The 71454-nt window shown below is 44.5% G+C and overlaps 1 long non-coding RNA gene across 1 annotated transcript; it reads left to right on the forward strand.

Annotated features, from left to right (window-relative positions):
- Positions 1 to 38764: 38764 nt before the first annotated feature.
- Positions 38765 to 49017, forward strand: LOC138918572 (uncharacterized). The gene is made up of 3 exons (XR_011428095.1): positions 38765 to 39568; positions 44075 to 44134; positions 44837 to 49017. It is a non-coding gene; the product is annotated as an uncharacterized lncRNA (long non-coding RNA).
- Positions 49018 to 71454: the final 22437 nt, after the last annotated feature.

Genomic DNA, 71454 nt, shown 5'->3' on the forward strand with positions numbered 1-71454 from the left:
AATCATTTAGGAGCAAGAGAAAGGTGTTGTCTGAAATAGCCAGAACATTGACACATATTTCCTTCTCCTCTTTGCCAGTAAAGATCTGGCGAGACTGGGCCCCAACAGTCAGTTTTTCATCCTGGATTAAAATAGAACAAATTGACACAAATAGATGACTGTCTGGGAATGGAGGAAGACGTCGTCTTCTGTGAAGCTGGTGGAAGCGGAGTTCAATAATTGAAACAGCAGAGCTGCGACCCGGCCGTCTCTGCTGTTTTCTCAGTAAGTGCAGCCGTATGCATGCACGCTCCACTTTTTAAAGTAAGATTCTGAAGTGCACCCTCATCCTTTCTTATGAATGTGTGGATTTCTATCACTGTCTTTTCCAGTGTGGTCCTTGTAAAATGGTACACATGTGCTTTCGTAGTAAATATTTGCAGTCGGGTTTTCTTCCACTGACCGTGTGCTCAGGGTCACTGAAGGTGCTTCCTTCACATGAGACAGGCAAGAACTCCACCGGGAGGTGATTTTGTTTGTTTGTTTTAATTTTCTCACTTGAGTTGTTTCTCCTTAAAAGCAAACAATCCTTGCTATAAATAATTCCTTCTATAAAAGGATATTGAAAATGGTATCACTGACTACAGCTTAAAGTACTAAGAACAGAGACGCACCATATGGATTCAGACAAAAATATAAAGAGGTGTCTGGCTGTAAATTGATTTTGTAATGTGGCTCTTGGGCCTTTTAGATCAGAAAGACGCTGAGGCACCAGGTTATCACATACCACAGGTTGGTCACATGGATTCAATTAGTCTGATGTGTTCTTTGTCTACACTGAGTGCTAAGTGGGCAACAAAGCTATTCTTGGGAGACACGGTGAAGCTTGGAGGCCATCATGTTGGCGGGGGGGTGGGCGCGGGGATTACTGCCATGTGCAGAAGAAGTTCTTGTTTATTATGATATTGGAAACTCAGTGGGGACTGCCTCCTGGGGAGGAAAGATACACGTAAGAGGGGAGGGAGGGGGAGGCGGGGAAGCAGCGGGTCTGCCAGGCTGCCACAAGGGGAGGGAGAACAGATTCCAAGACCAGCAGTGCCACCTCTGCCGTGGGAACACAACACAAGCCTCCTTTACAAAGAGCCAAGGTGAGAAAAGGGGGAGGAAATGACCAGAGGCTGCACGGGAACGAGTGAGCGTTTTGCATTACTGCAAAAGGAGAGGACAAAAACTGCTGTTTTGCAAGGAAACAATGCCATGCTAAAGTTACTGATTAATTATTCTGAAAACATGAATGAAATGTTGGAGTTCGCTGCACTGCACGTTTAAGCACAAAACATGTCATGTTTGTAAACAAAGAAATCCACTGCCCTCAGGATCCTGCTTCCTGTACGAGTGTATTTAGGATCCAGCCCCAGCACGAAGCGAGGAAGCAGCTGGAAGAGCTGGTCGGCAGCAGAGCGCATACCTACCTTGGGCTTCTGGGGCTGTGACGCTACTCAAGAAAAATAATCCAAGACATAGGGTGTATTTAAAGGTCGACTCAAATTTGTTCCCTGGGTATTGCCCCATGCCAAGAGCTGATGCAGCGCCCGACAAGGCATTTTTGCAGCTTTTTCTCCAAGGAGCGCAGTCCTGTGCTCCGGAAAGTCGTGTCACCCAGCTTACTGGAATCTTTGAGGAACCATCAAAACATAAGTCCGTGGGCTTTCCCCTGGCCCTGCTGACACGGCTGACATTTCAAATCACAGGACTATAAAATCCTACAAGTCATTCTGCAGTGGTGTCCGCCAGCTGAGGATATGTGCGTCCCCCTTCGTGTCGTTCTTTATTTGATCAGAGATGAAAGCAGCCAGTTTTGAAATGAAAGTGCATTAAAATGTCTGATTCCTGGGACGTATGAAAGACAGTAGAGCCCAGCAAAGATCAAGGGGAAAGATATAACCAGTTAGAGGGGAAAACACTTTGTTTTGGAGGGAAAATCAAGAATGAAGTGGGTCTGGTGACACCCATACTGCTCTACTGTGCCATCTCCAGAGCAGTGAAATGTTCTGTAACCCCAGGACATCAGTGCTGAAGGACCTCAGAGATCATCCGGGCCGAGCCCATAGTTACACACTGGGGATATAGCATCCAAAAAGCGAAGGAAAGTGGCTGCAGACTTAAAAAATGAATGCATGGGGAAAAACTTAGAAAATAACAGTTTCTACTTGACTTGCTCTGAAATGTGTGTTTTCCCCTTATTATTTCTTCAGTGTGTGAGACCTCCTTTTTCGAACCCTTTGATTGAAATCATTTTGGATGCTCGGAAGATTAATTGCTGATGTCTGAAATAACCGTGAACTTATTACTACACCACTAATCCGCACAGTGTTCTGGGCTTAAAGTTTATATTTGCTTCTCAAGAAAGTAATTAAAAGGAATGGCTTCCTGTGGTGCCTGATTTTTAAATCAATATGTTTTAAAACTCCTAAATGAATAGTTTTGATGCCTGGATCTGCTTGTGCAATTTAGAGACTCAAAATGCAATCTTTTTTTTTTTTTTTCCAGATTGCAAAATGATAAATTTCCAAGACAATCATTTATGGTTTTAGTTATGTCCAGTGGAAAGAACAAAAAGAAAGCCTCCCTAGTCACACAATGCCCTGCGACAGGGTTTCTTGACCCGGAACGATTGACATGGCGGGTCGGATAAATCATTGTCCTGGGGGCTGTCCCGTGCACAGTAGGATGTTGAGCAGCACCCCTGGACTCAGCCTACTACATCCAGCAACTCCCTTCCCTCCAGGGTGACAACCAAAAACCTCTGCAGACAAGACCAAGTGTCCCTTGGGAGGGAGAGGTGAAATCGCCCCTGGCTGAGAACCACTGCCCTTCAGGAAGGACTATCTAGAAACTGGTGCATTTAAAGCAAGAATCGGAGAGGCAGTTCTTAAGAAAACAGCTTTAGTCACTGGGATATTATCTCAGTGGCGGGTTGGAGTGTAAAATTGTAGGCGTGGTCGGTCTATGAGAGAACAGCGTTATGGAGATTTGGTCTTGGAGGGAACTGACATTAACGATACTGCCAATGATAACAGGCAGCTAATACTCTATTGGAAGAGTGTCACACAATCCTACCAACAGCCCTGGAGGGCTAGCATTTTTATCCCTGCTTTTCACATGAGGAACCGCAGTTTGAAAGAAGGTACATGCATAACTCCCCACGCATCCGGGACGTCGGGGATGTGGACCCCAGACTGGAGTCTAATGAACCCTCGGGTCTTCTGTCTTCACCAACTGGTCGTCCTCTCTAGGTCTCATTGGCGGCCATTCCAACTCATTAGAAGTCATTTTAGTAAAAGGTAACCGACATGACAACTCTGGGTTATGTTATCTTGTTGGTTCATTGTTGTTATTTTGACCAGCAATAGCCATCTATTCATCCTTTTGTTTTACTACTCACTCTAAGTCTCTAGGGGCTTTGAATGTTTTAGCAATCATATTATGGATACAAGCAGTGTGAAGTGTCTTCAGGCTAACCAAGAGGGTGGCTCCCCTTCCAATAACTTCTGTCTAGAGCTTCCCCAAACCATGCGTGCCAACCACTTCGGCCATGTGTACTGCTGTTTTCAAAGGTCAGTTAGAAATAGCCTTTCTTTTTTCCTTTATTCAAAATGAAAAATAAATCTCATGGTGAAAAAGTTAGACTTAGATCCTTGAATTACCAAGGCATCCGCAGAAAAGACTCTTTAAATAAAATTTCCACAAACAGGAAGCATCCAACCCCAGATAACCTAATGGCCATGAGGAAATCAGAGCATCTGGCAGTTCAGATCCATAACTAGCTTTCAGAGGGGCCTCATGACTGATGAATAAACATTAACATTATAAATGAATATCAATAAATATTATGTGTGGGTGATTAATCATATGACAACAACAATCATTGCAGGGGCACGTTTCTGGGTCAGACAAATGTTTGAAGCTGAAAATCATAAAATGTGCTTTGCCTATTAGAAACTATAATTCCAACATCTACATAGAGTCTTTCTCTTCTATATTTTTTCATTAATATTCCAGAAATTATGGAGGGGGAATAGAGTAAGGTACAAAAAGTGAAAATACAAAATTTTGACCCCATAATAGAAATAATCAATGAGTGTGATTGACATTTTCTGTGCTTGACACTGAGACTACGGAAGGGAACAAGTCAAATACGGTCCTTGTCCTCATGAAACTTATAATTTAGTGAGCAAGACAGTCAATAAACTGATAAGTAAGCAAGTTTTTGAAAACAAACTGTGGTAGCTATGTTTGAAAACAAACTATGGAGGAGACGAAGAGTGCCCATAGTAAGGCTACCGAGTGGGGTACTCTTCATGGTGCAGCCAGGAACAGCCTGCCCAGAGTGCAAGTCAAGCCGAGAACTGAAGGAGCGCTGAGAGCCAGCATGGGAAGGGCTCAGCGGAAAGCGTTTACGAGGAAGAACAGCACATTCAAGATTTCTGAGGCAGGAAAGAGTGCGGAGGAGCTGGAAGAAGGCGTGGGTGAACACAGGGAGCGAGGAGCAGGGTTCCGGAGGAAGGTGGGGAAGCGCCAGGTCACAGAAGGAGCTTGAGGTTTCTTCCAAGTGTCCCGGGAAGCCATTGGAGAGTCCCAGACAGGGAAGGGAGAGAACCCAGCTAGCTTTGAGGATCTAACTGGTGGCCGTGGGGCAGAAAGGGTGGGGGGTTGGGGGACGATCAGGATGGTGGCATTAGGGAGCTCTCGCAGGGGCATAGATGAGACAGGAGTGGGGCTTGGGCGAGCGGTGGGAGAGAGTAAGAAGTGGATGGAGATAACGCATCACTGAGGGGCAGACTTGGAAGGGTTTGCTAATCAGATGGGCCACAGGGACGAGGAAAAGGAAGCAGAGGAAACAAAGATGAGCCCTGGAATTCTATTCTGAACAGCCAGGTGGATGGCGATCTCATTCACAGAAATGAGAAACCCTGAGCGAGAGAATAAATACGGGATGAGCATGAGAGCTCAAAGTGAAGAAGTTCACTAGGAAGTTGACACAGAGGCCAGATCTCAGGAGACACACAAGGGCTGAAATATGCACTGGGGAGTGTAGGACTTGAAACCAGGGGAATGACCAAGACTGCCTCTGAGATGGCCCAGGAACCCTGAAGAGCACTAACATTAGAAAGCATAGAGAGAAAGTGGAGCCGAATACGGACAAGAGAAAGAGACGGGTGTGAATCAGGAGGAAACCCCAGGAGTGCAGCCTCACACAAGTCAGGCCTCACAAAGAATATGTTCTCTCCATGCGACAAATATTTTTTGCACACCTACTGTGAGTCGGCACTTTCTAGTTGCTAGTGACACAATGGTCAACAAGACAGGCGGGTCCCTTGCCTCTCAGAGATGCCGGCAGTTGTGGGGAGAGTGCATGCTCCGAGAACGTGTGATTATTTGTATTGAACGGTCCTGAAAGGTGAGGAAAAGGAGGATGCAAGTGTCTTATTTCGATTTGGTGACGTGGAGGTTCTCAGTGATGCTGACAGGAGCAGGCCCAGAGTTGAGTGCCTTTATCAGTGTCGGATAGCGAGGTAATGCAGGCTGGGAAGGATGGGGACAGGCGGGCAGGTCTAAGGAGGAGAAGTGGAGTCACAGATGTAGAAGACCCTAGACTATGTGGAGATGCTGATGGCAATGACCCCATGGAGCAGGAGAAATGAATGCAGGGCAGAGGACCACACCACAGCAGCATTTCTTTGAGAGGGTGAGGGTGGGAGGAGTCCAGAGCATACACAAAGAGACGGGATTCTGATTGGGGGGAAACAGAAAGAAAGAGAGGATGGCTCAGTGCAGGCAGAGTTATCACTGTGGGGCTGGGGGACGAGTGTGTTCTCACCTGGTGGCTTCTGATGTCTGGATAAAGTATGAGATCGGGTCACCAGCCAGAGCAGGAAACAAGACAGAGGGTGTGAGAGGATCCTCACAGTGGAGACATCAAATAGGCACCAGGGAGAGTGGGAAAAACTTTTTAAAGAAATAGAGCAGGCCAGCGTTGATGCCCACTGGAAGGTTTGTGATTGTGAGTTCAGAGCAGGACCAGGTGCCTGGTTGTGCCTTTTTCTCCAATCATGTTAATCACTTGAGTAGGGTAGATAACGGCAGGAGTCACCCAAAGTTGGAGTGTGCTGGGTGAGTGAGGCCCGGGAAGAGAGGCAGGAGAGTCCTGGAAGACAATGACATTAGTACATCTATTATAAAAATGGTCCCTGGAAGGTAAAGGGACAGAAAGGAATGTGGAGAAAGAACGTGGTGCTAGACGAGAAGTCAAGACTCTACGGGCCTCCATCAGATTCTAAAAGAAGGAATTTCACCTGTCTCTGAAGGGCTTGACTGGACTTTACATGCATGACTTCTGTGAGAACATGATATTCTGTGGCCATCAGGGGGTCCCCAAACCATGATGATCTCAGATGTCTAGTTGACTTGTTTCTGCTTGATGTCCCGCTCTCATTTCTCCTCATCTTGGAATCATCCCTCCCTGGACAGGTAGGCAGGTTGATGGCTCCCTGCTAAGCATGAATGCTGACACCTCCTGCAGGTAACTGCCAAGCAAGCACACTATCTAAATCACCTGGGATTAGGACCTGTTAGGCACCGTCTAAAGAAATGGACCATTCAGCTGCAATAAGACATCTGTCCCCTTGAAGAAAATACACATTGGGATACTTAGAATGTGGTCTGTGACTGAGGGAAAAGGAGAGTGCTCTAGCTGAGAGAAACGGATGCAGTTCAATTTGTTTGGGGAGATGAAGCCAGGAGAGCAGGTCTCTGGCTGCCTGGTGGAAAGCATCACAAATAGTGCCAGTAGCAAGAGGGCGTGGCGGAAAGGATGGAGTCAACCACCTTCTCCCATTTTGCAGTCTTGATTAGCTCTACCTCCAACCCAAAACACTGTTTTACAAAGCTGCTCTAAAAATGCAACCCAAATGGAAATACTGTGTTTCAACACAGAAGGAAGTAAGGTCTAAGACTGACAATGTTTCTGGAAAGTCAGCATTGCTTTTCTAAATGATCTTTTTTATCCTCCTGTATGTTCATTCGCATGTAATTAAACAGACACACACACACACACACACACACAAGGATACGATAGCAACTCAAGGAATAGTAATGTCACTGACAAGGAAAGTAATAAACAAGAGGAAATTAAAACAACCCAATAAGGCCCAGAAAAAAAAATCTAACAGATTTAATCAGCAGAAATAGGAAATTCTTCCAGCCATTGTTACAAAGAAGTCCGGTGCCAAAAACCATGGCAGAAATGGGACAATTAAAATGGATGTAGGAAGGGGTGACAGACACACAAGGTGAAGCAGGGATGTATGCGTACAGAACAAGCAGCTCCAGCAGAATTCAAATGAGAGAGCCAAACCTAAAACAAGAGATGTGCCCGAAGCGAGGAGCAGCAGCAAAGATGGGGTAACTGAGTCTGTTCTCTGCTGTCCTGCCAGGAGCTCCTGGGACACACAGCCCTCTTATTTTACTTAGTCACGTATTCCTCTCTTCTGCCATCGTGCAGATCTGCTACAGAGTCAGGATTCTGAAGATGTGACAAGTCACGGGCGCTGATTATTCACCCCGTAGACGTGCACACCCATCTCGCCTTCCTGAGCAGACAGAACGGATGGTTCATGTAAGGCAGAAAGGGATTAGACAGTTTCACTTCCTGATTAGAATACTTCTCATGCTCAGTGATAGATGAGTCCTTGACAAATTGCTCATGGCAGCGAGCATTTAGCAATATCATGAATATCTGTGTCTAGTGAGTAACCCTATCCTCGAGATATTTATTGGAGCATGCTATAATAGCTTCATAATCGATTACCTAGTCTGCGCTGGGAAAAGAAGGAGTCTGGGGGCTCACTTCTCCATCAAATACACCCACCAAACGGTGGCCACGTAAATGGAGTACCTACTATGTGCCGATCTTTACACATCATTTTTCATCCATTTATGAACAAATATTGATACAACGCCTACTCCGTGCTGAGCCTGGAGGGAGCAGGCACAGGGCCCACAGGATCCCTGTCCTCAGCGACCTTGAGGTCTAGGCTGCTGACGAAGTCCTGCCCTTTCAACTCTGCGTCACCACCTCCTGTGTTCCTGTAAGGCGTCTTTGTCCAGTGGAGCCTTCCGCCACGATGGAAAGGCACTCTACTTCTGCACCATCCAACGTGCAGCCACTGGTTGCATGTGGCTATCGAGCACTTGAAATGTGGCTAGTGTAGCTGAGAAACTAGATTTTTCACTTTACTTCATTTTAAATTTAATTCAAACAGCCACATGTGGCTTGTAGCTACCCTACTGGACGGTGCAGAAGGGAGACTACTGACCCAGGGTGTTCTACCCAAGTGACCATTTAAAGACAGGATACTTAGAAGATGGGGAGTCAGCTGTGGGACGCCAGCAGGAGGAGGGGCCTGGCGGGCAGCTGCCTCCCAGCGCAGTCGCCGCAGCCCCTGCCACTTCTCCTTACAAAACTGGGTGCATAATTCCCCTGAAATCAGGTCCTCATTTAACTTTTTAAAATGTCTCAGGTCTGTCGATCCCCAAGCACCATCTCCATTTTATTTTTAAAGCGCATGTTCACTTTTTCACAAGCAGTCCGTGTTAACTACAGAAAAATTAGAGTATATAGAAAAGGAAAAGGCAAGATACCCATAATCCCACTGCTTTGTCCATGTCTCGGTGAACACAGTGCAGACGTCTTCCGGCGGCGTTTCCCACAGTGCGTGTGCCTGCTTACACACTCACCTTACCGTCTCCTTGTTCTTAACTCCCTAAAAATCAGATTACTCTCAACATACTTTTCTGGGTCCTGCTTTCCTCACTTATCAACTCATCAGGATAACTCTAGAAACATAGAATTCTTTCAAATACTTTTCCTACTTTTAAAAATTTATCCAGTAACATACGCTTATTTTAAATTCCGGCATAATGTTCTCTTTTCTTCGCGTGCCCTAATTTACTGACTCAGTCCCCTGGTTGGGGGAAGTTGGGTTGCTTCTAATATTTTGCCGTCACAAGTAGTGATGTAATAACTTCTGTGTACATCGGCCAAACCCGGCACTCTTAAATTCATGTAGTATATACTACCTCTTACGTCTGCATGCAGTCTGTCTTGTCAAGACTAAAGAGGAGCATCTCCCTTGGTCTAGAGACAATACCTTTATTAATGTGGCTCAAGTCGCATTGACTGTTTTGGTAACCACATCACATTATTAACTAAATACTTACGAACATCTAAGTTCCATTTCACATAAGCTTTAGTCGAGCCATGATTTCCCGTAGTCAAAATGTCATTCAGATTTTTGTTAGCAAACGCACTGATCACGATTGCATTCTATCCAATTATAGAATTGTCGCACATTTCAACACATCGAGATGTTTGGGGATCCTGGTTCAAATCCCCCCAAAGCTTTGTGCTATTCACAAATTAAATAAGCCTGCTTTACGTAAAGTCAGTGTGCCTTAGAACCCATGAAACACGAAGCATGTTTGTCGCGGCCATTGAATATTTCCATCCGAGTCACAGATTTCTCTTTCCGTCTGAGGGCCAACCGGGGAGCCTAGGGAAAAAAACCGAAACTCTCCTCTCCATAAGTGTTTTTGTAACTTTGAGAACCCATGCTCCTTTTTGTTAAACGTTACAATTTTGTGCCCCCAGCCTTCTTTTCCCTCACTGAAGTAAAAAAAATCAGCATTATTTTTGAATAAAAGCATATTCTCCTTCAAAGGAGAACACTCAGTGTGTATGCGATGCGTGGTAAATTGCGCCATACTTGCATAAAGCACACTCCATAAAACAAAGATTTTACTGCGCTTTGCTTTCTATTTTTGCGTTATGAAAACAGTATGTACATGTTTTGGTTTCCAAATATAAATACCGCATGCACCGCCTCCTCCCCGAGATGCCAATGTTGCAGCCTAAATGGGGAGTTTCCACACTTCCCGCCTCCGTGCCCCTCCCCAAGCATCCCGTGGGCCCACGGGCGAGCACCTTGGGCCAGAAAAGCCCTTTTTGCAGCCTGGATACCATGGAGCCCTGCGCTGTGCCCTCCGCAGTAATGCTCCGGGGCTGTCAGCCTCCCCTCAAGACACCCAGAGCAGCACAGGGCTCTGAGGGTGCTGAGCAGGCAGCGATGGGGCCCGTTGTGTGCTCGGCCTGGACACTCTCTTCGGTAAGTTCGAGATCTTCCTACCACTACACTCTCTCTTTTTCTTCCAGAAGCCTCTCATACATGCCCACCTCAGGAGAAAACACCAGGCATCCGGGTCGGAGTATAATTGCAGACAGTAGAGTGCAGGCCGGCCACCTCGCGTGCAGGGGTTGGCACGCCGGCCAAGCCTGCAGGATTCCTCAGGGGGTGCCCAGCCCCATCCAGGGTGCTGTGGCCACCTCCGGCCCAACCTGGGGGGCACTTTCCCCCTTTGCTGTGCTCCTGGTTTCCGAGTAAGCAGAATTCTCTCTCTCTGCTCCTCGAGTCCACCATTTTGGCTTCACCTGCCCACTTCAACGCCCTTCAGTTGCCTTTCGGGAGACCCCCAGGGCCTGTCCCGAGGTTTTCCTGGAGAGTCTCTCTCTTCTGGTGTGAGAACCTGATTCGGAGGCTTTGTTGAGCCTCCAAGGGATCTTTTCACTTCAGTCCAACTCTTCCTCTCCTCTTCCTCCAAAGCTTCGAGCCAACATTGGTCTCCATCACACCCCCAACAAGACAGCTCACGTCCACCAGCAGTGACCTGTGAGTGCTCATCCAACACCTACATTCTGTCCAGGGGTGTATGTCAGTCGTCGCTTCCCCACAGCCGAGGGGACATGCCTGGTCCCCCACACGTCACTGGGTCACAAGCTGGTCTGTAGCTACCAATGCATGAGGCGTGCCTGTGAATCCTGACAGCCTAGAAGCGTTTTTAAGGGGAAGAAACTTAAGGGTGGCAGCTACACACCGCCCTTCCTGGCGGAGACTCTTGATGTCAGAGGACCCCTCAGCACGCTCGGGGTGAGCATCCCAGCTCCCGTGACAGCACACGGCTTTCCCTGGTGCCTCCCACTCCCTGTCTTGGTCATTAGCATTTTGTCTTGTTGACTGCTATGGGCTGAGTTGTGTCCCTTTAAATTCATGTATTGAAGTCCAAACCCCCATTTCCTCAGAATGCAACCATATTTGGAGACAGGGTCTTTCCAGACGTCATCGAGTTAAAAAGAGGTCATCAGGCCCTAATCCAACATGACTGTGTCCTTATAAGAAGAGGACATTTGCACATGGCTTGATGCACAGAGGGAAGACAAGATGAGGGCACAGGGAGAAGATGCCATCTACAAGCCAAGGAGAGGGGCCTGCCGCAGCTCCGCCCTTCACAGCCTCAGAAGAGAACCACCCTGCGTGGCTGTTTCTCTTCACCGTGCACACATGCGCACCTGGGTGTGCTGTGCTCCTGTGTCTAACGCATATGTCAAAGCCTGCCTCCTCCATCAACTCAGGGGGTGTCATCCACAGGCCATTCTCCTGAAAACATGATAAACAGGTGGACTTCACAATGGAAAGGTTAGCTGGCATTTATGATTAAAATGAGAGTGTCATGGGGCTGGCCCAGTGGCACAGATGTTAAGTGCGCACATGTCGCTTCTCGGCGGCCGGGGGTTCACTGGTTCAGATCCCGGGTGCGGACATGGCACCGCTTGGCAAAAGCCATGCTGTGGTAGGTGTCCCACGTATAAAGTAGAGGAAGATGGGCATAGATGTTAGCTGAGGGCCAGTCTTCCTCAGCAAAAAGAGGAGGATTGGCGGTAAATAGCTCAGAGCTAATCTTCCTCAAAAAAAAAAAGGAAAGAAATGAGTGTCACATGCAGAAGGCTAATAAGTATAAGTGGATAGCCCACATATGATGTTTGACTGAGTTACTTTAACACAAGAGCATATTTCTTTTTTAAAAAACTTTTTTTTTTTTTTTGGTGAGAAAGATTGGCCCTGAGCTAACAGCTATTGCCAATCTCCCTCTTTTTGCTTGAGGAGGATTGTCCCTGAACTAACATCTGTGCCCATCTTCCTCTATTTTGTATGTAGGACACCTCCACAGTATGGTTAGATGAGTGGTGTGTAGGTCCACGCCCAGGATCTGAACCTGCGAACCCTGGGCCGCCAAAGCAAAATGTGTGAACTTAACCACTACGCCACCAGGCCGGCCCTAGAATCCATATTTTTATAGGTGGTTAATGACTGAAAACTATGGTTATAATTCAAAATCACACAGCAGAGCTGAGCAATTGCAATGGAGACCGTATGGCTCACAAAGCCACAAACAGGTACATCCGGCTGTTTACCAGAAGTTCGCCGACCCCTGTTCTAGAAGGAGCAGTGGTTCTCAATCCTGGTCAAGCAGCAGAAGCCCTGGGGGCTCCCAGCTCTCAGAGCTGCTGAACCCCACCCTCTAGGGGAACCGGTGAACTCCAGAAGCTCCTAGGGCGATCCCTTGCTGACCCCCCTGTGTGCGGGAACCTCCGGATTAGGGCAGAGTCCCTCAGCCATCCCGGCTCCACTCTGACTGGCCATGTCACCTTGGGCAGGTCCTCACCCCTCTCCACACGGCAGTCTCCTCTTCAGTAAAAGAGCTGATCGAAACAAGCCATCCCTGGGCCCTTCAGTGCCAGCACCTGCGAGCCCGCGTTCTGGAGGATTTGTCGCGTCAGGCTGCCTCATGGCCCGGTGCCTGGGACCAGTCAATGATCGCTGAGTGTTAGCCACGACGATGGAGAGCTGGGGACTGCCAGAGGCTGAACTGTGTCCCCCAGATTCAAACCTTGAAGTCCTGACCCCAGCCCCTCAGAATGTGACCGTAGGTGGAGAGAGGGCCTTTAAAGAGGAGACTCAGCTTAACTGAGGCTGTTAGGGGGCCCTGATCCAATCCGAGTGCTGTCCCTCTAAGAAGCGGAGATTACACACAGACATGCACAGAGGAGAGACGTGTGGGGACACAGGGAGGGGATAGCCATCTGCAGGCAAGGAGACAGGCCTCGGAAGGAGCCCTGCCTGCCCACACCTTGAGCTGGAACTTCCAGACTCCAGAACAGAGAGAAAACAAATTTCTGTTGTGGAAGCCCCTCAGACTACCATATTTTCACCTGGCTGGTGTGATTCAACTGTATCAGTACTTTTATGCAGAGTTTTACACCCTAATGATCCCTAGGCTCACAGGAGCAATAGTAACAGGTGGACACAAGCCTTGTTGTCCCCTCAGGACCTTTGATTGTGACTTGAACAACTGAACTTCTTGGTCGAAGGGTCCTAGTGGGTGCCATCAGGCAGATGCAACTTCCTTCGCACCATTTTGCCCAGAACGTATCCTTATGGTGGAGGGGCTCCATCCCACACTCCCAGCCCCTCCTCTCAGTCTCAGTGGGAACCCATTCAACGCGGATTCTCACAAAAGCCGGAGAAGTGGCTTGCTGGGTCTTAAATGACATGTCGGCTAAGACCCTTCGTTCTCTGGCTGCTGGAAGCCTTGCCTCCGAAGACGGAGCTGTGGCACATGTTAGGCTCAGAGGGGACGCGTTTGGAGATGACGGGGCTTCTGCAGGGTGGAGAGGGCGGACCGTGAGCTTCCTCCAGCAGTTTCATTCTGTGCCAGGAAACACGGATCGACTCAGCCCCACAGGGTCTCACCCGCCAAGCCGCTGTCATAGGAGCACACAGAGGGAGTCCCAGGTTCCCACACAGTGTCTTATTCGTATATGGTAATGCCTCATATTTTTTCAAAAATGGTGGATTTTAAAAATCCAAACATTTATTTTCTCAGGAAAAGCCAATGCCCAGGAAGAAAATCAGAATTTTAGGTAGAGGTGGGTCCTTGGCAGCTGACCCCAATGTGGAGTGGAGCAGAGGCATCGGTCACTAGATGGACGTGGGCCACCCAGGAGAGTGAGACTCGAATGGGGCAGTGGAGGGTGGACAACAAGGACTTCCTGTGTTGGCACCTCCAGCAGCTGTGACAACAAGTGGCCATGGGCAGGTGGCCAGGCAGCCCTTGACAGCGCCCCACATCGGGGAGACTAGAAGTTGATGAGTCACTTTCGGAAAGTGCTGGCTACAGGGTCTTCTTTAGGGTGAAGCCCCACCGAGCAGCACTTCTCAAGGCTTTGCCCCTAACGGCCCAGACAGTACCGGGAGGGGGCTGCCTGGAGGCTGTGACCAATGAGGGGCCCAGACAGTACCCAGTACCAGGAGGGAGCTGCCCAGAGGCTGTGACGGATGAGAGGCGGAGGGCCTAGGGGGAAGTGAGGAGGCCCCGGCGGCTGCGAGCACACTGTTTTATTCTGCTTGTCCAAATTAGGTTTCCATATAAAATTTTATTTGAAAAACAAGTTCCATGGTTAAAAAAAAAAAGTTAAAGAACCACCAAGATTCATTTTTTGAAACAGGAAACCAGACGTCCAATACACAAGAAGTGACTTAGCCAAAGTCACAGCGACCCTCGCCAAGGTCGAGTTGGACTCGTCTTCAGTCTGCATCCGGCACAAGAAGGAAAGGACAGCAGGGTCTGGGGCCACAGTCCGAGCCTGGAGGCCCGGCAGCAGCGAGGGGGCCGGCTCAGGACTGGGGTGCGGAAAGAGGGGCGAGGCTGCAGCAGAGCGATGGTGCCTCCAGCCTGGTGCCCTGCTCCCGTCCTGGCGCCAAGGGTCCTACCTGTGTTTCATCCTCCTGTCCCTTCCGACCCCACGGGCAAGGCGGCAGGAGGCACAGGCCCCAATAACAAAGACACACGGGAGTTTTCTAGACACAGACCGGGCCGGCGTTGGGACAGAAGTGTGCCTCGGCCCCGTCTACTTAATTTCCCCTGAGCCCCCTCACCGTTCACTCACCAGGCAGCCGCTTTCCTCCTGGGCTGTCCGGGGTCCCCGCTCTGCTGCCCCATCCTGACCTTTCGCTCGTCTGTCCGGCCAAGGCTGGGTGCTTGAAGTCATCTCTCTCCTCGACTTCACTCCACTTTATGATTTCTACCTCTTTAGTCCCTTCTTTTTATTGGCAAAGTGAGCGAAAGACCTCTGATAGCTAATTTCAATGAAAGTGATAAAGACAGCTCAGACTTTGCATGTACGTGCATGCGCATGCGCGCGCGCACACACACACACACACACACACACACACAAACACACGGCCCCAACTGCACCAGGACTGACCTGCTGTCCTGAGATCTCCGTCACCACCTGTTGCAGAGAAGGCGACGAGATGAGGTGCAGACAGGTGAAAACCATAACCCCCGCGGTACTGCATTGTGGATGTCTCCAGAAGCATCAAGGTTACAGAAACAAGGAGGCAAATGAACAAACCAAATCTCTCTCCATGACGTCAGGGTTGGGACCACGGTTCCCACAGAACACAAAGGCAATCTTCCTCGATTCTCAGGTGTTTTCACGGTATCTCCTTCCGAGTGATGAGTGGTATTTTTAGCAAAGTGCAATGCACTTGTTTCTCTTTCCCCAGGGTGTAGAGGGACGAGTTTCATCTCATTAAATATTGGGAAATGAATCAAGATGATAATTTGGGGGTTGTGATAAAAATGCCCGCCTCCAAGAACTTGCAAGGTGCAAAGGGAGCAGGATTTGCTAAATCTAGTAGGATACTCTGAGGTTATAAAAATCTGGATGTTCACAAAGGTGACGCTTGTTGTAGAGAAGCTGAGACCCCTGAGCTGCCAGTGAGAAGACGGCCTGTGCAGCTCCCAGGACTCGAGGTCTTTACAACTCAACAGTCAGGGCCTCTGTGAGCGCAAGTGTCTGGACGGGTTCTCACCAGGCAGTGCCTCCCTTCTGGGATGGTGGCGTCCCAGGTGCATTCCCATCTAAGCTCCATTCAGCCGTGCAAATTGGCAAAAACCTGTGGGCTTGAGGCTGAGCAGAAATTAGACCCAAGTCATCAAAGGCACGAGAGTCTTAAGCATAGCCATTGGTAGGATTGAAGGTGCAGTGCCTCCAACATTTCTAAATCAAGAAGATGTTTGACTTCGTTAGTCCCTTTAAAATGACAGATTGTATAAATTTTAAATTCAACCCTCAGAAAGTATGCAAGAGTGCTAGTTGGCCTGGGCAGCTGAACAAAGACCCTGCACCGGCGGGGCTTAAAGAGCCGAAGCTCTTGTCCCCCAGTGTGGAGGCAGGAAGGCCGAGCTACTGGGACCGGCATCCTGGCTCCTCCTGAGCTGTGAGGAAGGACCTGCTCCAGGCTTCGCCTGGTTTCTGCTCTTTCACTGGTGCCCCTGGACGTTCCTTGGCTTGCAGAAGCATCACCCGGATCTGCATCCATCTTCACATGATGCTCTCCCTGTGTGAGTGTCTGTGTCCAAATATCCCCTTTTTACAAGGACGCCAGTCTTTTGGGTTAGGGGCCCACCCTACTCCAGTATGACCTCATCTTAACTGCTTACATCCACAATGACCCTATTTCCAAATAAGGTCACATCCTGAGATACTGGGGTTAGGACTACAACATACGAAGTTTGGGAGGACACACCCAACTCCTAACAGTAAGTAATCTTATAAAATAAATTAGCATAATTTTTTCCTCACCTGGCATAAACCCCTTTGCGCTAAGCAACTATTTACAAGCTAGAAATCTGTATCTTCAAGTCTCATTGTCAATAAAACAGGAAACAGGATCTCTTTTCTTTTGAGCATGCAACAAATTCTGAGGTTAGCGACCATTCTTGCAGAAACAATTCTGGGAACGACATTTAGAGAATTATAAGAAGAAAAGATTTCTTGTTAAAAGGGAGCAGACATCAGGAACATGTCTTCCTAGTCAGGCCTCTGACAGCCAGCCAGGCGAAATGCCTGAGTTGCCCATTAACCCTGAAGCCCAGAAGGCCGGGCGCCCTGGGTTTCTCCTCAGCGCCTTCGAGGGCTTTGCCCGAAATGTCGCCAGGCACGTGGGCCCCAGGCCGCAGCTCTGCAGGAGCTCACTCCTGGCTTCCATGACAGACTTCTGTGCAGTTTTAGAAAGGGCCCATCTGAATCTTTAAGGTTCTTTTTGACTTTTTAATTATATTATCTAAACAAGTTTTGCTAAACCCAGTAAGTGCAAAGCGTCGGAAGCTGTTATTCAAAATCTTGAAAATGCACACGTAACATTCCCGCTACAGGATAAATGGTAAGGAGTCGAGCGAGGAAGCAGTTAATTGAAAGCAGAGACTAATTAGAGCACATTTTATGATACAAAACTGTATAAAATTGTTGTCCTTTTCAGATAAACATATGCAATATAATGCATGTTAATAAGACTATTTTGTACAGAATTTCAAGATAAATATTTGCTAAATTCTTTCATTTCAAGGACACATTAACTGAGTCATTGGCAATTTCTCTGTGACAGGGAACTCGATCCACGTTCTCTCCCTTCTCGATGGGGCATGTTCCTTATTAATGCAAACAAAGATGACAATAGATATTTGAATTTTTTTAATTTTTATGCAAAAAAGTCGCTTATATTATATTATAGATGCCATAGCTTCTTTTTCTCTATGCCAGTCCTTTTTATATTTGGTTTCCTTTCTTTTCACTTTGTTTTTTAATTTTTAAAATTGTTTTATGTACTTTCCTTTGCAAGGGAGGAGAATTGGAAGTCTGAGTTTGTGTGGTGCAAAACAAGAATACCCAAACCTAAATAATCTGAAAAGTTTAAGATAAATGTGTGAAGGACACCCAGTTTCCACTGGAAGATGTGGAGAGTCGGAACAAGTGTTGCTCTCACCTTACAGGATGAGAAAAAGCTTGTAAACTGGAAACTCTTGACTTCTCTTGAGCCCATCAGAGCACAGGACGAACCACGGACCTGCTGTCCAGGGCGATACTGGCACCTGCTCGGAGAAACAGGACCTGAGCATTTGCTGACCTGGGACAGAGACTCTCCTGGGCACCACAGGAGCCTTTGCTACAGACGGAATCATGTCCCCCAAACCCTGTGTTGAAGCCGTACCCCCAATGTGATGGTATTTGGAGGTGGGGCCTTTGGGGGGGTGATAGGTTTGATGAGGCCATGAGGGTAGAACCCTCATGATGGCATTAGTGCCCCTGTAAGAAAAGACCCTGCAGAGAGCTTGTTCTCTGTCTCCACCACGAGGGCCCACAGTGACAAGGCTGCCACCTGCAAGCAGGGAAGAGAGCCCTCACCAGAACCTGACCATGCCAGCACCTGGATCTCAGACCCCCAGCCTCTGGAGCCGTGAGAGATAAATTCTGCTGTTCAAGCCCCTAGTCTGTGGCATTTTGTTATGGCCGCCTGAGCAGACAGAAACAGCTGCTAAGAACATCAGAGAAGATGAAACAAACTCCAAAAAGCCAAGTAGGGCTAGTGTGAGCCAGAAGCCCCAGCAGGATTCACATGCAGGATGCTGCCGTGCCTCCACGAGGCACTCACAGGAAAGGTTGGGGAGCCCTCAGGATGCCACCCTCAGTGCCAGCTAAGGAGGATGATCCTCCTGTGGCCAAAGATGGAACCATTAGAGGAAACCATAAGAATAAAATGAGTATCCGTGAGTCCATCTTAATATAAGTAAATGATTAAATGCATAAATAAGTGGGGGAAGGGACACCCCTTCCTTACAAAACAATTCCAATGAGTAAGTGTGAAAGGAATATGGAAAATGAAGCTGGTCATTGAAACATGACTGAGGAAGGCTAAAATTAGTGGACACAACTTTAAGGAGAAGCAGTGTATTATATACAGCCTCAAAATATCTCTCCAACATATTTACTAATGACCACGTGGTCTAACATACGTGCACAAGCTCTTTAAAATTCCTCCCTCCAGGACCTGGAGCTTAACCCTCCTCCACTAGAGTGTGGGCTGGACTGAGTGAGTCATTTCTAATAAACAGAGTGTGAAATGGGACAAACAGTATGTTTATCTCGCAGAAACCTGTGGACACCACTACGTGACTAGAAGGTGACCATGGTTGACGCCACGAGTCCTAAGCCAGGCTGCCGTCAAGCTCCCTCATACGGCGCAATGAGGGCGTGTCATCCTCAGCCACTCTGTCCTAACTGCGAACCTCAGTCTAACAGAAAGCTCCAGACAAACCCAAATTGAGGGACGTTCTCCAAAATACCTGCCCAAATGCTCTTCAAAAAGTGTCACAGTCATGAAAGACACAGAAGCCCCAGGAAAGGGTCACGGGCTGGAGAAGACAAATGAGACACCACAGTTCGATGCAGGTGGGGTCTTGGACAGGATCCTGGAAAACGGCAAAATCTGAACAAAGTCTGTAGTTTAGTTAGTAGTGTTTTACTCGTGTGAATTTCTCAGTTTTGATACCAGTCTATGGTTAGGTAAGATATTAAATTAGGGAAAGCTGGGAGAAGGGCATATGGGCAATCTCTGTGCTATCTTTGCAACTCTTTTGTGTAAATCTGAAATTATTTCACAATAAAAAGTTTCTTCGGGGCTGGCCCAGTGGCGTAGTGGTTAACTTTGCATGCCCAGGGTTTGCAGGTTCCAATCCCGGGTGTGGACCTACACACTGCTCATCAAGCTATGCTGTGCGCCATCCTACATACAAAATGGAGGAAGATTGATACAGATGTTAGCTCAGGGACAATCTTCCTCAAGCAAAAAGAAGATTGGCAACAGGTCTTAGCTCATGGCCAATCTTCCTCACCAAAAAAAAAAAAGTGTTTTAAAAAAGAAATACACTCTTGTGTTAAAATAACTCAGTCAAACATCATATTTGGGTTATCCACTTATACTTATTAGCCTTCTGTGTGTGACGTTCTCATTTTAATCATAAATGCCAGCTACTGTTGCAACATGAAGTCTGCCTGTTTATCATGTTTTCAGGAGAATGACCCATGGATGACACTCCCTGGGATGACGGAGGAGGCGGGCTTTGACGTACCCATTAGACACAGGGGCACAGCAGGCCCACAAGGCTTTTAGAGATTAATGCTTAAATTTATTTTAAAATCAGAATAAAAATGAACTTTTAGGTTGAAGAAAATATTTTAATATGTAACATTAAATACATACTAAATATTATGTATATAATATTAGTGTATTTGTATTGATAGCTATGCAGTCATAAAACATAATTTTTAATCTTTTTTATGAGGCAGGGGCCCATGAAGGTCAAAGTGTGGCAGGCCCCCTGAAGTCAGAATGCCACCCCGAGGCTGGTGTTCATGTCCGTTAGGATGGAAATCTAGACACTATCTTTGTGGTGCTGCCGATGGGCGCATGCTCATACACGGCCACTCAAATAGAACATGCCTTCCAACCTACATCCCTTGGAGGCCCCAGGCTACACGTGGGTGTCTTGGAGGCCCTTGGGAGGAAGTTAGGGAAGCCAAAACCAGGAGCCACCTGGCCTGGGCACTCACACCCCCTCCGCCAGCACAGCACCATTTACCTTGCTTATTTGATGCAGTCCTGATACATCATTTGAAAAAAAGGATTCCACTGCTAAATTTTCTTTTTATCTCTGAAATAAGAACTAAAGAAGTGGCTCAAACTTAAAAAAAAAAAAAAAAAGCCAGGTATTGAGATTCAATGCTAAGAATTCTAAATACGAGAGAAAATTGTGTTCACCTGAAAACTTTTAAAATATGCTTGGCCTAATAATTCAATATCAAAATGATTTGGTATGTAAAATGCCTAAAAACCTGTGTGTGTTAATGGCAAGAAAGCAACCCAAGTGTCTAAGCATGATTTGACTAAAGACACAAAAAATAGTAGCTAGAATGACACGTGATTTAAAAATTAGGTATTTCAGAGCGTTGACCCAGTCGCCCTGAGTGTTTGGAAGCACACATGGTGCTCTTTGTGTGGTGTATTTATTCTGGTTATCAGCAGGTAAAAAGGTGTGGTCTGTAATTGTGAGGAAATTATGCCCAGTCTCTATTCCAAACGATAGCAAGCGTTTACTGGACATTTTGATGAACGGGCTGGCTGGGATAGTGGTGCCTTGTGTTCTAATGTCGTCAAGGAAAGCTACCTTGAGCTCTGGAGGGGACCTTGGTCCCCTCCAGAGCTTGTTTCGTGGTGCCACACAGCAGTGGCTGAGGCAGATTTCTGAGGCTGAGGGACCCCAGAACCACCTACCCATCTCGGACATTCTGCATTCCAGTGGAAGAGCTGGCTATCCTAATCCAAGATTTGATGTCTTAGCCTGAGATAGCATGATGAGGTCTCAAGGCCCTGAAGACATGGACAAGTCTCCTGGTGGTGAGATGGCGGTGACCATCCATGAGGAATTTGGAATCAATGAGGAGCTTTTCTTAATTTGCATCCAAATTCCCCAACTAATAGATTGTTCAAGATTAAATTCCTTTACCACCATTGTCTGTGGGTCCAAAGTATTGTAGAGTTACTTATGGATTCAAACTTCCTAACGGATGCCCTTTTTATAGCCACTATTCACAGATCTGCATTGTTTTGGCCTACCTCGCTGAATTTCAGACCCACAAACCTTGGCATGAAGCTGACGTGAGCCAACACTGGGCTCCGTCAGGCGATGGTACTGTTTTTCTCTTTTAGCACAGTCTACAGAATTGCAAGAGCTTCAATATTAACATTGTTAAAGCACTTCATGCCTTGCTAAAAGGTAGCGAAAATTCTCAATGAATCGAAACCCACACTTAACACTTACATACCGTTGAGAATAGGACACGCTTGGCAAATCGCTAATTTTTGACAATGTAACTAAAAGGTAGAACAATCCACAGGAAGAAAGAATGAGTATGTGCTTTGTCCAATAGAAAAAAGTCACAGGATGCTAACTGTAAAATCCTGATTAGCCATATGCGCAAAATCATCCTTAATCAAAGATGATCAGGTTGGAGCTGAATCCGACATCAGATTATACCTGAAAATCATTTGATTCTACTCTGCCTTCCAGTAAAGTCACCCCTAAATTATCTCCATCGGATGAGGCTTTATCATGCCTTAAAGTATTTCCAGGATTGGTGGTATCACCACTTCCTGTGCTGGGACCACAGCTCCGGAAATCGACTGTCCAGCTCCTGGGGTTCGGTTGTCATTGTGCCTCACAGGCTGGTGGAAAGCGTTGATGCTTCCCTCCCAGGCATTCTCAGGCGGTCAGATGTGTTCAGCAGAATCCAAGATTTATACATAATATTGTTCTCTGCAAAAAAAAAAATCCAAAATTATTCTGTTACAAGTAATCACTACAAATTTAGTCAGCTCTTAACTCCTGGTGGTCACTGTGCTTCTCATCCAAGACTTCGCTTACCTATCACAAGAACTTCCTCAGGACGTATTATCATTACCCTAGTTTCATAAATGAAAGAAACTACAACTTAGAAAGTTTATGTAAGTTAAGCAAAATCACAGAGCTATTCACTTAACTTTTTCTGAGCCTCAGTTTCCCCTTCTGATAAGAATTCTTATAAGACTAAATACTTCAGAGGATTGTATAATGATTAAATAAAATCATGTGTTATAGCCCTTTCCACAGTAACTGACACATTTTAAGCATTCAATTAAAAGCATTCAATTAACCAGAATGTTTTATTAACTAGACTATTCCATGGTCCCAAATAGGACACACAGAAAGAGCTCAAATAAATGTATGTAAAGAACATGGAGAAATGTGTTTTAAGGTTATTGAAGTCTTTAATTACACTTGGAGGGAGAATGAAAGCTTGCTCTCACAATGCTTTTTGACAGCAAAAAACACAGTGCTTTTTTATTCCTCCCAACCCACGGGGCACTGTGTAAGGGAATGACGTCCGGGAGCAAATGCTAAGTGAAGTAAGAAATCATTCTGCAGGCCCAGATGGAGAATTGTGGGAAGAGGCCAAGAGCTTGTCAAAACTTCAACATGGTTTTTAAAAAAAATCACAAAAATCATTTAACCACAGAATTTTTTTGAAAAATTCTGAAAATCTCCTTAAATAAGGGCTCTGTCTACAACAGACCTGATTTAAAATATATTTTATGCATTCAATTGTCTAAAATCAACTTCATTCTGCACAGACTACCATATTTTTTCATAGCAAATTATCATAGATAACATTCTTATAAGACCCCACCCATAATATGTTATTTAAGAAATATTGATACTTTCCCAGAGTTTTACCGTTCGTGTCACTCAGTTCATGCGGCAAACATTCTAATTCAGGGGAAGCAAGCAAGAGCCTAGACTCTATTTATTCTTTCCACGTATTTCTTCTCAAGTATTTATAACCATCAGAAAGAAACAAACTTTATATTTGCACGTTAACAACCAAGTAGGACAAATAAGTAGAAATATTTGTCACAATTGTCCAAATATCCTACATAGGCTCCAAAAAAGAAGTGAAAGGCCCTGGAATACACTCAAATGACAAATTAACCTGAAACTCAGCTCAGAAAGGAGGGAAACCGTTCTAGCTTCCTCGACACTCTGGTTAAATTGAGACTAATTGAATCTCAGGATAAAAAGGCCTTGGTTTCCTGTGATGGGGTGGCATACGTGGCCCTTCTACCAGAGATGATTGTGGCAAATGGTTTACATTATCTGCCCGCCAGTGTTCTTAGCCGCTCCAGGAAAATCCAAAGATGTAACATCGTGAATATATTTTCAGCAAACACTTAAATTCACATTTAGGGGAGTAGTCTGGATCAAAATAATAGAGTATTTATCCATCCAGAAAGCATTCAAATGCCTTCAATGTCAAGCATTCTACTAGTATTCAGGCAAAATGAAGGTGAAGATGGCAGTGGGTGTCATCCAGGAACTTTGGATCTAGTTATGAAAAGTATACAAGTAACTGAATTATATGCCCCAAATATAATAAAGACAAACAGAAAGACAGAAGGGTGGTGAGAGTTCAGAATGAGAAAGTCATTTGGGGCAAGTGAGTGTCTTCATACTGCATATGGGCTATCAGATCCTCTGGTCTACAACGCTTACCTTCATAGTTCACAGTCTGGTTTTTTTTCTTTTAATGTTTTTTCTTCTCTTATTTCTTTTTCTTAAGTGTCTTTTGTGGTTGCTACTGTCATTTCTGTGAATTATGTGACTGATCTTACTCTATAGATGTTAATTATGAAAGTAAATTTCTGATTGACAATCAACTGAATATTTTTATTTAGAAAGAAAATTTTATTTAAAAAAGAAATTAAACCTGATGTTCTAGCATTTAGGAGAGTGATTTGGCAACATATGTTAAACATTACAAGAAAGTAAACTACAAACTCAGCAATTTTCCATTATCTAAGAATTTTACTTAAAGATGTGAACAGAGACTAATGTCCACAGAGTTTTAAATATGTTTAGTCAAGGGCATTTTTTTTTTTCTTGCTGAGGAAGATTCACCCTGAGCTAACATCTCTTGCCAGTCTTCCTCTATTTTGTGTGTGGGTTTCCGCCATAGTATGGCTGCCAATGAGTAGTGTAGGTCCACACCCAGGAACTGAACCTGGGCTACTGAAACAGAGCACACTGAACTTAACCACTAGGAGAGAGGGCTGGCCCCAATTCAAGTGCTTCTTATAGTAGAAAAATCTGGAGTAAGCCCAAATGTCCAGCAGTGGTGGCATAATTAAATTATTGATACCTATACCATAGACTGCTCCACAGTCATTAAAAATTATATGTAGAGCCAGCCCTGATGGCTTAGTGGTTAAAGTTTGACACACTTTGATTCAGAGGCCCGGGTTTGGTTCCCAGGCGCTGAACCACACCACTTGTCTGTCAGTAGCCATGCTGTGGTGGTGGCTCATGTAGAGGAACCAGAAAGACCTACAACTAGAATGTACAGCTGTGTACTGGGGCTTTGAGGAGGAAAAAAAGAGAAAGACTGGCAAGAGATGTTAGCTCAAAGTGAATCCTTCCCAACAAAGAAAAACAAAATAAATCAAATAAAAAATAAATAGTATTTTAAAAAATTACTTTGTAGAAAATGTGTAAAGACATGAATAAGTTTTGAAGTTATATATCATTCAGTGCAAAAGCAAATAACAAAGTTGATTACAATGTATATGAATACCTTCAAAAGATGAATAGAGAGAGGAAAAGAAAGAAAAATGGCAGCACTGTGTAGCTCCAGGTGTTGGAATCAAATCCAGGAGTGGGGCATTTCTGCTTATCTGTATTTTTTTAATTTTTAGACTATGAATATGTATTGCTTAAAGAAAAAAAAAGCTATTTAACTTAAAATAAAGCAATTTCTGAGCTTCCAGGGAAAAAACAAACAGCAACAAAAACACAGAAATGTCCATTGCACAAACTCCAGGTTAGCCCCATTACTCTGCCCTTGTGAAATTCCTGCCTCCATTTTCTCTGAAATATTATAGCACCTTCATGCTTGTGTCGCTACTGCCTGGTCCTGTGGAGGTCACAAGCTTCTGAGAATTGTCCCATCAGATCCTGAGACAAAGCTGCTTCCTCCCACAGACATCCTCCCCAACCTCCATGTTAATCTTGAAGGACTGCACGTTGAATTAGAAGTACTCCTCAGGAGACCATTCCAGGACACTGTGGGTCTTTCCCACCTGCAGAGCAGGGTAGCTGAGCGCTTTAGGAGATGCTCTCATTTCAGAGCAAGTAGCCCTTTCCCTGGTCCTCTCCCTCCCTCAGCCTGTCACCATTGACTTAACGGCTCCCGAGGTGAAAGCTGTACTAGAGGGTCCTGACTCACCAGTCACGGTGGTGGTTCCCCTGCCTTCCCACTCGCTGAGTGAACAGAGCTGGAGGCTCAAACCATGAACGGCTGGGACTCCAAACCCCTGAAGATGGGAAAACCGTAAACATTAATGATTCGCTTGCTTTGACAACTGTTTCTTCCTCTTTTCAGCCGTTGGCAGTCCATCAGCTTCAGTACCAGCGCCTAGCTTGTAACATTGCTGAGAATGCCACAGGATAAAGAACCAACCAAAAAGATGGCGAATGTCTTGCTCGAATAGATCGAGGGTGGTGAGGTGATTCAGTGAATTTCCTATTTACTCTGAAAGAGACCTATGCCAGCATACCCTTTCCAGGTGCTTCTCTGTTGACTGAAACATGCAGATGTCTCTTCCAGTCTTCCACGGTGCAGGCATGGCCCCCAAAAGATTTGTGTCCCCCTGCAACAAGGATGCTCCGCCAATGTCCATGGGAAGCATTTGGAATCATCGCCTTTCTTGTAAGGCAAAAATAAATGGATAACGAGCAATCTAAGTGCACCAGGACAGCCAGGAATGGAACAGAAAAGAAAAAACAATGGGAAGTGGCTATATGAGAAAAGGTAAGAAAAGTAAGCAGAGAGAATGAAGAGATTGATTTCTTCAGACTTCTCTTATTACTCTTTGGAGACCTAGCTGGTTTTGAAGAGGGAGAGAAAGATAGAGTTTATGGTTCCCTTACCTGCCAGATGCTTATGTCATTCTCCAACCTAACCCTGCACCACTGTTTCCTAGATGGGGAAACTGAGGCACCAGAAGCCAAACAGCCATCAACGATAGAGCTGGACAAACCCAGGGTGGCCTGCCGGACTTTTCAGAAGCCCGTATTCTTCCCACCAAAGCACACTGAGCTGCCTGACATGGGCTAGCTGGTTGATGATCAAATGAGTTCTCATTTCTGTGTGTCCATGGGAAAAGAATGCAAAGAAACCAGTCGTTTGGGGCCGAGGAAGTGATTTTGAGATTCTTCAGCTGGTTCTAACATGTGCTGTTCCTCTTCACTGTTGGCATCTACACTGTTGAAAGCACACACCCTTCTTTATACTCAACAAGCTGGGTAACGTTGTCCTAATTTGCCTCTTTTCTAATGAACTGTCAGCACATTTAAAATAAAAATTTCAAGTCCTTCTTCAAAGAGCAACTGGTGACCTAAAGAAGTGTGTTCCTCACTCATTCGACCAATACTGATGGAGATTTAGTCTGTGTGAGCAATACTGGCCAAGCTGCTTGTAGGGTCTCCGAGGGAATTGAGGTATGGAACTTAGTAGCGATTTGACTATTTCAGCATTTAAGATGATTAAAACAAATATTGCTACTGTTTTGTTTTCCAAAATGCCTGGAGAATTTCACAGTCAGAATGGAACACATTCTGCATATTCCAATATAATTCCCTTAATAGACGGTATTATGGGTAAAATTCAGTTCCACCTTGAAGGGCATCAACTCAGTGATTCTATGAGTCCAAATGCCACTTCCTGGTCCCTCTGGTTTCTGCTATGCAGCTTTTCTGTGGAGGTAGAAGTCTCAGATTTTCCTTGCCTTTCAACATTTTATTTCAGAAATGACTAGAGGCTGACACTTACGTTGTTCAGCCCATCTGTGAAGCACAGAGCCATAGGTGACATCACAGCAGATTTTTATTGTATTCCTTGGTGATTAGAGATATTTGAAGATGCAGAGTGTTCACTCATGGATGGTCGTAGATATTTTAGCTGGTATCACCTAAAGAGCTAAAGAGTCACCTTAAAGAAATGGTGCCTGGGGACTGGCTCAAGGCCCAAAGCCATGTGAGATGAGAGCACTTGGCCATCTAGTACAATCCCCAATTCGTTAAGCAATACCTTATCCACAATGGAAGAAAAAGGAAAGCCCCTTTTTATGAGGAAATTGTGGGTAAAGGGCAGTAAGGGACTCTTCCACTCAGAAGCTTGAAAGGGACCCATCACACAAGTTCTTTTGACCTTCCTTCTGAGTGCCAGTTCTTCTTCGGCTTCCGCATAGCTTATCCTCCTGGATCTGATCAGGGCATTATAGCCGTGAGGTTGGTTGGTCGGAGTCTCTCTGTCTACATATAGAAGATATCAGTCAGAATTTTCTCCCTGAAAAATATGTTCATCATATCACTCTGTTGGTCAAGAAGTCCTCCTGGGTCCCACCACCTTTGAAAAGTATATACTCCTTAGTTCAATTTCCAAGATCCTCCATAATCTAGTGTCACTAATCTATCACCCTCTTATTCCAATCAGCTATCAAATTTATTTCAGTCAAGAGGGCTTCTTCAGTGGGCTTCATTGGAAATCCCACGTAGAAGGATGGGATGCTATTGACAAAGCTCTCCAAGGGGGGGCCTCGAGGTAGAAGCAGAGTTCTGTAATATAATCGGCAATGTTCTAGTTCAGTTGGCACTGCCCGTGAAATTTAAATCTCCTAACAATGACTGAAGTTGCTTCTGTGAAATTTATCAGAAGACCCAGGCTTAGTGAATTATGTACAGGAAGAAATCATGTTACAGCAAATACTTGGAAGTACACTGTCAGGAGTCTCGAACATCATGGCTTAAGATCTCCAATTTTGCCTGGTTCGATCACAGTATATGTGCTACAACAAAGCACTCTGCCGTCTTGTTTGACATTCAAACAGCCCCTGAGAAGCTGGCAGAATGGACGCAGCAGTCCTTGTTTGGCAACGTGGAGACTGAGTCTCTGAGTTTCCCAGTTTACCAACCAGTAGGAAATAGAACTCAGGTACCCTATTTCAAACACAGCACAGATTTGGGAAGGAGGCAGGTGCAAACCAAGCTCTTTTAAGATATGTCACCAACCCCCTCCCCCCATTGCCATTTTAAGTACAAGGAAAGACTCCACAAGAGACTAAAAGAGCTTGAATTGACTGCTTTTGTAACATATTTCCCACATAATCTCATCCCCATCCTCAGATGAATATCTGTTATTTTTGCTGTTGTCCATCCATTCAAGTTTCTTCTGATAATATTTTAGGTTTTCTCTAGATAACAACCCCCTTTTCTTAATCTCGATCCATAGAAATTCCAGGAGAGTTGACCTCAACCCCAGGTCCTTGGGTGGGGTAACTTGGAACTCATTCCTGCCCAGTGAGCTCACTGCATTCTGCTGGTCATGGTGCCAGGACCCACACAGAGTAAAGGAGGCTGTTACTGGGACTGTTAAGAGAAGGGGCACTCTCTTTTCTCTGTGGGGTCTGAGTGTTGGTGGAGCCGGTGGTAGTCATTTGCCACCATATGAAGTCTGAAAATGAAGCTGAAACTGACACTGGGGAGAACAGAGCCAAGAGATGTCGAGAAGTTGCATCTTAAAGATGTAATTTGGACCCTGAATCCAGCCACGTATGAAGTTAGCTTTATTCACAAACTTTTTCACTATATAAGATGATAATTTCCCTGATTTTCTTTAATACAGATCATTTTGTGTTTTCAGTCTCTTGGAAATTTTGACACAGATATTTTAGAAGGAAGTAAAGTGATCACTAAAGACAGTCATGCTCATCAGCCAAAGATACCCCCGGACTGCACCCACCATAGCCACCACTTCAGCCAATCCCAGACCCCCAGCCACCTGAAATCGGTCCTGCCGGGAAGTCCCCATACAAAACTCCACATGAGGCTCCAGCCCTGGAATATACGACTTTGTTAAACCGTGACTCACATAATCCAGTTTCATGCTTAGTTCTGAAAGAATATATGATCATCCAAAGACTGAACTGCCAAAAATGTTCATTTGAAAAGAAGCAAAAACCAGAAAGTAGAATATTAATAATAAAATGGAAGAAAAATGATGGTAACTAAAAATCCCTAAAGTCATCTCCCCATAGACAATATTCCAACATCAATCCAACTCATTGGAAAAAGCTAGTGACAGTTATTTTATTGTGCCGCTATTTGTAATTCTAGCTCTTGAGTTAGTGTTTATTGACTGCAGGTTCTGCCTGGGTTTCAGGTACATAACAAGGAAAGCAGTTGAGATATCTTCAATGTGTGTGGATTACGTATGAGGTAATCCTGATTAAGGCTGAAGGCTTTAATTAAATGAACAATTAGCTTTGAGCGTGGATGTTCATACAATAAGAAAATGAGTTAATTCATTTGGATAATTATTTGCTGCTGTGAACATTAGCCTGCCCTGGGCTTTACAGGGCCCCAGAGGCGTGGTGCGCTGCAGTTAAAGAGCCGGAAACGGCCGGGTCAGGACAGAGTTCCAGCTGGGGGAGGGGCTCATGCTCCATCGTTCCTGATTAGACAAGGCTCAACCTGTAGTGAGCACCCTCTCTGCCATCCCGCCTCCACCCACGCTGACACCTACATCCAGCCTGCAGGCTGACCTGCTCCTCCGCTCCGCGCTTCCACTAGCTCACCCCTCCCACCTGCTGTCTTATCGCATTAGATGCTGATGTGATGCCTAAGGAGGTAAGGAGAGAGAGGGAGAACACGGGATTTCTTCACCACAGATACACTAACGGTGAGAGGTGAGGCGGCACTTGAGTCTGTCTCCAAGAGGTATTACTTACAGTGTGATAATGTTGACTAGTTTTAAATTTGGCCAGTTATTAAAGCAAAGTAATTAATATGACTTTCTTTTTTTCCAATATTTATAGATTAGAGATTGCTGAGCCATCATTTTAAAACAAATCTATGTTGTTCTACTCTATAACTTAGAAGAGAGAGTTTAAAAAAAATAAGCACACGAGTGAAAATTGCAAAAGTAATTTGGACTAGCCCATCCCTTCCCATGCACAAGTACACACGCTCACACCATCGTCTTCACCATTTCCTTACAAGCAGTGCTGTCAGCTCAGCAGAGGCAGGTGAGCTACCATGGGATTCAGGGTCGATGGCCTCATAGTAGGGTCTCAAAACTACTGAGTAAGTGAAGGAGAGGAATAAAGGAGAAGAATTGATGGAGGGATGGGTTAGAGCCATAACGTATGAACTGGAAGATCTCAGTACCCCATGTTTCAGTGATATACTGTTGGTAAATCATCAATATTTAGTATTACTCAAATAATCTGAACAGAAATATTCAAGAGAGGGTATGAGAAAATCTTCCTGAAGAAATGCAAATTAAAACAAAAGACTGACGTCATTTTCTTAAAACAATAAGCATTTTAAAATACTAATTGTTTACCAATTATCAATCAATATATGGCATTGCCTTCTATCAATGGTCAGCACGCAAATTTACCTAAAACTTGTCAAATGTAAGTATAATTTGATCAGTTAATCTTACTTCTTGGAATCCATCCTACTAAATAACTGTTAAATATGGAAAATATTTAAGGCACAAAATGTTCATTACTGATTCACAATATCTATTTAATCTTTTTAAATGAGGATTAAGAAGAATGTATACTGATGTAGAAACACGCACATGATCTACTGCGATGTTAGGGGAGTTTGTAAGCAGGACTTAGCATGAGCAGAATTATGTAGAAGAAACAAAGAAAACTCATACAAAAAGGAGTCTTCACCAAGGTATTTCTGATTATGTTTGCCTGTAGGTAGCAAGACCGTAGTTAATATTTTCCCCTTTTCTCTTTTCTAATTTTCAAATTTCTATACAATGTATGTATTACTTTTGTATGGAAAATTTTTTTTAAATTTAGAGTTTTTGACTGTTCTTGTGTGGATAATTGCAAAGGCTGCACAAAGGCTCTTCCTCTCTTCAATCTTCTCCCTTGCTTGGCCATCTTCCAAGTTGCAAATGGTATTAACTGTTTACAACTCGGATAACAAATTAGGTAATTTCCCCTAACTAATTAAGAAACTATTGATGTCTCCCCACGGCTTCTCCCATAATCTCTAGTCTCCTTAGGTTAATATGGAAGGTCCTTCTCCACCAGGCACTGACCTACCGTTACAGATGAGTTCCCCTATAGCTCATTAGGAAGCTAATGCCTACTGCCCCAACCATCCCAGTCAACATATATCCACCATTTGCCTCACTTCCCTTATTCATCTCATCCGCCATTCATCCTCCTATCCCCGTGAAGTATTGTGATTATTGTTCTTTCAGCTTCCGCTGACAGGAACCAATCCTCGAAACTGTTGAGGGACAACCCTCTCCTGAGTGGCAGACCACAGACAGAATTTAGGGCCATCTGATTCCAGACCAGTTCATTCTACTGTCCCCATCACAGTTCCAAAAATATGCTGCACAATTTTACCTCTGTTTTTGGCATCTATTGTTCCCTTTTCCAGGAATGCCCTTCAAGTTTCTTCACTACTCAGCAAACTTCTACCTATTCTTCAAGGTCTGACTCCAGCTGACCTCAATACCTCTGTGTCATCCTTTCAGATCACCCCAGACAGAATGAACTGCTCCCTCCTTCATGTCCACAGCACTTGGATTTTAAATCCATTTTATCACTCACTTTGGACAATTTTTAAGGAAAGTTCTTTATCTTTCTCTTCTATTAGTTTGAGAGGTAGAGATGATTTCTTTTACTTTTTTTCAGCACCCATGAGAGTCTTAGGACATAGATGACGTTCAATAAATAATTGTTGAGTTAATTAATTAAATAGAAGTGGATCCAGCTGCTCACTCTGCTGTTCTCTTATGCCATCATCGTCTTCAAGTATGCAACCTGCCCACCCGGGTGAGAATGAAACAAGCATTCACAGGAAAGCAATTTTTCTCGGTGGTTATTAATATTATTGACAATTCTCTTAGCCTATATATTTCAGGGTAATGAAATGCTTCCCTTCTTTTAGAGGTCAAAATCCTACTCTGGGACAATCAGTACTGAATATCATGCGTGTAAAGGAGCTTTTCTGTATCACAGGATGAGACACATTATTTTTGTCTGCAGGGATAGAGTTCCATCCTCTGTTAGTGGCTTCCCAGGAGAAGGCCTAGAAAGGACATTGTCTAGTCTCGTTTACACTGAGGGCACCCTACAGAGAGAAGACACTCCTCTGGTCCAGCGGAGTGAGCTTATCGAAGAATGAAAACAAACTCGAGATGCTGAAGGAGACAGGCATGGCGGTAAACAAGATTGCTGGGAGAATGCCCATCCTGCAAGAGGGGCCAGCAAGCTGGCTGACTCAAGGGAGGACGTTCATGGAAAGAATGCATGGCTTCGTGTTTCCCAGCCTCAGCTCTGGCACCAACAAAAGGACCGTGCAACGTAGGCTGTCCTGAAGAGGCCGTTACACACACACTGTGGTCGCAGGTCATTGAATGCTCAAAACTGTGCAGGCATTCGGGAATCCACAAACAAGGGAACAACTTGATGGGAACCAGAGAAAAGCTCTTTCCGGATCTGGAAAAATCTTGTTGGAAATTCTCTACAATACATTACTTGTTTATTTCTTCGTCTACGAAGCAGAATAAAAATGGAGTAACGGCTTTTTAACAAACGAGGTCATTCCCCAGAGACTGGTGGCCAATAGTTCCATTTCCTGCAAAGACCGTAATCTGAGGAACTGGCGCTGGAGGTGTTCGGCTAGATGGAGATGTCCTTGTCACGACCCATATTTCACAACACTGGAAGCTGTTACTGAAGGACCACGTAGAACCTAAGAAGAAAGAGGGATTTTTCCTGAGTCTCTAATTTTTAAGTAAAACTTGCTAGAGGCCTTAGGACAGGAAATGAATTCAAATTCTCTCTTTCATACACTTCAGAGTCGAATGTTAGGGTGTAATTACTCTATAAATGTAGTGCATAGTACTATATTCGTAACACAGTTATTTTCTTTCTCAAACCCACCCAGTGAACTGGGACTAATTTTGCATACTTCCCTGACATGTCACTCAAGCTTGTTAGTCTCTGCTTTCCTTATTCACATCCTGGGATCTCTGCCATTCAGTTCAGGCATTTTGAAGAAACAGCCTACCTTTTTCAGAAAGGAAATTTTATTAACTGACTTCTGAGCTGGTCAAACATACCACTTTCAGGCAATTTGGAAAACTTCAAATCTGTATGATGGCGGGTGCACACAGAAGCCATGGGAGCACCTTCATCCTTCAAGCACCTTTCTTCAAACAGTGCACTTTGAGAGAGAGTGGCTTTGGTTATAAATACAAAATGGTTTTACAAAAAGTGCACGTCTATTTGAATGATTTGAATAGGAAAATAAAAACTTTACAATGTATGGTTACTTCAAAATTCTTATTTCAAAATCACAGCAAACTCAGATTCCTTTACACTCTAGGACCCCGGGAGAACATCTTAGAATGCTTGTCCAAGTGGCACTCATGGTGGCTAAACGTCAGATCCCCCTAAGGTTACTACGGGACAGAGGACCTTGCCATCCTTTGCCAAAGTGTATTTTTCTATTGTTTCCTAAAACATCGGCAGTAAATATGATAATTTATGAATGGTAATCTATGATATATTTAATGTGGGTTTTGGCCTCTAGTCTCACAAAAAGAGAGGTACATGTCAATCAAATTTTCCCACTTGAAAAAAAAATCAGAGCAATAGTTGCCTCTGGGATTGAGAGAGGCTGGGATTAACTTAGAAGAATCACGAAGGAACTTTCTAGGGTATAGTGGTAAGGATCTATGCCTTGATAAAGGTGAGGTAACATCGGTGTATTCATGTACCCAAACTCAGCACGTGTACACTTAAAACTTGTGCATTTTTATAAGTTTACATCAGAAGAAAATTCAGTTAAGAAATCTTGACCTCTAGTTAATGATTTGTATGTTGAAGTATTTATGGGGAAGTGTATTAAAATGTAAGTTGAATTAATGGGTGAAGATGTAGAGACAGCTGACAGAGCAAGTCTAATGTTAACGTAGAATCTGGTGGTATCTGCACAGGTGTTGACTAAACCTCTTCCGACTTTGCTGTATGTTTAAAAATTTTTGTAATAAAATGTTGGAAAAATTGTCCCACTTCATCACCTCGAGTTTGTGCTTCAATATGAGCTTCTTCTCAACATAAAAGCCTCTGTCCCTCATACCCGAAACAAAATGTATTTATTGCCTAAGACACAATACCAAGTGAGTTTACAGAGCGTAGGGATATGTTCGTCTCCAAGAATCTTACGGCTGAGTGGAGACAAGATTTAAATCTGTGCTTCTCTCTTTAAAAACAAACAGCAAAGTTTGGGTTTGCAATCTTCTGCTGGAGTCGAAAGTTTCCAGCAGCCTCTGTCCTGAATGCTGAAACACCCTCGAGGGGAAAAACATGCAAGGCTTACTTAACCACTTAGAGAAAAGTCCACTGGGTGGAATAACTAGCCCCAGGGTTTATCAAACAAATGTCATCCCTACTCCGCTTGACTCACTCCAGGATATTTGTCCAAGGCATCACCCTGAGTAATGCAATTGGCTGTATCACACACGTCAGTGGGTTTTCTACCCTGCATCGTTTTTGTGCACGAGCCTACCGAGAGACTCTTCCTGGCCAATCACCTATTAGCAACTACCCCGTGGCCCCCACCCCATACACCTTCCTTCCGCCCATCTTCTCTCATCAACGACCCTGTCACCGGGAAGATGGGTTCAACGAGTAATTCCAATACAGATCTTGTGCTGATGGCTTCCTTCTCTGACTTGTTAACTAATTCGTCAAATGGCTTCTTGTTAATTAAAGATGAAAGAGCTCCATCTAGCTGTTTGGGAAACAGTGAGTGTCTCCCCAGAGGACAGCAGGAAGGGAAAATGTTTGTTCCTCTGCTCCTCCTTTTTCAGATGATACCGGTGGAAAACAATCAACTTCAACCCCTTTCTTAAAAAAGCAAGAAATGCAGACATCTGCGATGTGCAAAAAGTAAATACTAACTCACGGTGTTTTAGAGAGAAACTTGATAAATGTCCCGAACTTCTTCAATGCAGCCCAAATTTCAACCGTATTTATTATCTTTCTCTCCTTCACATATATTTTTAAAAGAGTATTTGGTATACTCACCCAAATCTGTGAGGAAAAACAGACGCAAAGTTTGCAAATATTTGAGTTCCATTATACTAATTCCTGGTGACTATGTAAGAAGAGAATCAACACCGTTTTGCAAAAGGATGTCAAAAGAGCTTTGGCTGGTTGGGTGTTGTCACTTTCCCTATCTGGTTAGGCTGCTCTCTCCACTGTCAATCGGTGAGTGTCCCTGTCGGCTAGTGCCGGAAGGCCATGAATGAGCAGCTGGGTATGTTTGTCAAAGGATGCAACGACACACAGCACAGGGGGCGTGGAATAGGATGCCTTCCCATCGCAGAGACTGGCTTCACTGAAGCTCTGATATGAAATCGATGGTCAGGGACTGGGTGCAGAGCTGTGCTTTCTCAAAGATGTCTCCCACGGGTGCAGAGGGTGCACGAGGGCAGGAACACCAGCCGAAGTGTCCCGGCTACTGTGCGGCAGAAGGGGAGAGGAAAACAGGGTAAATTGACCTGGAACGTCCCAGTGAGTTTGGAAAAAAGTTGAGTTGAGTCATTTGACATGAGGCTGTTGGACTGAGTTGTAAGTATCTGGGCCATTCTGTGTCTGGAAACGGTGTGAAGCGGGGACACATGCACATTGGCACACAGTGTAAATGTTGTCCCTGAAAAAGGAAAGTAGCTGGAGGAGCTGAGTGGAAATGCCTGTTCAGAAAGGGCTATTTTAGAAGAGGATTTGCAGAAGAGATGCCCAGGAGTTCTAAGAACTCAACAGATCCCTCACGGCTGCCTCTAGACACTCATTTCCAAAGAGCTCTCCAGCCTGGCACCGAGTTGGCTGTTCCCGGGAGACAAAGGTCAGGGTCACATCAGGTCCTCTAGCCTACGGGTAACACGCAGCCACTCGGCTTCATTTCAATCAACTGTGCGTCCCCCACACGATCCCTGCGCTGCAGAGGCTGCGGGCAGCGGGGGAAGGAGCCCGTGGTCCCGGGGGAGTTACGTAACAGCAGTGCAAATCAAGGAGAGGTAACGAGGGGCACCAACGCTGAACGGAGCAGGAGTTCAGAACAGCAAAGCCAGTGCAGGGGGCAGTGGGACTATGCAAAATACAACTGATTTCTTTTAATCAAAAAATCAGATGGAATTTTACTCCGCTTAAAATAATGATCCCAACTAAATGCTCTGCCGTCTTCCTCTGAAGTGTCTGCCTTACAACCAAGTCAGATGCATCTTTCAGTGCCTACAACCCCTGCCGCAGCACAGGGAAGAGGTTAGGTGTGAGAGTCATCTTGAACTTGGTTCCCCTGTAGACACGTTACATCGCTGCGGTGGGATAGCCTAGCAGAGGTGTAATTATGAGGCCTGTGAAGAAGCTGGAGTATATGAACCGACCGACTGTCCAAGTTCACTGTCGGTGACTGAATGAAGATCACAACCCTGATGCATTGGTTCAAGCGTCTTCTGAACCTGGGAACTAGTGTGGACAGGCCCCCTCAGAGCTCTCCCATCTTAGGGGCGAGGGAGCGGAGGGATTCATGCACCAGCTCCTGACACGGCTCATTTGTTTAAGGATGACCCAGGGGTACTTCTGGCCTGTTCTGGGCGGAGCAAGCTCCAGCTCTGGCGGACAGAAAAAGCCCGAGGGAAAGAGATGCCTGGTAGCAGTTGGAAGTTCCACCATCACGTCCTGAACTAATAAGAGCCAAAGCAATCGAGCAGATGTAACTCCTGACTCCAATCTATACTCCATTTGACTTGGTTAGTTGTTATGGCTCACAACAAAACCCATCTCCTTTCTTTGTCCCTATGGACTGAGAAAAAGGATTTATTCCTCCAACCCACAGTCCAACTCCTTTCCCCTCATGCTTAGCTCTGACGTCCAGGATCTCGGAAATATCTGTCTCCCCTAAAGAGAGGGTGTTGACTAACCCACAGCATCCACTTAAGTGACCCAATTAGTTAAGGAAAGGATAATCATACAGGGAAAATCAAAATGACTTTGATTTCAGTGTTGTTATAAAATATTCTATTTCCAAATTCCCCAAATATGAGTTGGCCTCTGTGTGTACCATGAGCTACTACAAGAAAAATACACATCGATGCCCTTTCACAGAACTTTCCATGGAAACTAAATCAGATAAACCCTCAGGGATCTCAGCCCTGGGCTCTGTTGTTGTTGTTGGATATGGGAGAAGAGAGTGGAGAATGTCCTCTTAGCTGCCATCGGTGCAGGGGACCTGAGGGCTTTCAGATCTGTCAAGTCCTGCTGTAAGATATGTCAAGATCTACACACAATCATGTTCCCCAAGCCTTAGTAGAAAAGAAGAGGTGGCTACTGGGGAAGAGAAGCAGTATAAATTCTCCAGCAAAAGTGGAGAAGATGGTCCAGAATGATAAAAGAATGAGGGTTTTGTTTTGGTCTTAGAGGCAAACAGCAAGGAAGCATCTGAAGTGAAGACTTGAGATTCTAGGAGAATTACGGAGAGGGTGGGACATGCCTGTGAGCCGGAGGCAGGACTTGGAGACCAGGGACAGAGAAAGGGCAGGTGGGCAGGTGCCACTTCAGAGACAACGGCATACAGTGTTGACCACGGGCTGTGACCGCCTGACAGAGGGTTTCTGTGCTGGAGACACTGGACGGGAGACACAGACCCCACCCAAGGTGACCACCTTGAGGAAAAGGATGCCAGACTTCAGAGAAAAACAACCGGACCGCCCAGAGTCACAGGTCTCATTTAGCGAAGTTTAAACCTATTTCAGTTCTCCTTTCTCTCAAGCATGACAGGAAACTTTTGATTTCAGAGCTTAAGTTGCACTTGCAGCAAGCTCTGACTCCCACATCCACATTCTTTCAAAATAGCTCCAAGTCCCACATGGGGAGAACTAAGTGCTCAGAAACGATAACGAGCAGGTCCAGGCTCTTCAGTTCCCTACATGCTCAGATGTCTCAGCCTCTGTACAATTTTACTACCTATTTGACACAAAAAATAATGTTTTTCTATGTATATCATTCCTATAAAAGTAAAACAGAGCAGTTTCCCAAACAATTACAATTTGTACTGCATGTACAAATTGGAGTATTAAAGCATCATATTTTTGTTCCTTCCAGCATCCATAAAATCTCAGAAGCATATCCTAACCACCAAAGTGTTCTCGTCCATCATAACAATTCATTCTGTTATTAACAGGCTGATGCTCTCTGTAAATGTGCAGTAAAATGCAGAAAGCCAGCCCCCGCCACAGCACAGTCTTCTGAGTCGCCTCAATCAGAGAATCAAGAACGACAAACTGTCCTTTCTTTATATATCTGCCATGGGGAAGTGGGCTCCAGGGGGATAATCAAAAACTCCGCTCATTTCCCATCGAGGACAAAGTTTCCCAATTAGAACTTGGTGTTTGTTTGAACACTAAAGGCAGCACTTGTGTGTGTGTGTGTGTGATTCGACGGTTGATAAGAGTCACAGAAGAATGCACCTCATGTCTGCAGAATATTTTATAAAGATAAGTCTGCCATTTTCATGAGCACGCCACCTGTTCATTTGAAAAGCCCCGTGATCATCCCAAAGTGGATACTTTCTTATTTGCCATGACAGCTTAAGACTAGACGAGTGATTTTGGCCTGAAATAACTCCTATCGAGAGAGGGCACAGAGGTCCCAGGTGAAGAATGAAAGTGTGTGTGAAGTCCAGCCCATTTCAAAGGCCTAGTACGATGGTTGATTTTACATGTCAACTTCACTAGGCTGTGGTACCCAGATATTTGGCCAAAGACATCTGGATGTCGCTGTGAAAGTATTTTTTACATGAGATTAATACATAAATCAACAGACTTTGAGTAAAGCAGATTATCTTCCATAATGGGAGTGGTCCTCATCCAGTCAGTTGAAAGCCTTAAAAATACACTGTACTCCCCCAAAAAAGAGAAAATTCTGCCAGCAGATGGCCTTCAGATTTGAACTGCAACACCAGCTCTTCGCTGGGTCTCCAGCCTGCCAGCCACCCTGCAGCTTTGGGGCTCGCCAGCCCCCATAATCAGGTGAGCCAATTCCTTAAAATAAACTTTCCTTTCTATCTCTCTCTACTTACATTTAAATATAAAAATCTATGACTTCTCACTATCGCCAGGGCCAAAAGAGTGTCTTTCACAAATGACAACTATGATTCTCAGCCTTGAGAGTGGACGAAATGTTGAAGGTTCCCACCAGGAGGGGGTTTGAGGTTGATGCAACTCTGGCTCGTATCCTGTAAGAATGTGACCGGTTCATTCTGTATGCCAGCTTATTTTAGGCGTTTCTCCATCACAGTATTCTCGTGTACTGTGTATTTTAGCACCTCAGCCACATCTGATGAAGGCAGCCCATCCACTGAGTCAAGGCAGGGCCCAGCTCATTGTGGTGGCTTAAAAAGATTAGGAGGGCCAGGGAAACAAGTCTAGGTGCTCAGAGAAGCATGGTCCCGAGGGTGGTCCTGCAGACAGTGGGTTCCCACAGCTGCCACCACAGAAGTCTACGTGGGGTTTTCTAAAAGGAAGGCAAATCACAGACCTTAGGAAGCATCGTAATTGCTAACGTTGACTGAATGCTGCCTATGGGTGGGGCGCCATCCCAAGGGATGTACAGATCACGCCTCGTTGAACCTTCCCGACAGCCTCTGAGGCACATATTATTAGGATCACCATTTTCACATGAGTAAAGAGAGGCACAGAGCAGTGAAGTAACTTCGCCAGGTCACAAGCGATTAAATGATGAAAGTAGCAATCCAGAGACCCACTGTCAACCACCAGACCAAGAGGAGGTGATTTTGGAGACCCAAGTGGGTAACTGAAAACAGGATCGCATTTCAGAGAGAGGGGTTCAGCGCCAGTGAACGCACAGGCAGAGTCTGTGCTAAAGGAAGATGGGACCCCAGTCCTAGGAGTGGGTACAGGGTACAGAGTAACAGGAGAAGGCTCTGTACCAGAGAGCCAGCCATCAGAACTGGGGACCAGAGGAGGCTGGACCTCAGGCTAGATTTAGGTCCCTGGTCCCCTACTATTAGCTATGAGATTCAGAGCAACTTTTAAAACTCCCCTAAGCTTCATCTGAACATTAAGGATAATTATAGCCACTTCACATGGCTACTGTGAGGATTAAGTGTGAAAATAGGATGGTTCCAGGGAAAGTGGGTGCTCAGGATTGTGCCAGGAACAAAATATAATCCTGGAGATGATGAATGTGGCATGTAGTCATGGCCAGACACACGGCGGACGTCTCTTGGCTGGGACTCGGAACCACACGGAGAGTTCTTAGGGCATCTGGGGTCCAGTTGGCCTGGGACTCAGAGTGGAGCTGGGACCAGGGTGAGGAGACTGAGGTATCCAGGTCGGGCATGTTCAGGGTCAGCACCGGAGTCTGAGCACCTTCTGAAATCTTGCTCCCTCCACATCACTCCCCTTGCCCCAGTCCAGGTCCTGGATGGAGTGAGGCTATGTCTACTGGGGAGGGGAGCGGGATGCCTCTAGAGAGGAACACTCTGCAGAGAAAACAAACCAGGGAGATGGGACCCTGGCCTGGTCCAAGGATTCTAACATGTTCGCTATGATTTTACTGATAGATATATTCAAAACTATCCACTCACACCTCAAAGTTGAATTTTTCGCTTACTCATTTGGCTGGTTATCTGTCCTACCCTAATAAATCAGCCAACTATCCAGATTTATGCTACAATGTTAATAGGCTGACTTGACATATGAGTTGATCTATTGATATAAGGAAGCGTGGTATCTTAAAGAGAACAGCCTTTGAGATTTGGACTTGGTATTATATCTTGGCCCATTGAGTAACTTGGTGATACAAATAAATCCTACACACTATGTACTCACATGAAAATATCTTGAAATCCACTGATGACTACAAAATAGACTGTCGAATAGTTTGCACAGTACATATTTGCAGCTACCATCAATTAAATATCACTAGGAAATGTTGTGCTTAAGCACAAGCACTCCATATACGTTCTAAATTTTCCCCACTCAACTTCCACAGCACTAAGAGACACTCTAAAATGCAAAGAAGTTTTTACTACCAGGAAAATTTTACCAAGCTTTAGTTAAAAAGGGGTTGAAATGTCTGAGTTGGGTTGTATAATGGAACAACTAATAGATCCTAAAATGAGAATAGCATTGCCAATCCTAGCCATAATGGTTTCTATTGTAATCATCCTGGACATGCTCCATAACACGTAATGACTCAACAGCTCCATGCTGCCAGCACCTGAAGGAGACTTTCTCTCTGCCAGAAAGACTGCATATTAAGTATTATGTCTGGTCTAGCCAAGGGGATGACATGCCTCTCCTCATTTTTGAGCAAATCAATTTCTTCACGTCTCTGACTGTGTCACACACAGTCCAGAGGAACGCGGTCTGAAGCCCTTTCCAAAGCATTGTGGCACCTTGTCCACCGTGCCCTCAGCTTCCTGCCTCTGGTGTCTGCCTCCTTCCATCCGTTACCCAACCCCATCCTGGTGGGACAGAATAGAGACCCCATTCGTCCTCCAGCACCCACTCCTCTCAACTCACTGAAGATTCCCACCCACCTAGTCTCACTTAGATTCAGTGGGTTCATGGGATACGTAGTTTGGATGAAACTCAAATCAAAATAAAATATCTCAACTGTATTCACTCCACAAAGGGGCTTAATGCCTGTAGGCTCCAAGTACTCTTAAATGTCTTCTTATTGAGGCAAGGAGTTTGCTTTTAAGTCATGAATAGCTATTGTACCTGTTGAATTTTAAAGTTTTAACATACACGGACCAAATGATCATTATTAATTACGTAAAATCTCTGATTACACACCAACTACATCTAGCATAGCAAGATCAAATCATAAAACAGTTTACTTAAGATCTCCACAAAAGTTGAATTCACAAAACGAAAACTATTTGATAATTGCAGACTTATTGGAGTGCCCATTGTCTAGTTTCCCAAGGTTCAGGCAAGAGTTGGGGAAAAGAGATGAGAAGCGGTGCAGCGGGCATATGGCCCCATGATTAGATCAATGGTCGTTGTGTCTTTCAAAGAACTGTTCATTTTCTTTGCACTTCTTCTAAAATTTCCCTTGAATTTAATAGTGTTGAGGAATATACAGTGTATCAGCAAATTTAGAAATTAGCAAATAAGTCTAGAGAATAGATGACAAGGAAATTTTTGGAGAAAACATGCCCATGGGTATTTGGTCCATCTATTTTGACCTGTATTTGACCAAATAAGTATCTACTAAGTATTTAATAGGTATCTACTGGTACCGGCTACTCCAGGTGTTTTGCAGAACTCTACAAAGCAGGCGTTATGTCTGTTGAACAGACAAATTAACTAAGGTCCGGGTAAGTAAGTAGTTTGCTCAGTTACAGTCAGTAAGAGGCAGGGCAGGGCCTGCCACGTTTTGCTTTTAAAATACCTGAACGTGTGGATAAGTAAAAACCAGTCTGCAGTTTCACAGGACTGCATTCCACAGGATTATTATCTTTATGGATATCGCCATTACGGCTTGCCTATAGTCCTCAGAGAAGAGTAAATTAATGATCGCAACCTAAATATTTAAGTGATCAAAATATTTGATTTGGTCGTGAGTTTTGACCACCTACAAAAAATGGAGCAGGCCAAAGTTTAATACTGTTTCAGCTACTATTCTGGTGTTTTCGTTTCTTCTAGCAGCAAGATGGGAACGAATAATAGATAGAGAGTGGGCCTCACATCATCCACAGAATGAGTTATTCAACTTTCAGTTTGACAAAATTACTATCCTAGCGCTCTACTACCACAGAAGCAGTGTCCTTAGGAAGTTCTTGAGGCATTCTCTAGTCTCTTCGTTATGAGTTGACTATTATCTCCATATTCAAAGTTCGGAGAGGTCATGCACAGTGTGGTTCTCAATACCTTCTCATTTTATTCAGCAAGCGATGTTAGAATCCAGTGGCACAGGAATGTGGGTCCTTCCAAATAAGATGAATATAGCCTTATCACTAGGAATTCTTTCAGTGACATATTCTAAATGTGTAGTAAAATTCAACAGTTCAAAACATGACGTCACCTTTTATCACGTTAATTTAAATTATCCTATTATATTAATGATTAATTAAGAAAGCATCCTAATTAGATGTGGTGGAGGAATTGAGAATTGAATTATTCTAGCTAATCTTTAAACACCTTTTCAGACACACAAAAAATAGTTTAATTTCTTTTTAGTTTTATTTCTCGTGAGCAAGTATGGTAAATTACAATACCCTCATTTTCCACCTCATAACTAACAAGGAATGCCACTTCATAGAATAAAAAGGAATAATGAAGGCAGAGTGAGAAGTCCCAGAACATTCTACTCAACAGCTAATATGCCAGCTACTATTAAGGAAAGAGTAAACGCATAATGGGAGCGCAGGACTCAAGAGTCCTTTTTCCTTTCAGAAGGAGTGGGTGGAAAGTTCCAATGAAGAAATTACCAGGGTTACATTATACTGTAACATTTTGTTCTTCTAAGCAGTCTGTTTTAAAAGCATATTCTTATTCTAGGGCTCATTGCTCCTGGAATTTCAGACTGATTTGCGGCTTCTCTTTATGCCCAAAATACAGGTAATATTTTGAATTTTTAAAATGCATTCCATTCCTACATTCTGAGAGGAGGCATTGTATTGGCATCTTTCACACGCTCAGTTAAAGATCCATAATAAAAAATCCCATTATCAATCGGGTTTGTCTGTATTCAACTTTATAAACAACTGATAGAAATCTTTGTTAGTAAAAATCTGGTGCTGAGTTTAGTCACTTATAATCTCTGATAAAAGAAGAAGTAGGTAGTCCCAGCCCTCAAATAAGGAAACAAAGCTCTAGAAATCCCAAGAAGGGGTGTACGCCATCTAATATAACACGTCCATCAACAGCGTCTAATTGGGAATTTCTCCGCGGCCTCATGAGAGTTCGTATTTCAGCCTCTTCTTAAGTGCCATAGATCAAAACGCCACTTGCCACTTATTTCCATTGTTAAGTTATTGTGTTTTTTCTCCACTTGATTATTTATATGTCAACCCAGTCCCCAAGTGGCCTCTGAGGACTTCTGGAATTGGAATGTTGCTCAGAGTGATGGGGCTTGAGAGGAAGTGGAGCTAACGCTACTTCTTACTGTAGACGCCTTCGCCATCACTCACTTTCCACTACTACCACCGGCTCAAGTTCTACCACAAGGCTGAAATCTGTCCTAAAGGTCAAGAGAACATGCTTTTGGTTTCAATTAGAGGTCTTTACTCTTTTAACATTTTGATAACTTCGTTTGGACAGGTCATTATCCATGGACTTATCACCTTAACAGAGAAAGGAAAGAATGAATATATTTAGAAATGCAGAATAAGTAAAATTCAGAGGGATCTTAAACACGGTAACACTTTTCCAGTCCGTGCAAAGACAAAGCTGTGAAAACCAGCTTTTGAATTACCGGATGGAGAGCTGATAGGCTCTTCCTCGATTTTAAAATGTTGAAGCTACATCATCATAAGAACTTGGGACATTTTGAAGATTAATTTGGCAGTCCTGGTGGAGCCTGCCTGGTGATCGTCACTCGTCCTCACCAGGTAGCTGACAATGGGAAGCCATCTGAGAAGCGAATTCGATGATGCTCACAGAGAATTTAGTTCTGTTCATCTCCATGTGCTGAGAGGGGCTTCCACCCACTTCAGTTGTTGGAATTAAAGGCACAGTAAGTATGAGCTGCCCACAGAAGGACCAGCACTGGCCTGGCAGAGGACATGCCAATCAGAAGAGGGCTAGGTTCACTAAAGGACTTGGAAAAGTTGTCCTGATACGGTTTCCGGTATGTCCAGAGCTATGTAATCTCTTGCCTTTGAAAACCACTTGTTTATTTCCATTTTTTTTCCTAACCCTTTTACTCTTGTCCCTTAAGAATGTTGAAACTGCCCTGATTTATTGCATTCATCCATCAACACACTCATTCAGCCACCGCTCTGTAGCCCACAGATGCCAAGTCACGAGGATGGGGCTCCAGTGATACTCCTAAGGTGGAGAACACTTGTTTACAAGGCATCGTTAAAAAATATCGCTGCATTCAGATGCCAAGTCCTCACGGAAGCATTTTCAGGAGCCTTAGAGTAGGTTGTCTATTAGTGAAAAGAGGTGTGCTTCACTCCCACAACAAATTGAGGGCATGTGCTTTAAAATCGCTCAAGAACATTTCCAACAAGAGCAACAACCAAATTGATGAACGAGGCAGCAAGTGGACCATAAGAAGGCATTGTGAAACCAATTCATTGGGAATCCACAAAGGACAATCCGAAAAGGAGAGTCTGGTCCAATCTTTTAAGTAAAAGGAAACAGGTACTTCCTTCCTCTCTACTCACAGTGGACATTATTTTACACACTTGCTGCTGATCTGCTTTCCAAAGGGTCCCAGGTTTACGTTATTGCGCTGTTCCTCTTTACCAGGACCCTTGCTGAAATCAATGGAAATGGAATTGATCTCAAATGGTTTATTCTCTTCAAAAGCTTGCATTCATCTGAAATGCTTTGAACCAGAAAACTATTGTAAGGACAGACTGACCCAATTTTATTCCTCATGTTCAGAAATGAGCCATTTGAAGAAACAGGGTTTTTTCTGGGTAGTAAAATATCAATACACTGAGGGAGGTAATGAAACAAAATGTGGCTAAAAATCTTTCACCATTAAGGCTATAATTTGGGGGGGTCATCTTTGCGAGGTATCTTGTAATGTTTATTTGATTTAAAAATGAAACATAGATATTTTCACGAAACTTGATAACGGGAATAAAACTGATTAAATATGTTACAATGCCAGCTTAAAAAAACTATATAGGACATAAGTCATGTGGAGGGAGACTACTTCCTGTGACAAAGGTGGTTTTAGTGAGTCTTCTTTGAACAGTGAAGACTGGAAACTCAGGACCGTGATGAGGCCATGACATTCCCCTAACATTGACAATAAAAGGTAGTGAATACCCAGAAAGCCGTGAAGAAGAATCAAAATGTATCAAAGTGTCATGGGAGCATTGCGTTTTAATGTATGCAACAAGGTCAGTCAGATGGTGAAGGAGATGACTCCTCAAGGACTAACAGCCAATGGGGTAAAACACTGTTATCTCTGGAAACGGGCTGGGATTGACATTCTCCACAAAACCGCAAGCTAAACATCATCCCTTGCTCTCTTAGCAAGTGGTTCCACCAAGAGACAACATTTTTCTCAGGCATATCCGAGAAACACATTCAGAAATTCTGACGGCCACTGTGGATGAAATAACCTCCCACTCTACCAGCAACACTCACTCTGTAGCTGGTCTGCCCTGAGCCTCTGATTTATGGTGGGCCATGAGAAGCAAGGAAAAGCAGGGAAAAGAGAACGATTAACCCACAATATGAGTCACCAAATGATGATGGTGCAAGAAACTTTAAAAATCCTTCCTGTGGTTGAAGTGATGGGGCAAGTCAAGAACACGCCATCCAAGTGTGTTCTTGCCCTCTTCTTCCTGAGTTCTTACTCACAACCTGACTCCTTTGGCACAGCCCTCTTCATTCTTAATGCAGATAATCAATTCCGATATCTGGAGCCCATGAGAGCCCCTCCCTCTATTTCATATTTTTGGTGCAAAATGAACACATCTCAGTAGAATCCGTGACAAATATGACCCCATAATAATGGCTCAGGGGACACATTTTTAAGGGATTAAACACAGCTTTATTTACAACATAAAGCATTCCATTTGTGTAAAGCGGAGAATTTTAAAGGGGAAGACACCCAATCTCATAACAACTTTCCTCCCCCTGGTCAGAACTTGTTGTCCTTTTTCCCCAGGTGTCTTCTTGAGGTTTTTTTCTCTCCCATAAATAACTTTCTGTAGGGTTTGGCACTGAGTAAGGGTACTTGTTCTCTCCTTTTAAAAAGGATTAAAATAAAACCTAATCCTCATTTTCATCACTGTATTCAAGTAATAGGATTGTTTCTTTTCTACTTTGATGTTTAGGAGAGCTGAGCTGAAGATGACAATCACATACGCATGAATAGTGCCTGAAGGAGTGTTGCATTTCTCGACTCCTGGTGGAGCAGTAACCAGTGCTGTGTGGTGCCCTCAAAGGGCACCATCATTTGGCCCATTCAAGGCCTGCACTTAGGAATGTCACTACTCTGGAGATTATGTGAATAACAAGTTGAATCTGTGTTGTTTTCCATCAGGACTACACTCCAACGGAGAATCTGCAAATTTTGGAAAGAGTACGCTATTTTCATTCACTCAGTGCCATAATCTCACAGAGGATTAAAGAGGATAAAAATAAACCTAGGTGGCCCCACCTAGGATCTCTTTTATGTTCACAACAAACTTATGAGTTAAATCTAGAAGGCTTGAGAAAAGTTAAAGGGCAGCTCCTATTCCCACCCAAAGATCATCCACTGTCTGCAGGATAAGCCTTGAAAACTCAAAGTTAACAGTCCTGAGTGTTGAAAGATCTCACTGGTTGGGATGAGCCCACATCTATGAAACAGTGGCTGGGGAGGGAGCAGCTGTAATGCATGATCATGCAGCTGACTGAGATGGGGGCCTGCTGCATGATCTTGGCAAATTTGATCCAACAAAATGAAATAATATTTTTTGGATTCCCAGATGAATGAATGACTGAGGGTTTGAATTAATTTAGTAAGATAATACATGTAAAAGTGCTGTGTGAGCTATTTTAATAACTAGCTTGTAAATTACACTTATTGTTATGATAGCTGTTTTGTAGAATATTTCAATGCACTTTTATTCTGGAAACTACCGAGGTTGCACTGGACTGGGATCTTCCCTAAGCCGGCCTGTGATGAGAACATCGACCATCTTCTACTCCAGCATCTATTCTTTTCTCCACGCCAATATTCTGGGGCCCCCTTTTATTATGTCCTCTGAATCTCATCTTCTTTTGTTGCCAAAAGAGCCATAAAAATGATCTCAGAATCGGCATGTCAGTCTCTTTCTCCCCTCAGACCCTCCGCCTTTGCTCTTCTCTCTGCCTGGAGTGCCCCCCACCCGATCTTTCCATGCCTGGCCACATCTTGTAAACTTCTCAGCCTAAACGCCACTTTCTTACTGAGACGGTCTCTGCCCAATCCTGCCTACAGTCGCCACCGCCACCGCACAGTCCTGCTCTCCTGTCGCCTGCCCCAATGCCTTCCTCCTCTTCCTCACACTCATTGGAACTTAAAATCATCTTATTGTGCTTCTGCTTCTCTCTGCTATATGTTAGCTCCACAAAGGGTGAGGTGGAGGGGCTTTATCTGGTTTGCAGCCCCAAATCCTAGAACGGTACTTGGCACACAGGAAGTGCCCAATGAGTATTTATTGGACGAATAAATATATCTTGAACTCCAAAGCTGGTGTTCTGTCCCCCACCTCCCCTACAATAAGATGTTTCTGCCTCTATTGCATGCCTCTCTCCGCTAATAAAAGGCTATCTGGATACAAGGCTTGTCTCATTTTGAGCCTCCACCAATCCTCTTGTCTTCCCATATATCATATGGTCACTTTCTCATTTCTTTCCCAGGAGTATGATGGAAAAGAAATAGGGAGATGTATGCTGTAACTGAAAAATGAAATGAATATGAAAAATAGCCCAATAGGGTTTACAGGCATTTTACTAGAAAAGCTTCACCCTTTTACTTTGCTTCCTAACCTACAAAACAGATGAACGTTTCACATCGAAAAAGTAAGGCAAAGAACTTGGGTTCCCTGGTGTAAGTTTTCAACCTGCTGTTCAGTGTCCTAGGGTAAGCTGCCCCAGGCGCTCAGCCCGGAGAGCGGGGACCTCTTGTTTTGGTCATGGGGCTCTTTGCTCCCTGGGAGGGCTGCCTCTGACAGTGAGTGAGCACAGACTCCGCAGCACCTGTTAGACCCCATGTGAGGGGGTCCCTTTCAAAGTGACGTCAGTAACACTTTAAACGATTTGACCAGAAGGGCTTCAGCTGGTCGTGGATGCCCTTATTAGGATGTGTGTCCTATAAATATAGATGTGCACAGAGCAAAAATATAAACCCTCTCATAACACACCCTCTGCTGTATTCTCTGCATGGGGATAAATGGCTCCCTCATTTTAGTAAAAGAGATTTTCCCCCAGGAAATGCAATTTTTTTGCAGTTTCAATTGAATTGCAAAGGAAAAGACTTCAAATGAAAAGTTTTTTTAAAAACCCACATTATTTCATAGGGAACAATGAGGTTTAAGACCAGTGCACAGTAGCATTCTATGTTTTTTTTACCCTGTTTTTCTGTTTGTTCTGTAGCGGTCTTTTTATTTTAACCAAGTCTTTTAAAAATCAACAATATTAAGCCTTCAATGAAATACAAAAGTAAAATTCAATGAAAAATAGACAGAGCACATTCATTTTCGTCTGTTTACCTGTCCTAAAAGCAAATGTGGATGGTTGAGGACATCTGGCAGGCGGCCCTGCGATTGCTTACCACAAATAAGTCCTGAACTCCTTGAATATTAACTATCCAAATCCAGAAACCAGCTTTCTGTTGCTTTGGCCCAGTTCCATGAGCGACTCATTTCCTCGGGATTCCATCAAGAAAAGTTCAACTCACCCCTTTATCTTTCTCATCGCTTTTTATTTTTAGATTACAAAAGTAGTATCTGTTCAATGTAGAAACCTTGGAAAACTCATAGAAACACAAAGATATTTATATAATCATTTAGTACTCATAATTTCATTCCACACCATTATAAATGCCACTGACATCTTGGTAGGTCTTTCTGGTTATTTTCCTGTGTTCACATGCGCATAACAATTTCCCCTGCCTAAATGGTGTCTTTCCGCACAAGCTGTGTGAGATCTAGTTTCACTTAGCAATGCCTCCTGAAGTTTTGCAAAGTTTGAGCTATCCTTCTCCGGCCTGATGTTTATTGATTGAGTGGTATTCCACTGTATGGATGATTACCATTTCTTTGAGCCAAACTCTTCATTTTGGAGTCTTTTGGTTGTTTCTCATTTCAACTATCTATCAATCATCTATCTATCTATCTACATACACATATGTATGTATGATATATGTTTTATACATTATATATAATGTAAATGTAAAATTTATGTGCAGTCTTTAGTAATTATTGTCACAGATCCTATTACCTGCCTACCTGACATCTCTTTTCTCCCTTCTTGCTGATATGACCCCAATTTTGTTCACTGTGGAACTGTCCCTGGCTAATCATTTCACCTCCCATATGACAAAGTCTGGTCCATACTGTGTGAGCTGAAGATGCTGAGTGGTACTTCTGGGACGGCCCTCTGAAGAGGAGTGGATGTGGCTCCCATCATTTCCGTGGTCTCCTGCATTTGCTTTGTCCACTCTTATTTCCCTGCCTGAGAAACAGAAGCAATGAGTGGAGATAGGAAGCCATCTGGGAACTGTGACCTAAAAACCACTCACTGAGGAGGGCATGGTGGAAAGCGGGCAAGAGACTGAATGGCAATGGCATCCCCGAGCCGCCAGCCTAGCCCTGGGCTCCTTACCTCCAAATTTCACATTATATGACAAAATTAACCTCTGTTTGAGGGAAGCTCTTGCTTTTTTTTATTTTCTGTTATTAAAAACAGAACATGGTACTATTTCAAAGAGTTGCTAAATATGAAATCTTCAAAGTGGAATTGCAAGGTCTCAGATGTACAAATTTTATAGACTTTGTGTTCTTCCTATCAACTTGTTTCCGGGCCAAGTGTACACTGCGGGTGCTCACATGTTGCTCACGATTGTTCTTCAGGGAAGCGGAGAAGTTTCCCTTAACACTTAGAGACAAGGAGCAAAATCATCACATTTTTTACTGTCTCATTCCTGAGGTTCCAAATGTTTCTGCTTCGCTCACATTCCTGTCTTGAAATGTTGGCGTCATCTAGCACATGACTGGGACCTTGTTTCCTTCAGAAAAATTGAAATAACTGTGTGGCTTTCCCCCTTACGTTCTCCATGTTCAGGGCAGCTTAATTAGCCAAAGTCGGCCAAAGTGCTTCTGGATGCTGGAAAATCAGAAGTTGAGGAGTCATTCCCGCAGCCTCTAGTGTGCTCCTGCCCGAGCAGTCTTGCCGTGAATTTAAGGGAAAGCGTGAAGGATCGTTTCTGTTATGCAGATGGAGACAAGAAGAGTGTCGCATAACTCATCTCAACTAGAGAGTCAAATTACACGATTTCTCTTACTTTTTTCAACAGTAAGGTGATTCGGGCAAGCACCCCAAACAAAAGAAATCCAAGTGCTCAGGTATTCCATTAATTATGGACGGGGCCCAGCAAGACTGGGAACGCCAGGGGACTGCTGTTACTTTGAGCGCCGTGTGTGGTGGTTCCTGGGCTGGTGCCACTCCATTATTTATACGGCAGTCGTCACACTAGCCCCTAAGCACTGTCCCAGCGTCAGCCATCACTCTCGTGCACAACAGAAGTAGCTGAAAGCTCCAGGACTTCTCATCATCATCAGTTTGGACTGAACACCCGCTCGTCAGCCACGTACTGAGTGGCCACAGTCTGAGCAGGCAGCTTCTGACCCGGATGCAACCACCTGTGGTTCTGGGATCTGCCTCCCTCTCCCCCTTCTCAGCCAGCCTTTTGCCGTCTCACATATGATTTATAGCAGCAATCCTCCGGCCCCAGCCTGAGCGGCGACCACTCTCCTCGGTATTGTCTTTAGTTTTGTTTCTATAGCACTGTACCCTGCTCATTGCAGGCGGCCCCTGGAAACAGATGAATAAGCGAAAACACGAGTAGACAGGGTCCTGCTGCAGGGGTGTCAGGCCGTCTGGTTCGCTTCATTTCTTCACTGTTCCACCAGCTAATCCTCCCCCTCTCTTCCTCCCAAGTTCAGTTAAGGATCTAGTTCCAAGAAGCCTTTGGAAGTGAAGCCAGCCCAATGTCCGTCGTTTCAGAAGAACTTACTCGATTTCCTGAAACTGCATTGCTGCAGAATAATTACACGTCAGTCCCTTAGGGAACTCCTCTTCTTCTGTCAGAGACAAACCCATCTCCTCGTTCTCTCGGGCTCGATGTCTCCAAACCACCATCCTTCACCCTGGTCCTCGACACCTATTTCTGGAGTCATAGAAGTGTAGACCTCTAGATTTGGAAGGTCCATAGGGACTGCTGTGTCTGCAGCTCAGTCCCCTAAGGTTGGGGATTAGAAATCAAAGCCTCGAGAGGCTGGAGGGCCTTGTTCTCAGTGTCACTGCAGGAGGGGGAGAGTTGTCCCTGACAAGAAGCTCGACGACTCCATGTCTAGTGCTCTCCTCACTGCAGCCCCTTGCTTCCTGATTGACACTATGCTGACACCGTCACTGTGCCCTGTCCCCAAAATGTCCTTGATCCCAACGTGTCCTATCAGTTGATAGCAATTCTTTAAAAATATGACTTTGAGAGGCTGGCCTGGTGGCACAGCAGTTAAGTTTGCACTCTCCACTTCAGTGGCCCGGAGTTCACGGGTTCAGATCCTGGGCACAGACCCACACATTGCTCATCAAGCCATGTTGTGGCAGCATCCCATATATAAAATAGAGGAAGATTGTCACAGATGTTAGCCCAGGGACAACCTTCTTCAAGCGAAAAGAGTAAGATTGGCAACAGATGTTAGTTCAGGGCCAATCTTCCTCACCAAAAAAAAAAATATATATATATATATATATATATATATATATATGATTTGATTATGTCACCTTCAATAGCTATTGAAATAGGGTAGAATTTAAGCCTAATCTTGGCATTTTAGGTCCTATACTATGAGTTTGCAATATGTATCCTAATCTTTTTTCCAATCAAATTAGTCCACTGCCTTCTCAATCTCTCCCCGAATGAGATACCACGTCATTCTCCTCCTTTTCACTGGTCCAGAATGCTTTGTGCACAGTGGACAGTCAGCCGTTTCCCGAGCACGTCATTTGGAGATTTTCCTTGCATCACATGTTCATTTCCGACTTCAGAGAATCTAATGACTATGGTACCTATTCTGGTGCTCAAGCAGCTCAGACCATTAACCCTGTGAAGGATGATGATGGTGAAAAGTAACAACTATCTGTAGGAAACAAGTATGGAGTGGGATAATGTCTCTAATGTTGAGTGGGTTCGGACTCTTAGCGCCCCCATGAACAGCAGAGAGGAGCCTCGCCTAGACTTTCTGTGCCATCCTCTCGCTCTCACCCTCCCACCTCCCACCCTCCAGGGCTCTATCAGACGATGCTCCCCCGTTATTCACAGGGTTTGTGTGGCCAGTGTTTTTTGGAAGTGGCCGGCTGGGTGGCCGGGTCCTTCATGGTCTGTCTTAGTCTGGAAGCTCTGCTGAAACCTGTCCACCATGGCTGACCCTGCTGGAATTTGAAATACCAGTGGCATCGCTTTCAGCATCACAGCACATGCAGCTGCCACAGGATGACAACCAACAGATGAGTGGTGTGGTTCCCTGACCTGGAAACAGACCTGGGCCTCAGCAGTGAGAGGGCTGGATCTTAACCACTAGACACCAGGGCTGGCTAAAGCTCACAGCACACAGCGGAAACATACCTAACGCTCAATGTCTGACAACTCATATTATTTTCTGCTTTCCCAAGACAGTTTTCTTTTCTGACAGCCACTTCCATCTCCCACTAGAACCCAGTCAGAGATGAAAAAATTGTTCTCTCCTGACGACTTTATTCATTGAAGATGTTAAAGGACAATTTTCTTTTTTAAAAAGTCTTAGGATGAGAAAAAATTGTCCCTTCCCTCTAATTCTTTCTGTTTGTCCTGCTCTAGGAGGAATGGTCCTCCCTTCCCCCTCCCCAGCCCTCCCATTCAGGGAACCATGATTCACTCAACACACAATTCATTGAGAATTTAGATGTTTCCAGACTTGTGCCAGCCACCAGGGAAATAAACATGAATGAACAAATGACTTCTGCCCTCAAGGATTTCAGAGTAAATAGAAGCAGAGATGTACACACATTATTGCAATATGGTGTAATAAATGCCATGAGAAGAATTAGGCCAAGTTCCAGCACAGCCACAAAGGAGGAAGAAATAAACCCTCTCTGAGGAAGTAAGGAAACGTCTCTTGGAGGAGATGATGCTCAGCTGGGTTTTGAAGGGTGAGCAGTCATTCACTCCTTGGACACAAAGGGGAAAGATGCAAAGGAAGGGCTCTTATAAAGACACAAAGTTCTGGTGAGGGAGCTACAAGTGGGCACTGTGGGAAGAGCGTCCGATGCAGATCAGGGTGGTGGGGCCTTGAGTTGTTCAGAGTCAGGGCCCAAAGAGCAGGCGAAGGAGTCTGCACTGGATCCCGTGGACAAGGAGACATTGAAGGTTAGGGGGAAGTAAGGGGGTGATATTTGCGGTTTTTAAAAACTCCCCCAGCCACAGGATGAAAGCTGATTCAAGGAAGCAGGACTGCGAGGTGGAAGGCCATTGTGTGCTCAGAGCAAGAAGAAACAAGCCGCAGAGGAAACACACAGAGAATCATTTATAATTGGAGCCAAGTGGTGTTTGAAGGCTGTATCCTAATTTGACATATTCTTCTGGGTTGATGGAATACACGGATGTAGTGTAAACATTTGTGGCAAGGAAAGTGAGGGAGAGACTAATCTGCATTTGTTTTTCTCTGTTACAGGTATAATTTCAAGGTGTCTGTCCCTCCCCTTTGTGTTCTGACTATGGCCCACTTGATCTAAGGTGTATCAGTGATAACTTTGTGTTGTGAAGCACCCAAACGACCCTCACCTTTTACTCAGGTGTGAGTTTCAGAGGTATGCACTGCTTGAAGAAAGCTGGGATCAGAGTGGTGTTGGCCTCAATAATTGGGGATGGAGGGCGGGACGAGTGGTAGAAGGTTCCAGAATGTTTAAGGTCTACATTCTGCTCTCAGCCAGCAACCGGAGAAGGGCAGACCCTCTGATGAGACATCACGTGTACATGTGCATCTAAGCACTTGGAGGGACTGAAGGAGTCTGAAGAATGCTGGCCTCAGGAACCCCGGGGAGAGTCCCCAGGCCCATGTTTGGTGCTAAGGAAACAGAATCTCCTGCTTCTACCACGTCACGTGGGCTCAGCAAGGAACAGCTCAAGGAATACCATGAGTGTCTCAGACAAAGACCCTTCCCTGTTACTGGGCACCATCCCCTTGAACTGTACAACCCAGCGAGACGGAGGGAGGCCCCGCAGCCTCACCAACTCGGGTAATTTTGGGAACCAAATTCATAGCTTTTCTCTTCTATTTATTTTTGATTTCCTAACCTACCAGCAGCCCTCCAACTGTTGGATTGGGTGGAGGGAGAGATTCTGTGAACAGAAGGACATTTAGGTACATCCACAAACAACTTTTTAATCAGCATTTATTTCTTCTTTCTGGAGCCTCAGCCCCTTGTACCATTCTGGGCAATGATGCTTTCACTTTGCTCTACATTTTGGAAACTGCTGAGGACCCGGCCTCTATACATTCTCTAGAGAATTCACCACAGGCCTTCTTATCCCTGGCTTCTTCCACTGTCCCTTTTGGGGAAGTCAGCTCTGAGGACTAGAAATGTAAGGCAACGTTGTACATCAACTAAGCATGGACTGTGAAGCACCCATGTTTGAAAACTGGCTATGCCATTTACTAGGGCGTGACCTTGGCTAGGTTACTTAACCTCTTTTGCCTTAATTTCTTCACATACAAAATGGATAAAATACTAGATCTTCCTTCCTAGGCTTGTTGCCAGGAAAAAGACCATCATGTATGATAAGCTCTTACCCTAACACCTGGCCCGTGGCTGTAGGAAATGTCAGTAAGTGTGGGTTGTCAGTAATCAGAGTGCTCCACCCCATGTCGGTTGGGACACGTGCCCTCTGGGGTCCCTAATGCATTGGTCCCCATCAAGGATGAATTCCACTTCCGGTCAGAGAATGACCTTGGTGCCCTACCCAGGAGACCAGGTGAGAAAGGAGACATGCTCTCAGCTCCTGGATCCCACTCTGCACAAAGACAGCATCCACAGCTCAGACTCCAAGACCCTGAGGACTAGAGTGGCTCTAGGAAGCCCAGAAGGTATGCTGAGATCCAGAATCTACCAGAAACAGCTCGGAGCTCTCCAGGCGCCCGTTGCTGATGGGGGGACCAGCCTCCCGGCCTCACCAGATTCCTTTCTCACTGTGTCTTGCAGAAGAGCCACGTGTTTTGTTTGTAGTTTGTTTCCCTTTCTGTGGGCCAGGAGCTTGGCCACAGATTTTCTGAGACACTAAATGAATGCTCTTTCTGTCAATCTGAAATTGTTTGGGGGGTGGATTATTTCCCCCCCCCCCGCCGCCCTTTACTTCTTTTCTTCTTTATTAAAGCTGACAAATGGGGAAGAAAGTGCAAAAGAAAAGAACAAACCCAGTATCACAGGATGCTGGGAAAATAGCTGCTATTTATAGCCGAGTACATTTTCAGACATGTAAACACCTCTGATAATCGCTGCCCCTGCGGCAAGCCCCTGGGGATTACTGCACTGCCCTGGAAAGCTGGCAACCATAAATGGCAGAGCAGTGGAAGGCCTGACAAGGCTAATTGTGCTCCGAGTTGTTTTCAGAAACAGGGGGGAGTGAGGTCTGTGTCCTTCCTGCACCCACTGAACAGCAGAGGGACACACGGGCCTCCATCCCCTCTCAGCGAAAGCAGGATCTTGGCACACACAGAAATTTTGGCAGGGTGTAATCAAGAATGACCTAGCCAAGCACCTCTGGTTGGGCAAATCTAGCTGACAATGGACTAGCAGAAATTCTCACTCTGAGTGGCAGCTTCACCACATAATAGCTGTGTAATATCGAGTAGCTCCTTTATCAAATGTGAAGCTGTTTGCTCATCTATAAGCTGGAACAATTACAGCGACCTCATAAGGCGAGAATGAGAATTAATTAAAAATAGTGTAGGTCAAAAACATCGTCCAGATTCCCTACAATGTACTTGCCACAATTACTGTCACCCAATCCAAAGTTTCTAGACTTGGAAAGAAGCAACAAAACCTGACTTATAATAACAGAAGAAAAAGAAGTTCATACAAACAGACCCCCGATGACTCAGACGCTGAGTTTAAGAAAGAAGGACTTTAAAATACAGTTACAAGTATGATCAAAGACTTAAAGGGAAATGTGGTTATAACAAGTGAACAATTGTAAAATGTCAGCAGAGAAATGGAAACTTTACAGAAGTGAAATTCTAGACTGAAAAGTGCAATATTGAAAAGAAAAATCCACTGCTGGGCTCGAGAACAGACTGGAGGGTGCAGAAGAAAGATAAATAAACTGGCAGAAGAGTCAGCAGAAATTACCCATTCTGACAAATGGAGAAATGGGTATTTTAAACAGTGGACTATGGAACAATATCATGCAGTCTAACTACATGCAACTAGAATCCAAGAAGGAGAAGAGAGAAATATTGGGGTAGAAAAAATATTTGAAGAAATAACAGCCAAAATTTCTTAAAATTTGGTTCAAAAAAAAAAAAAAACCATAGATCTAAGAAGGTCACGAACCCCAAACAGTATAAATAAAGAAAGTCACACCAGGGTAAGTGACAGCTACAGTGTGCAGATAAAAAGGCAATCTCAAAACCAGCCAGAGAACAGACACGCTACCTACAGGGAAACGATGAAGCCGTTGGTGACAGACTTCTCCTGAGGAAAAACCAGAGGCCAGAAGCCAATGGGATGACAACGTAAAGGCTGGAAGAAGAAAAGTGTCAACCTGGAATCCTTGTCCAATCAAGATATCTTTCAAAAATAAAATAGTTCTCAAAAAGAAGACATTTTCGGATAAAAAAAAGCTGAGAGAACTTATCAGCACCAGACTTGCTCTGCAATGAAGTAGCTCCGGCTGCAGCCGAGTGAGACCAGACGGAAGCTAAGACTTGCGGGAAGGCGTGAGGGGCCCAGAAATGTGTCTCCAGCTTTTCACTCCAGAGGCCTACGTCAATCCACATATTCCAACAATTCCTTGATTTCCTGGAATAAGTTTTACACAAAAGGCAAAGACAGTTGAAGCCCTGATTTTAAATAAATTAATTAACAGTCAAACAAAACAATCTTGTGCTGGAAGGCTTTCTAGCATGGCTCTGTGACAGTCCCCACCCCGACTTCTAAGGCAAAGTCAGATTCATCTCCTTTCGTTACTGTCCAGAGAGAAAGGCCACCTTCGTTTTGACAGTCTCCATGGTCTCCAGACAAGGAAGAGGAAATATCATCTCTGCTTCACGGGCTCAATGGCTCTTCTGTGGGTACTGATTCCGCCCATCCTCCACATCATTAGTCAGAAAAAAATCATCTGCATACCTCTCCTATGCAAATGTAGTTGCTCAGTATCACTCAGGAGTGACAGGAAAATCTCTGTAGCAATTGAGGATTCAGAAAGAATACAGCTTAAACAAAGAAGAAAAGTAACCAGTTGTGCATTTATACCATTGGCTTTAAAATTCGCCTTTGGAAATCTTGCCTGATCAGAGCAAAGACAATGTACGTGTTGCTACAAACATGCCGGATTTCACCTCAGAGAGAGAGTTTGTTGTTGTTAAGATAAGCATAGATCTCTTTGAACTAGGGAGAGGACCTCTAAAAAAATAAGAATGGTGATGTAAGAGAAAACACTGCACCCGACACACAGTCTAGGACGAGCTCGTGGGATTGAGTGAGCCACATGGACCCGGAGTTCTTCCCATGCCAAGCTTCATGTGACGTACCCTAAGATTTGTCCTTCTAGATGAAAGAAAAGGATTTCCCTACACATAATACAGATTTTTTTAGATAAAATTTTCCATAATGTGGAGACAGATATTTAATGTCCACTGTTGAGCTCCCCTAGAGGAAACAGGACAGTGTTTCGGGTGAGAAAGATGATGAGGACGCCATCACTGGAGTGACCGTGCTGCACCAGCCCGGGAAGGTCTAGCCTTGGGGGCTGCTTTCTCAGCCAAGTCGAGCAGGGTTTGACCGGGGTTCGGGTCCCGGCAGCCACAGACAAGCACCAGAGAGGAAGGAGGACCCTCGGTTCAGTCACTGATTCATTGATGAAACATTTATTTTGTGGCCCGTGTACACCAGGACAGCTCATAGCTCCAGGGATAGAGCAGAGAGGAAGACACAGCCCCTGAGACACTGGGGAGACAGCAAGCAGCAGGATGGACAAATAGCCCCCAGCTGCAACACCGTGTTTCCTGCAGGCTGCCATCCAGACAGCCAGAGTGGCGGGTGATACCGGGAAAGGCTGTAACCAACCTTGGCGACAAGTGGCCTGGAAAAGCTCTGCAGATAAGGTGACACCTCAGTGCAGACTTGAAGGACATTTAGGAAGAAACCAGGAGGCAAAAGCCATTATTCTTACCATCCATTGACTCCACGGGTAAAATCGAAGTATATAAAGGGTCATCTTTTTAGAAATCATATACGACACATTTTCTGCTATTCCTTCCAACCAGCAGAAGTTCACCCGCTGTACTTTCTGGATGCACCAAGGGAAAATATTTGGGCAGCTTTCAATGCTGAGGCCTAAATGCAATAACGAGTGAATCACAAAAATTCTATGAATACAGAGTTAAAACCACAGTTTTCTAAATGTCCCTATTTATATGGAAAAAAATAAACATTTGTTTAATTTATTTTTGGTCCAAGAAATAGAGACACAATTTTGGAGTAGATAAATCTGTTTAAAAAGATTGTTTTTCCTAGTATTTGATATGACAAACAATGGCACTAATGTATTTATATTTAAAGCTTCTACGTACAGAATTTTGCTTTTGTTCTCCTGACTCGGTTCCAATCACTCTTTTAAAAAATCACTTTAAACAGTGACAGGGCTTAACAGTTGACTCAAGGGCAGTCAGACAACCGCAAAATCCTTCTTCATTCCCCAGCTGCTGCCTAAAAGTTCACATCGTGTTTCTACAACTTATCTTAAGGATTTGAATCTATTAACATGCAAAATCTCCGAAAAGAAGAGTAATGCTTTAAAATCCCACATCTTAGTGATAACGCAGTTTCAAAGAACATGTTCCCAAAGTGGGAAGTGAGAGAACAGAGCGTGAGGACCCCGGAGGGTTAGGACTAAGGAGGATGGAGGAAGGTGAGACTGGGGGATCCGGAAGACGACTTTGTTCTTTTCAACACTTTCCCTCAGATGAGCCTGGCCCGGTGGGCGGAGCCTCCAGTCTCGATTTGGATAAACTTACACACATTTCTGCCCCCTCACTCCAATATTTTGGGTTTCATATCATACTTCATCGTCCTTTGCACTGTATTCTCATCTCAAAATGGAAATAGGAAGAAGGATGAGAATTAAATCATTTCAAAAAAAGTAATGAATGCCCCATGATGCCTCACATGTTTGAGCTACGACCAAGTTCGGAAGCTCTCCTTGAGGAAAACCATTAATAGCTTTATATTCATGACAAGCAACACTCATGTGGCACAATTTGACCCCGTCCCAATAAACAGGCAAAGTATGTAAGCGAGTGATTCACAAAAGAGGAAATACAAGGGGCTCACAAACATCTAGGGAAATGTTTGACCTCACTGCACATCGAAACAAGAAGTACCTACTTTTACCTGTAACATCAGAAAAATTGAGAGAGAGAGGTTGGCTACTGTTGGGAACCTACACAGCTGTGCATATATCAGTTTGTACAACCACATTTGGAATGTGCTTTATCAAACCTTGGAAATGTTGTTTATAAGAGTTTCCTAGAAAATGGAGAAATACTTGTTGTATGTAAATGTATATTTGAATAGAGCAAAAAACTGGTGGAACTATAATAAAATGTTAATCATGGTTACCTCTGAGTCTTGGGAGTATAGATGTTTTTCCTTCTTTGTCCCTTACTCTATTTTCTCAGTTTTCTATAAATAGTATTATGTTTATAATCAGAGGAAAAAACAAAACGGTCTCAGTGGCGTAGTTCTAAACGTTCATTTGTCTGTCCCAGGACTCTTAGGGGATGCCATCTTTCAGCCTAACAAGAGTGTGTTAATCAATTTTTATGCCTATCAATGGAACAGTCTGGAAAACATTGTCCACAGTTAAAATAATCAAATACTATTTTCACTTTCGTGTTTTATCAGACGTTTTCCCCCATGACCTTGTTAACATTTAGAGATTTGGAAAGTATACTTAGGAGATAAGGCTAACTTTTTTTTTAATCAAAATTTTTATTGAAATAACTGTAGATTTGCAAGCAGTTGTGAGAAATAATAGGGAGACAGCCCATGTACACTTCACCCAATTTCCCCAATGGTAACATCTTTTAAAACTATAGTGTAACGTCACCACCAGGATATGACATTGATGCCATCCACCCATCTTATTCAGATTTCACCAGCTTTTGTCCTGTGTGTGTGTTCTGAGTTCTACAATTTTCTTGTGTGCCTGCATTTGTATATCCACTACCACAGTCTAGACACAGCGCCCTTCCATCACCGCAAGAGTCCCTCCTGTTCCCTCTGGCTGATGTGTTTTTAACTCTCAAATTGCAGGTCGTATAATCTATCACTAGCCAACTTGTGCACGCACCTCTCTGGTTCCTATTTACATCATGCATTCGAGTTTTACAGTCAGAGCTTTTCAAACTAATAAGGCCCTATTACTCAACATCTTAAAATACCAAAATTACTATTAAAGGAAAAACCGGTGGGGGGCAGGGGAGGAGGCGGTGGTGTTCAGGTTCCCTCCATGGCTATAAACTACATACAGAGGAATAGACCCTGAATTTATGAAGATATTCGTCCTTGCACCGGCTGGTTGGACTAGACAGTGATGCTTCAGCTCAGGACATCCTCCCTATCAAAAAAAACCAGAAGGATGTTTTTAATGTCCATTTTACCAGTCCTAGTTTTGTGAAATTATCTGAACAGAAGAAATAACTTCTGCTGTGCTCTGAATGAGTTCAACAAGGTGTTCATTTGTTCACACTACAGCATTAGCACTTCTTGATATGAAAATAGTGTTTTCTAGAGAGAAAGAGGAGCTAAATCCTCCAGCTCTTTCTAACGTTCCCAATCCCTTTGGACCAGGAGCCTGCCAGCCATGGCCGCTGGTGATGAGCAGGAAAGTCAGTGACTGGACATAACTCATCATCCAGGGCTTCCTGAGCTACCGGTAAGCGGCAGGTGTGCAGCCCTGGGTGGAAAGCCAGAGGGACGATGTAGGCAAAGCAGAACCTTTCTCAGGAGTCATTAAGTCAGGAGCCGGGCCAGACATGTGCCCCTCCTGTGGAGTGGGTTAAGAGGGATATATGTCACCAGAAAGTGGTCTTCATTATCCAAGGACAGTCTGCCCTGACAATCCTGGAGTTTCTGACTTATCTATAAATCCAGAAGCCACCATCTCTGGGTCAGATGTGAGTCATTTAATTGGCCATTGTTGACCACAAATGTTGTAAGGGATGCACTTGGCTGTAGGGAAATGCAGAGTGGGGCAACTTCAGGAAACAGTAGCACCAATGAAATGTGGCAGCCCGACAGTCTTTAATAGGTGTTAGACGAATTTGCCTTTCTAAAAACCAAATAAAAATCGTTGTTAGGAATATGAGTACAATGTCTAAAGCTCAAGAAGGGGTTATCTCCCACAAAGCACCCCCTGCTGCTGGAAGATGCCCTGTGTGAGAAGCTCAGGGTGTCCCTCTGTGGCCTTCCATGCTAGAGAGAATAATGGTGGTCTGTTCCCGTCATGTATTAGTGGCTAGGGCTGCCCTAACGGAGCACCACACACAGGGGCACTTAAACAACAGAAACTGATTTCCTCACAGTTCTGGAGGCTGGAAGTCTACGATCCAGGTGCTGGCAGGGTTGGTTTCCAGTGAGACCTCTCTCCTCGGCTTGAAGGCAGCGCCTTCTTGCTGTGTCCTTAAAAAGCCTTCTTTGTGTACCTGAAGACAGAGGACAGCTCCAGTGTCTCTCCTCTTTTTCTAAGGACCCCAGTCCTATCCCACCATTATGACCTCATTTAATTTTAATCACCTCCTTAAAGACCTATCACCAAATACAGTCACACTGGGCATTAGGGCTTCAACATCTGGATTTTAGGGGACACCAATGAGAGTGGCCATGAGAACTGTAGGTACTGACTAAATTAGAGCAATCATCCAGGTGTCATCTTAAAGCACCAAGCCTGTTCCTCACTTCTAGAGGTCTGGCTTCCGAAGGAAAAGCCAGAGATATTCAGAAGGATGTTGAGAACAGCAAGTCCTAGGGACATTTTTGTAATGAATGAAGGCTAAGTGGGAAGTTGAAGGTGCGGCCCTGAAGACCCCTTTCCACCTTTAGTACCCCCACCACCCTCTTCAGTCCCCTCCAGGAGCCAGACAAAAAGAGGCCGGTGTTGGAGGTGATGTTACACCTGTACGCATTAAATTGATAAAGTGTGCAAACATCCTCTTTAACCTCTCCTTTCTCCGCCCCTCCTCTCCCACCAAAATGCCACTAGAATTTTTATTTATCCAAGTTTTCTTTCCAAAGGACACCCAAAATTTGCAGCCACATATGCCAAATATGATTATTGGCCTATGTCATTGACAACTTCGGGTTTCTGGATCTCTTTTCCCCTTGAACTTTCCTTTACGAAATTAGAAGGGAGGAAAGGTTCACTCAGTGATATCTTGAGCAATCTATTTTGGGTGAAGAATGGATAAAATCGGAACAAAATATCTGCCTAGTTTTGGTATTGGAACTTAAGGGAGCTCCTTCTTCTCCCTCCCCTCCCCCCTCCCCCCCCCCCCCCCCCCCCCCGCCACTGCACCCATAATAAGAACCAAGCTCTGCCGCACCGCTTTCGGCCTTGTTTTGTAAATGTTTCTTTCCTTATCTGTGGCCCTCATAACTCTGAGCTTCTTTATGGCAGGAGCTTGGTCGAGACTATTTTCCAGCACTTTGAATATTTCTACCACCTAAAACATCTCAGGCCATGTAGCCGGCACACGACAAAAAATTTATCAGTTTAGAGTTAAGCAAATTCTTGAAGAGGCAATGTTAGCTTTCCTCCAATGGTGTTCATCAAAAGTTGGAAAACACAGTTCAAGAGAGACACTTTCCTAACTTCGAACCATCCTAGAATAAGTCCTAATCTATTGTTAGTGCACCTACTGTACACAAGGCACTATGCCAAGTACTGTGAGGGATACAAACAAAAAATAGAAAAAAAAAATCCTTGTTTTCAAATAGTTTAGGAATAAGAGGAGAGAGAGAGTATGTGCATGGGTGTTTGTGCTCCATACGAAACTTCAAAATCAGGATTTACACGGAATGTTCCCAAAGCTTCTGAGCACGCATCACAACCATCACCAGTGTCCACCAAGAGGTGGAGCATGAATAAGCACAAGTCATGTCAAGTTCCTCCTTCTATCCTTTCTTCCAAATGGGAAAGTTGAAACTCTCACGTTCCAGAGTCAACCCTAAAATCAAGACAATCAGGCATTACTGCATAGAGTTTGAACACTGATGGCAGTACTAGTTTACCCTTGTGTCCACCTCTCACTTTCCATCTGTTTTGCCTTAAGGATGCTGCACAGATTTCATCCCATCATCCATGCCCGCTCTACAAAGCCCATGGACTTTTGGGGAGGCCTACTTTACCCGTGTCAGATGGTGACCAGGTCAGCACCTTTCCTCCCCCTGGTCGTGGAATCTGGTTATTTGAGAGAAGAAGTCGTCAGGGTGGCTGCATCCTTCCTAGAAAACGAGCCCTCTCTCAGGTGAAACGTAACATCAGAAGGCAGAGCTCCACCAAAGAGGGTCTTGATGACATCATCTAGCCTCTGAATCAACCATCTCTGAAATGTGCCCCACTCTGCACTTTCAGCTGCGTGGGATCAAAACAAAAATCATCTTTAATGCTCAACCAGTTTGATTTGGCTCATCCGTTATTTGAAAACCTGAAGGGTCCTAACTTGATCCACATACTATAGAAGGAAAGTGCCAAGAGATTCAAAACATTTTGTGCAATTTCTTTTGAAAACCTAGTCTTCTGAGAAGGACAGGGGTGTTGAGAGCCCTCAACTTGAAACTTCTATGCCAGTGAAGAATGGAAAGGACTTGACATTCAAAGAAGAACTTACTCGTCTGGCACTTAGTGTTGGGAAACTTAATCTTGGGAAGTTGCTTATTCATTTGGAGCCCCAGATTCATCTGCTGCAAAACTGAGGGGATATATCATTCCCCTGGAGTTCTCATGAGATGTCAGCCCATCAATGAATGTGGTTGGCTTGGTTGAAGTAAAAATTACAAAGTAGATATTAACAACTTTTCAACCTGGGCCAATATTCACTTAAAAAGTGGAATAATGGCAGATAAAACCCAACTTGCCCATTAAGGTAGAAGTATTGACATATTTGGAAGAGAATCAATAATTTTGCAAAATTTCCAACATAAGCTAGAGCTGTGGCCAGTGGCACAGGCTTACTTCTCGCTCCTCCAGCACAAGGGGCAAGGTGTGAGACATACCATGAGGACCACCTTCAGAAGAGGGGCTGAACGACCTCCACCAGTTCCCCACCTGTGTATTTTTTAACTTGAAATAAATAAAAAACTATAGTTCAAGGTTACAGCTACATCATTCAATTCAACATCTTAGTAAGATTGGAATTCTCCTTTTACAGAGGAGTGTTTCCACATAGAAAGCATTTTCAGACGTAGCGACCATAGTGTTCATGGAGAAGAATATGGAAGATGTGAGATGAAGCAACTGCATGTTTTCTATATTCTTGATATTCGGCATCTCTTGTCCTGAATGTTTGATCTTATTTTGTCACTGATGCCAAACATTTAACGCTGAAAGATTAGCTTCAACAAGATGAGGGCTGCTTTGTTCCCCACACTTGTACATTTCTTTTTGCTTCGAAGGGGATTACAACACATAGAGAATGGGGAGAATGCACTCCCTGGTGTCCCAAGTAAGATTACATACAACTCAATCCCAAAGACATTAAAGTAATAAATCTTCCTTTGTGTGGAAACCCAACCAATCACGCAGTTGAGATCCCGAGGGAGGGCGGAGTGGATGGAGGGAGGAAAGAAGGAAGAAAAGTGAGGTTTGATGGAGGGCGTTCACTTTTTTCCCTTCACACACATACGAAAAAACCATAAACCTGCTGTTTCCTCTGTTGCTCATTCATTGCTGACCATTAAATCTTATTGCAAAAGTGTGTCCTCTGGGTGAATCTGCCTCAAAACTAAAAATGCATAGACAAGATCATGCAAATTGAGTTTGAAAGATAAAACTCCTAAAATGAGATCTCAAAAATATCGAGGACAGTTCATCGCAGCATTATTTACAATAGCCAAGACGTGGAACCAACCTACGTGCCCAGAAACTGATGATTGGATAAAGAAGATATGGTATATATACACAATGGAATACTACTCAGCCATAAAAAAAGACAAAATTGGCCCATTCGCAGCAACGTGGATGGACCTCGAGGGTATTATGTTAAGTGAAATAAGCCAGTCAGAGAAAGACGAACTCTATATGACTCCACTCATAGGTGGAAGTTAATATATTGACAAGGAGATCTGATCGGTGGTTACCAGGGAAAAGGGGGGAGTGGGGAGAGGGCACAAAGGGGGAAGTGGTGTACCCACAACATGACTAACAATAATGTACAACTGAAATCTCACAAGGTTGTAATCTATCATAACATTAATCAAAAAAAAATATATCGATGACAATCTCCTGCAAAAATGAAAATAAAGAAGCCTTCTCATTATTCCATGCACAGTTTTCATCTTTTTCTAAAGCGAAATGTTGGCTTTCAGGTGTTGTCATAGAGAAAGGGAAAAGTCCTCCTTGTAATAGAAAGCTACCCAGTTCACATCCTTTTCCCAAAAAAAGACAGACAATAAATAAACTGAGGTATAAAAATCTCAACAACCTGGTGTTGAATATTAGCCCAAAACGGAACGATGCCAGCATTAAAATACAACTCACCACTTTAAGGGAAAACCATCAGCGCTGGTATGACTGGCAGCCTCTCTCCCAGGGCACTTAAAACATCTTTCAACAGGTCGAAGCCACAGGGAACAGGACTGCCCACCCCTCAACGCCGGTGCCAGCCTGCCAAGGGACCTCGCCAAGACCCAAGCCACACATGGCAGGCATCAAGGGCCATCCCCAAGACAGAGACGCTGCCACTCCACATGAAACTGTTGTCAGAGGTAACTGTCATCTAAGTAAGTCAGCAATATTCGACGTGTCCACTGAGAGTCACATTCCCCTATTCCTAGCAAACTAACTGCTAGACACACATCGCCAATGTCCCCTCCAGAATGCGTTCACCTGCCGTCCACTGTTGCAAACGCACTTGGATGTTAAGCAAAACACAACAAATTCAAAGGCAACTTATTGCTTCTCCAGGGACATTCTAAAGCCAAAAATGTCCTCTTTATAATTATTTACTTTCTTGAGTCTTTATTTTTATTCTTTACACATAGATAAAGAGAAATTAGCTTTCTAAGTGTAATGTTTTGTCACGAGAAAGAGCTTGTTTAGAATTTTATAAAAAAGAAGGGAAAGGAAAAACAAACAGCTGGACTCGGAGAACACGCTGGTACTCAAGATTAAAAGATGTTAGAACCCTGTTTAAAAATAGTGAGAGACTCTGCTTGTGAGATTCCTAGTCAAATAATTTGACATTGGCACTTGGGGGATATTAATATTCACAACATGACAAGAAATTTGATATATGGTGTCCCTTGACTGCTCTTAAGGGAACAGATTTTTTTCAATATATATACTCATTCACATGTAAGCCAGCTGTGTATTTAAGGCCACAATAAATTAAACCCAGAGCTTTGATACACGAGCCACATTCATCTGAGGTTTCTAGGAATTGAATTTAAATCAAATATTGCATTAAAAGTGGCAGAATTCCACTACAAACTCTTCTCTCATCAAGCTTTATTTTTACTAAGTCAAGTGCAAATATTTACCATGTTTTAAAGTTCAGAGGCTCTTGAGCAGAGAGAGCCTTCAGATAAACAGCTTTATTTACCTCACTCGGTTTCAGTCTAAAATTCTGATGCTATTCAGGCAGTATTCATATTGGTCAACTAACTATTCTGTCGTTAAATTCCATTTAAAGTACCATGTACAGCACTCTAGAGATAAGGGAACCACACATCTCAGTTCGCGTTGTTTTCCTGGCATCGCTGGGTTTACCATTTTAGCCCTCTCACAAGTGTACTGGTTTGGAAGATAAACGTACACGGTTACTCTAGAACGTCCATTCAGTGGAACGTAGTGAAAACAAAAGGAGAGGAAGTTCTCAGATGCAAAAGCTCAAAGAACCAGCAGAGCGATGCTTGAGGGACGTCCAGAGCCTGTCCTCTGAAGCAGGTACTTACATGAGTGCAAGAAGAGAGAGAGAAGGGCCAGGCCGGCACCAGCTGTGCGGCGTCGAGCCTGAGAGACGTGGCTTAGCTCTGCATGGTGGAGCAATAGGCAAACAGACCCACGGTTCCTTCTGGTCTAGTGCTGTGAATGTAGGTCAGGCCAAACCAAGACAGCAGCACCTTCGAAGGTTCCACTCGTTGATCCACACAGGAGAAGATTTCAAGACCCCCTGGGGAGCTGAGCCTCACACAGCTCTGGCCTCTGGGGTCTGAGCCTGCCATGCTCCCAGCCTCTGTTTCCCGGACTCACTGAGCCGCAGAGAGGTTCCTGGCACAAGGACTGTTCAGATAATTGAGTGAAAATTATAAAGTCCTGGTCAAAGTGATCTGGAGAGTAGTAGATGAGAACTGTCACCTAAGGAGACCTGAAATACCTATACCGAGGCTTCTTCAAGGGTAGACTCAGCATGGTTTTTCTAAATGATATGTAAATAAAAGTGACAGGGAAGAGCTTTGAAATCATATTTTTCCTCATGCACACACACACACTTTCATAGGAGGCTAGATCTCTAAAAAACAAAAAAGTTCACAGTCTTACTTCCAGGAAATAAGAATGGACTTAAAAATAATTGAAGGGAGAACTTCGTGATGGCGCAAAGAGAGCAGGAGAAAATCAAATTCCCTTCCTGAAATACACCCGCCTTGTGTGCGGATGACCAGTCGACAGGAAGGAGCTTGGTTGATGAGAACAGGAAACTCAAACAGCTAACCTGGTCAAAATGAACACAACGTTTCTCTCTCAATCAAAACAGCTCCAAGCCCATCCCAAGTGCATGTGCGTGCTTAACGCACACACGCTTCCCTGGTGGTAAAGTCTCCACGACCATTTTGGCTCAAAAGTGCGTTTGCTCCTCACTGGACACAAGAGTCCTTGATGACGTAGGATAAGTGGAGGCTATTTGTGGGCAAGTACATTCCACTGGATTAAAAATGAGAAGACCAGCTCCTCCCCGATCAGCCCCACCAACATGCTCCTTCCTTGAGTCATTGGATGAGTCAAGAGCCGCGTAAATTTTCAAGTGGAGTTAAAAAGTAAGCTGGCCAGCCTTCTGTTCAACTTCCCCAAATAGAATAAAGCATAGTTAAACCAGCCCCACAGCTTCGGTGGACTTGCTGCTGCATTTCTAAGTTTGAGAAAAAAAGAGGAAAAGCTCATGATATCCAAAATCCTCTGCAGTTCTAGAGTTTCACAAGAATTTAGATTTTTTTAAAGGTTCCAGCTCTACACAATTGGTAGCTATCCATACGTGTAAATACAAATACACGTGTAGCTCCCATGATCTGGATCTGTTAAAACATTGTTTAAATGTATGAAAGCTTCCATGGGACGGGACGGTGAGCAGAGCTGAGAATCACAGTCCTCTCCCGTCTTAATGTTCTTATTTAGAGAATCATGGAAATTCAGCGCTTTCCAGGACATCTGTGTTCCACCAGCTCAACCCTACTATTTTCTTTTAAGAAATGAGGGCGTGGAGGGTCAGCGAGGTGATGTGACCCACCCAATATTGTACAGATATCGGGGCAGAGGTAGGACTCATATGGAGGAGCCCCAAGTCGCTGTCTTGTCATTCAGGGTTGTCATCATTGGGTCCAGCATTTATGAAGGGCTCGCTCTGTGTCAAGCAAAGCGTTGAGCAATTTTACCTGAAATATCTCACTGAACCTCCACGATTAATCTGTGAAGTAGGCACTTTACTATCCCCATACTAAGTTCTACAGACAAGAACTGAACAGAAGCAGTCCGACTCTCCCACCCAACCTTGGAATCCACTCTAGAATTTCCTCAGGACGCCCAGAGTGGTGTTCTTTTAATGCCTTAAATGGGACAACCCAAAGCCAAAGGAGTTCACGTCTTCCAGGCGTTCTCAAGTCCAAGGGAAGAGATGTGTGATTTCAAAGCACTCTCCTTGCCTGAGAAAGCTTTCCTTTGCCTGCCCAACTCAGACTGGAAAAGAAGCCCTCTGCCTCCACCTCCCAAACTGGCAAATGAAATTTCCTCCTGGGAGCCCTGCTCTCTGTGATTCCCTCAGTTACATGCCCCTGGGGGACCAGCTGTGCCCTTCGTGTCTGTCCTCGTAAAGACAGGGAGAACCCTCAACAGAAACAGAGCTGAGAAGTAGACCAAAGGGAGATGTAGCATGGCTGGGGACCCTACAGCTCCGGGATGCTCGCCAGCTCCCCTCCCCCTCCCCCTGCGCACCTGGACCGCACACGCCTCCCCTCTCCACATGGACCGAGAGCCAGGCCTGCCCCTGTTCTCCTCTCAGGCCCATGACGCGGGGCCTCCGTCACAGATCACGACAAGGCTGCTGGCTGGAAGGTTGAACCCACCCCCACAGTCTCAGCAACATCTCCAGGAAACAGTCCTCCTCAGTGGGTGTGGGCAGTCCACCCCTTAAAGGATGAGTGGGACGTAGTTCTCAGCCTCATTGGGGAGGACGGCAGCTCTTATAAGCACTCGTGACTGTTGCCCCTGAGGAGGCCCGAAGTCCCAATTTCTGCGGGAGACCAGCCTCTTC

This window comes from Equus caballus, chromosome 17 (genome assembly GCF_041296265.1).
Source record: "Equus caballus isolate H_3958 breed thoroughbred chromosome 17, TB-T2T, whole genome shotgun sequence".
Classification (NCBI taxonomy): Eukaryota; Metazoa; Chordata; class Mammalia; order Perissodactyla; family Equidae; genus Equus; species Equus caballus.